The sequence below is a fragment of the Ursus maritimus genome (genome assembly GCF_017311325.1).
Source record: "Ursus maritimus isolate PB19 chromosome X unlocalized genomic scaffold, ASM1731132v1 scaffold_X1, whole genome shotgun sequence".
Lineage (NCBI taxonomy): Eukaryota > Metazoa > Chordata > Mammalia > Carnivora > Ursidae > Ursus > Ursus maritimus.
This window is the reverse complement of record NW_024423319.1, coordinates 105,160,675-105,232,763: the sequence shown is the minus strand read 5'-3', so window position 1 is coordinate 105,232,763 and position 72,089 is coordinate 105,160,675. Positions and strand designations below refer to the sequence as shown.

General features: G+C 39.0%; 1 protein-coding gene across 1 annotated transcript; it reads right to left on the bottom strand.

The window, feature by feature from the left end:
- Nucleotides 1-29,902: 29,902 nt before the first annotated feature.
- Nucleotides 29,903-64,194, bottom strand: KLHL15 (kelch like family member 15). The gene is made up of 3 exons (XM_040633429.1): nucleotides 63,775-64,194; nucleotides 50,914-51,625; nucleotides 29,903-35,226 (listed from the first exon to the last, which is right to left on the bottom strand). Exons 2-3 carry the CDS (start codon nucleotides 51,616-51,618, stop codon nucleotides 34,117-34,119), a joined length of 1,815 nt encoding a protein of 604 aa, XP_040489363.1. The 5' UTR covers nucleotides 51,619-51,625; nucleotides 63,775-64,194; the 3' UTR covers nucleotides 29,903-34,116.
- Nucleotides 64,195-72,089: the final 7,895 nt, after the last annotated feature.

Below are 72,089 nucleotides of genomic sequence, written 5' to 3'. Positions count from 1 at the left end.
AAGGGCCTTAGGATGGCTAATCACCATCCTCCTGTCTTGAAAGTTATTGTTATCCAGTATTTTAGCGCCATCTTATTTTTAACCTCCAAATTAGACATTATTGTTGTTTTATAAATCTCCGACTTTCTTTCTGGGATCGTTTCTCTTTATCCTAATATATACTCTTAAAAGCTCCTTTAATGAGCATCTTTTGGTGATAACTCTTTCAGGTTTTGGTTTTCTGAAAATGCCCTTATTTCACCCTATTCTTAAATACATAATTTAAGTCAGTATCAAATTCTACATAGACGGTGGTTTTCTCTCAGCAATCCAAAGTTATTGTTCGACTGTTGCTGCCAGGCTAGTTGTTCCTTTTAGATGATCTCTGTTTTCTCTCTGACAACTTTAAAGATTTTCTCTTTGCATTTTGTGCTCTTCAGTTATGCAGAAGATTGATTCTCCCACATTCTCTCTCATCTATCTCCATTTTGCCTCACTTTACTGTCCTGTGAGAGTCTGGCTTTATGCAGACATCTCAGTTCCAATTCCCTACCTTCCCTGAGTCCAAGATCTTGTCTCCCACATACATGAGGTCATTAAAACCCAAGACTTTAGGTTCCTGAGAGTGATGAATGTGCCTGGAGTTATCAGTCACAGACCATAGTTAGTTTGGAGCTCCCTCTTTATTTTTCACTCCTGAGGATTTTCCTTCTTTCAAGCTTAATGATACCTTTTTTAAAAGATTTATTTATTTGAGGGGCGCCTGGGTGGCGCAGTCGTTAAGCGTCCGCCTTCGGCTCAGGGCGTGATCCCGGCCGGGATCGAGCCCCACATCAGACTCCTCCACTAGGAGCCTGCTTCTTCCTCTCCCACTCCCCCTGCTTGTGTTCCCTCTCTCACTGGCTGTCTCTCTCGTCTAATAAATAAATAAATAAATCTTAAAAAAAAAGATTTATTTATTTGAGAGAGAGAGAGAGAGAGAGAGAGGGTGGGGGGAGGGGCAGTGGGAGAAGGACAAGCAGACTCCGTGCTGAGCGCGGAGCCCAACACAGGGCTTGATCTCGGGACCCTGAAATCAGGACCCAAGCCTAAACCAAGAGTTGGATGCTTAGTCAACTGCACCACCTAGGCGCCCCTCAACAATACCTCTTAAAAGATGTTTTTCTGTATGTTATTTAGGATTTTTATGGTTTTTGCAGTGGAATGGTTTTTCAGAATATTTAGTCCACAATTTTCTCATCATAAATGAGAGTCCACATTGTCGCTTCATTCTGTTGAATTATATCCTCAGGATAAAATCTTGAGAGTGGTACTACTTACTGCATCAGAGATTTTAAGCATTTTTATAGCTGTTCACATGCATTGTTGGATTGCTTTCCAGCCATTCTCTTCTTGAGTGGTGAGTACTATATTTGTTTGTTCATTCACTTCGTGAGGCAGAGTGGCATCAGTAGAATATGGGCTTTGAATCAATCAAACTTGGCTCTCCCTCTGCCTACCCCATCTCTCTCCCTATCCTTCCACCCTTCACATATATAGAGATTAGAGAAATATTTTCCTTAAAAGTTTTGTTGTGGTTTGAGATGTGAGAGAATTAAGAAAGAAGGCACCATTTGAAAAGGAGAGAATGAAGATACACGTAGAAGAATTTCTGGCTAAAAATGCTGGCTTCAATATCTATCTTACTTTCACCTCCACCTTCAAACCCCAATAAAATTATAATAAAGAGATTTTTTTAAGGCATAAACCTTCAATGATAAAAAGAGAACAGAGAGAACAGAGACAAATTTTTTCAGTTGGAAAACTTAACAAATGGTAGATGTCATAGCAGGTCTGAGAAACTAACTTTAACTGCCCTTGAGGAAAGCTAAGAAACCACTTTACACCATGGGACCCCCAGGACCCCACAAAACTCAAGAATTGGCAACAGCAAACAAGTTACCTTTGGAAGTGAAGGGTGAAGGAAAAGGATTTGGCTGAAAATCTGTGTAAGAAGTAATTAGAACACCAAATCCCTTCCCCACTGTTAAGGGTTGAATTGTGTCCTGTCCTCTCCCTGAAAAAAAGATGTTTTGAAGTCCTAACCCTCAGTACCTCGGAATGTGACCTTATTTGGAAATAGAGTTGTGGCAGATGTAATTAGTTACGATGAGGTCATACTAGAGTAGGGTGGGCCCCTAATCCGTTTGGACTGGTGTCTTCAACAGAATCAGTTAAAATAGGAATTGAAGTGGTTGCCTCTAAGGATCAGAAAATGGGGGAAAGAGAGGCAGAGCCTAGTGGATTTTATAATAATCACTGTAGAACTATTTGACCTTTAAAACTCAGTACGAGTATGCATTTGATTTTAAAAACTAAAAAAAAAATTTTTTTAAACAAAAGAAAGCAGGAGAATTGTTGGGACACAGACACAAGTGTGCCAGAATAGACCATTCTTAGCTTGCTCAAGTTGGTTGTGAAATTTCTGGAAATTTCATGAGCCACTTGTTAAATAGAGCCATTATTAAAACTGAAATTGTATAAACTTATGATTAAGTAAACTATTGTATTAAAAGCACAGTTAGTTACTCAAAACTCATCACTTCTGGGGCGCCTGGATGGGTGAGTCGAAGCCTCTGCCTTCGGCTCAGGTCATGATCTCTGGGTCTTGGGATCGAGCCCCACATCGGGCTCCCTGCTCATGCTCGCTCTCTCTGTCTCTAATAAATAAAATCTTTTTTAAAAAACCTCATCACAGGGCGCCTAGGTGGCTCAGTTGTTAAGCCTCTGCCTTCGGCTCAGGGCGTGATCCCAGAGTCCTGGGATGGAGCCCCGCATCAGGCTCCCTGCTCCGCTGGGAGCCTGCTTCTTCCTCTCCCACTCCCCCTGCTTGTGTTCCCTCTCTTGCTGGCTGTCTCTCTCTCTGTCAAATAAATAAATAAAATCTTAAAAAATAAAAGTAAAAATAAAAAATAATAAACCTCATCACTTCCTAATTGCTTTACATTTTACTATGATCCTCTGGTCTCAATGTTATTTATATGTATTGCATCTGTCTGGTAGAAATGCTAAATGACAGTGTGCTACTGCACATCTCTGCACACCTCTGTGTTGTGGTTGTTTATTTCTTAAACTTTTTAATTAACATTAAATTAATTAACATTAAATTAATTTAAATTAGCATTAAATTAAAATAACACATTTTAGAAAACCATATAAAACAACTATACAGCTTAATGAATTATGGTAAGGCAACAGACCTTTGTAACTACCATCTGTGTCAGGAAAAGAACCATGGCCAGCCACCGCAGAAGCTCTCCACTTGCTCCCTCTTTCCTACAAGTAACCGTACCTCTGACTTTTATGGTAACCATGTCATTAATTTATAGTTTCATCACCTAAGTATGCATCCACACACACAAACACTATGGTTTCCTTTCCCCTATCATCTTTACATGGCTTTTACGTCTTTTTAATCTGGAGGTTCCCCAACCAACTCTTTTTGTCCCCCTTACAATTTGTTGACAAACCAGATTGTTTCTCTGTAGCATCTCCCATGATTTGAATTTTGCTGATTGAATTCCTGTGGGATAGCTTAACATGTTCTTCTGCCCTGTGTATTTCCTGGAAATTGGTAGGTGGATCTAGAGACTCATTCTTTATTATTAACAACAATGACAACAGCCAAAATACTAATTCAGCAACTATGTATGGAACATTTATTACATGCCTGAATGGGACACTATAAAAATACAAAGCAATTTTTTTTTAAAGAACTTTCATTAATTCAGGCAACTGACAGAATCTTCTCGAGGGACAAATTGTTCTGGTTCACTCTGTTACATTAGATTGGTTGCCAACTCAGAAGGCATCTCCAAAAGCGTAGGCCTTATGTGCAAAACATATATTAACTGACAAAGGGACTACTGATAATAGTATAGAAGTAGTGCAACAATGCCTTCCTGAAGAAATAATTAACTGTAGAACTACTTACAGAAACCTCTGTCTGTTTTTCAAGGCTGGTTTTAACACTGGTACATTTACCAAGCACTACTGACAATGGTTGCAAATTTCATAGGAACGGGTTGTAGGAACTCAGCAATTAAGGTTTTTTAAAAAGAAGAGGAGGAAATGTCATTACATATTTCTAAGTAATCAGAACCTTAAGTTAAAAAAAGGACACAGAATAATAAGATTTTATAACTTGATGCTTTCTACAGCTTTTTCCTATGATAAAGCAATAATAGTCTCCCTAACTAATGCTAATTACTTTTAGAATAATGCTGACAACTTGAAGAAATGTTAATTTGCTGAAAATCAAACATGAAAGCTTCCTGTTCATGAACAGTTCTTGGCTAAATTGTTTCAACTGTGGTTGAATTTAAAATAGTTTTGTGGCTTAATTTCATACTGTACTAGTGAACATTTTATGTTGTATGTATATTATGTTTATAAAATTGGTTTAGTTTTAGGAACATGAACTTAATTCACCTCTACTATTAAATCTTTGCTTGGAAGTAAGGTAAGATGTTCAGATTTGTGGACCAAGAAGATAGGAAAGAGAAAAGATTGCCCCAAACCTCAAAATTTTCAACCCTACTCTATAATTTTACAATATTATATTCAGCTATGATTCATAGAAATGACATTAAGTTTAAAATATTCATGTGTATCATTTTTTAAAGTTCTCCAAGAGGAAGTCATTTCCTTCTGTATTTTTGGAAAAGTGAATATTCATTTCTCCCTCATAATATTAAATTATGACAATCCTTGGCATTCAAATCAACTTGTCAAATTACATTCTCCAAAATTCTCCAACATTTGCAGAGATATGAGAACTTCTAAAAGTGAAAATATTAAGATATAATGGTTATCGGCCAGACTGAAAAAATAAATACCAAAAATTACACCATTTCATCATGGAATATTAAGAAAGAATCAAACACAACCTGAGCTTATTTTGGATCAATAATTATTAGGTGTTTCTATAAATAAAAAGCCTCCAGTGTTAAAAGATGTTGGATCAGCATTTCCGGAAATCTATGACTAATGCCATTATACTATGTGTCCCAGGGAGTTTTATTATGACATCATCTCTTCAGACACTTTAAATATTAATCCATAGGTTATTCTCAGCATGCAATTCATTACTTTTTTTCTCATTCAGAGTACTTTCTCATTTAGCACAAGCAAGTTAATGTAATTCTTCCAACATACTAAAGAGAATAGGATCAGATCATGATATTCAGGTTTACGTCAATTAGAAGTAAGTAAAAATGCTCTATGCAAAGACTGTGCATTGCCAGTCCCATTTTCCTTCCCAGATTATTTCTGAAAGCAAAGCATCAAAGGAATATTATTTTTGACAAAAATTTTACAGTGTCACTCCCAGGAATATATTTCTACAGTTTGAGCAATTTTGGAATAAATTAAATCATGATATTCATATTTTCCTTCTAAAAAAATGCAAATCTTTCTCTGGAAGGTAATTTTTCTGTCTCCAAAATGTGATTTCCTACCCAGCTGTGGCAGATGCAATACACCTGCTGGCCCTAGCCCTTTGCCTTTACTGCTTTGGTGCACACAACCTAACTGCCAACTTAGCAGCCCCTGACAACCTTTCTTTTCTTATTCATAAAATTCTGTATTCATGTTTAATGGCATCATTAGGAAGACCACTGCAATGTGCTGATGGTAAACAACTTTTTAAATTTAAACCTGGGAGGGGGGGTGCCTGGGTGGCTCAGTTGGTTGAGCATTTGCCCTTGGCTTGGGTCATGATCCCCTGGGGGTCCCGGGATCAAGCCCTGAGTCCCCTGCTCAGCAGGGAGTCTGCTTCTCCCTCTCCCTCTGCTCCTCTGCCCCCCACCGTTCGTGCTTGCTCGCTCTCTCTCTCTCTCTCTCAAATAAATAAATAAAATCTTTAAAAATAAATAAACCTGGGAAATTGTGATTTTGTAAATGGTCAGCATAGAGAAACAGCTGCAAAAAGAAGAGCAGAGTGGATTAAAAGACAAATGCAAAACCTGGAAAAGGAATAAATATTGGGAACAACAGGTAAAACTGATGCTTCTGTTTTTGTTTTTGATAAGCAGGCTGACCTTTGTTCAGGGCATTTTGCTGCTGGAGCCCACTGCTGCTGGTTTTTACACTGCAGGCCAGAAGTGCCAGCTAATACCCCTCCGGAATGGCTCTCACTCAGTGCCTGAAGGAAGTTTGTGTGTAAATATCCCAGCTCCTTCTGTCTCTGGTGGAATAACTGAGGGGGTGTGTGTGTGGGGGGGTGTGATCCTGGTTCTCAGAACCTCCCCAGCACAATTAAATTCTAGTCACCCTCAGTGGTACCGAATAGTAACACACACTATTTGCTGTATTGTCTTCCTTGTCTTACTTCCCTAGTAACTTCCTCTTTCTCCTACTGAGATTTATTTATTTGTTTATTTTTGTACCTTCCAAATAAACTATTTGCACTGGAATCCTTAGAGTCAGCTTCTGGGAAAACCAACCTAAGACTCACCAGCCCTTACTGCTTTGGCTCATTCTTTCCTCGAAATTTGAATTCAGTTGTCATTTCCTGATTTTATAGTGCAATGAAGAGAGCAAATGTCAACTTAGTTAGGAAATGACGCTTCCTCTCCTTCTGACCATCCAGTCTTCTTTTTACACTGTGTCAAGGATAGTAACTTTAATTCCTTTGCTAATGCTCCAAGGTATAGATCTCTACAATTGAATTTGGCTACCTGCAGAGGGAAAAAATGGGGTCTCTTGTTCTCTATAGTCAAATCAAGGTCCCAACCAGTACTTGCTGATTTCATGAGTGTCTTCCAGACTTAAAATTCTATGAGTTTCAGCAGCAATTCTATGGAAACTATTCCAGAAAATTGAAAAGGAGGGAATACTTCCCAACTCATTTTGAGGACAATATAGTAACCAAACCAGAAAAAAGGAGTACAAAAAAGAAAACTACACAACAGTATCACTCGTGAGCTTACACACAAAAATCCTCAAAAAAAATTAGCTAATCAAATACAGGAATATATAAAAAGAAGTATACACCATGACCAAGTGGAGTTTATTCCAGGATGTAAAGTTTCAATATTCAAAAATCAATTAGTGTAATCCATCATAAAAACATGCTGAAATAGAATAATCACATGATGATATAAGTGATGCAGAAAAAGCATTAAACAACATTAAACACTCATAATAAACACTCTCAGAAAAGTGGGAATTAGAAGAACTTCCTCAATTTGATACAGAGCATCTAAAAAAAATTCTATAGCTAACCTCAGACATAATGGTAAAAGACTGAATGGAAGAAGGCAAGAATATCCACTTTCACTACTCCTTTTTTTTTAGTTTTCATTTAAATTCCAGTTAGTTAACATATAGTGTTATATTAGTTTCAGGTGTACAATATAGTGATTCGACACTTCCATACATCACCCGGTACTCATCACAAGTGCCCTCCTTAATCCCCTTCACCTGTTTCACCCATCCCCCCACCCACCTCTCCTCTGGTGACCCATCAGTGTGTTCTATATAGTTAAGAGTCCGTTTCTTGGTTTCTCTCTCTCTCTCTCTCTCTCTTATTTTTCCCTTTGTTTTGTTTCTTAAATTCCGCATATGAGTGAAATCGTATTTATCTTTCTCTGACTTATTTCACTTAGCGTAATACTAACTCCATCCACAGCATTGCAAATGGCAAGATTTCATTGTTTTTCTATGGATGAGTAATATTCCATTGTATATATATTACATCTTCTTTATCCATTTATCAGTTGTATATATATATATAAATGCCATCTTCTTTATTCATTCATCAGTTGATGGACACTTGAGTTGCTTCCATATCTTGGCTATTGTAAATAATGCTATAAACATAGAAGTACATGTATCCCTTTGAATTAGTGTTTTTGTATTCTTTGGGTAAATACCTAGGAGTACGATTGCTGGATCACAGGGTAGTTCTATTTTGAACTTTTGAGGAACTCCATACTGTTTTCCACAGTGGCTGCATCCATTTGCATTCCCACCAACAGTGCCCAAGTGTTCCTTTGTCTCCACATTCTCTCCAGCACCTGTTGTTTCTTGTGTTGTTGATTTTAGCCATTATGACAGGTGTGAGGTGATATCTGATTGTGGGTTTGATTCGCAATTCCCTGATGGTAAGCGATGTTGAGCATCTTTCCATGTGTCTATTGGCCATCTGAATGTCTTTTTTGGAGAAATGTCTGTTCATGTTTTCTGCTCATTTTTTGATTGGATTATTTGATTTTGGGGGGTGTTGAGTTGTATAAATTCTTTATATATTTTGGATACTAACCTATTATCAAATTTGTTATTGACAAATATCTTCTCCCATTCTGTAGGTTGCCTTTAGTTTTGTTGACTGTTTCCTTTGCTGTGCAGAAGCTTTTTATTTTGATGTAGTCCCAGTAGTTTATTTTTGTTTTTGTTTCTCTTGCCTCAGGAGACATATCTAGAAAAATGTTGCTATGGCCAATGTCAGAGAAGTTGTTGCCTATGTTCTCTTCTAGAGTTTTTATCATTTCAGTTCTCACCTTTAGGTCTTTCATCCATTTTGAATTTAGTTTTGTGAAGGGTGTAAAAAAGTGGTCCAGTTTCATTCTTTCGCATGTATCTGTCCAGTTTTCCCAACACCGTTTATTGAAGAGACTGTTGTTTTTCCATTGGTTATTCTTTCTTCCTTTGTCAAAGATTAATTGATCATATAGCTGTAGGCTTATTTCTGGGTTTTCTATTCTGTACTGTTGATCTATGTGTCGTCTTTTGTGCCAGTATCATACTGTTTTGATAACTGCTGCTTTGTTATATAACTTGAAGTTCAAAATTGTGATACCTCCAGCTTTGCTTTGCTTTTTCAAGATTGCTTTGGCTATTTGGGGTCTTTTGTGGTTCCATACAAATTTTAGGATTGTTTGTCCTAGCTCTGTGAAAAATGCTCTTGGTATTTTGGTAAGGATTTCATTAAATATATAGATTGCTCTGGGTAGTACAGACATTTTAACAATGTTTGTTCTTCCAATCCATGAGCATGGAATGTCTTTCCATTTCTTTGTGTCCTCTTCAATTTCTTTCAACAGTGTTTTATAATTTTCAGAGTCAGGTCTCTCACTTCTTTGGTTAGGTTTATTCCTAGGTATCCTATTGTTTTTGATGCATTTGTAAATGGGATTGTTTTCTTAATTTCTCTTTCTGCTGCTTTATTATTGGTATATAGAAATGCAACAGATTTCTGTACATTGGGTTTGTATCCTGCAACTTTACTAAATTTATCAGTTATAGCATTTTTTTTTTGTGGAGTCTTTAGGGTTTTCTATACATATCATATAATGTCATCTGCAAATAGTGAAAGTTTTACTTCTTCCTTACCAATTTGGATGCCTTTTATTTCTTTTTCTTGTCTGACTGCTGTGGCTAGGACTTTCAGTACTATGTTGAACAGAAGTGGTGGGAGTAGACACCCTTGTCTTATTCCTGTCCTTAGGGGAAAATCTCTCAGTTTTTCCCCAATAAGGATGATGTTAGCTGTGGGTTTTTCATATATGGCCTTTATTATGTTGAGGTATGGTCCCTCTATAAACCTATTTTGTTGAAGATTTTTATCATGAATGAATCACTTTCACCACTCTTATTCAGCATAGTACTGTGAGTCCTAGCCAGTGCTTTATTACAAAAATGAAAAAGGAAAAGGGAAATAAGATCGGAAAGAAAGATTGAAAACTATCCCTATTTGCAGATGGCATTATTTTCTATATAGAAAATCCTAAGGAATCTACAGGAAAAAAAACATAAAACCTGCAGTACTAACGAGTTCAGCAAGGCTATAGAGTATAAGATAAATACACAAAAATCCATCTATTCCTGTAAACTAGCAATAAACATGTGGAAACTGAAATTTAAAACAATACCATTTAAAATCACTACCCCCCCAAAAAAAACCCCAAACTAGGTAAGAATCTAAAAAAACACGTAAAGGATCTGTATGCTGAAAAATTTTAACTGTTGCTGAAGGAAACCAAAGATTTAAATAAATGGAGAAACATACCATGTTCATGAATTGGCAGACAATATAGTAAAGATGTCAGTTCTCTCCAAATTGATGTACAGGTTTAACACAATTCCTATCAAAATGCCAGCAAGACTTTTTTTTATAGATATAGACAAACTTATTCTAAAAGTGATATGGAAAGGCAAAGGAACTCGAATAGCTAAAACAATTCTGAAAAAGAGGAATAAAGTGGGAACAATCACTCTATCAGATGTTGATACACTCTATAGCTACAGTACAAACGACAGTGTGATATTGGTGGAGAAAGAGACACATAGATCAACAGAAAATAATAGAACCCAGAAATAGACCAAACCAAATTGACTTTTGACAAACATGCATAAGCGATTCAATGGAGGAAGAATAGTCTTTTCAACAAATGGTGCTTAATTATTGGACATCCATAAGCAAAAGAAGAAGAAGAAAGAAGAAGGAGGAGAAGGGGGAGAAGGAGAGGGAGAAGAAGGGGGAGAGGGAGAAGGAGAAGAAGGAGAAAAAGAAGATTACCTTGAACCTCACACCAATGTTTCTCATCTTTGGACCTTGTCTCATTCTGGTTAATTTTTCATATGCCATTAATAGTGCTTCCAGTTATCTTTCCTGAAAGGGACATGACTCCTTAAATGTCTGAAAATATTTGCCCTTGCACAGGAAGAAGAGCTGGAACAGGGCTGAATTATAGAGTCACATTCCTTTTCTGACAGAACTGCATTTTTTCTCTCCTTTGGTTCCAGACTTGAAGCTCCATTCTGGTGAAATTAATAATACTTAATAGTATTTTGGTTGGATTGAGATGAGAGATCAACAATGACAACGGGCAAAGCAGTATGAACAAATTTTTTAATTTAAGTTTTATGTTTTCTTACCTTTTATTTACTTTCTCCCAGACTTTACTAAAATGATTCACATTTCAACCAAATGTTGAAGTGCGTTGATTGAAGAAGTTTAACTCTGCAAGTAAAAAGATGAATAATTTTCAAAGAGGGGAAACATAACAGCCTTTTAATCCCTGTTTTTCTGCTTCTGATAACTAGTAAATGGTAGGTGCCTAGTCAAGCATGACCGTTATTACAATCTTCACATAGAAAATTGGGCCAGGGAAAGATATTCTCAATACACAATACACAAATTTTAATTTTAAAAAAAATTTCAACTACTTTGTTGAGGTATAATTGACATACAGTGAATTGCACATATTGAAAGGATAATTTGATAAGTTTTGACATATATATGTACCCATAAAACCATCACCACAATCAAAATAGTGAACTTATCTCATCATCCACAAAAGTGTCCTCGTGCTACTTTAGTCTCTACCTTCTGCCTTTCCCAGCCCCCATCTCCAAGCAACCACTGATCTGCTTTCTGTCAGCGTAAATGAGTTCGCATTTTCTAGAGTTCTGTGATAAATGGAATCAAATAGCATGTGCTCTCTTTTGGTCTGGCTTCTTTCACTCAACATAATTATTTTGAGATACATCATGTTGTTGCATGTATCAGTAGTTCATGTGAGTAGCATTCCATTGTTGGAATAGACCACATTTTAATTTATCCATTCATCAGTTGATGGACATTTGGATAGTTTTTACTTTCTGACTCTTAAGAATAATGCTGCTATGAATATTTGTGTACAACATTTACTCCCTACCCCTGGAAACCACTGATCTCTATTTTGTCTTTATAGTTCTGCTTTTTTCCAAAATGCCATATAAATGGAATCACACAGTGTGTAGCTTTTTGAGCTTTGCTTCTTTCACTTATCATAATGCATTTGACATTCTTCCATGTTGTTGCATGCATCAGTAACTCATTCCTTTTAATTTTTTTTAAAGAGAGAAAGAGAGAGAGAGTGCACCTGAGCCAGGTGGTGGAGGGAGGGACAGAGGGAGAGGGAGATAGAGAATTAAGCAGGCTCCACGCCATTGCAGGGCTCAATCTCACGACCCTGAGATCATGACCTGAGCCAAAATCAAGAGTTGGACACTTAACCAACCGAACCACCCAAGCATCCAGAATTCATTCCTTTTTAATGATGAATATTATTCCATCTTATTGTTGTACCACTGTTTGTTTACCCACTCACTAGTCGAAGGATATCTGGGTTGTATCCAGTTTTTTACAATTCTGAATAAAGCTCCCATACACATTAGCATGCAGAGTTTTGTCTAACCGTATGTTTTCATTTCTCTTGGGTAAATAGGAGTGGGATCGCTGAGTGGTATGGCAAGTTGTATTAGTTTCCTATTGCTGCTAAAACAAATTACCACAAACTTAGTGGCTTAAAACAACACAAATATATTCTCTTATTGATCTGGATGTCAGAAGTCCAGCATGAGTCAAGTGGCTAAAATCTAGGTGCCACTAGGGCTGACTCCTGGAGGCTCTGAGTAGAGAATCTTTTTCCTTGCCCTTTTCAGCTTCTAGTAGCCACTTGTGTTCCTTCTTCAGGTGGAATACAGGAGAATGGATGGAGGCCCCTTCTTCCCTCTTCAAAGTGTAACACTTCAATCTCTACTTTCATCATCACATCACCTTCTCCTCTTAACTCTGAATCCCTATGTCGCTCTTAGATGGACCATTGTGATTACATCAGTCCCACCCAGATAATCCAAGATAATCCCCTCATTTCAGTATCCTTAATCGAATCATATCTGCAGGTTGTTCCTTTTGCCGTATAAAGGAACTTTAACAAATGCCAGCAATTGTGATGTGGGCATATTTGGGGGCTATAATTTAGCCTATGTATATTTAACTTTATAAGAAACTGCCCAGCTGGTTTCCAAAGTGGCTGTAATGTTTCGCATTCCCGCCAGCAACGTATGGAAAGTTCTAGTTGCCCCACATCCTTGCTTTGCTGATAGGTAGTATCAGTCTTTCTCATTTTAGCCATTTTAGAGGGAATAGAGTAGTATCTCATTATGATTTTAATTTCATTTCCCTAATGACAAATGATGTCAAGCAACTTTCCTTGTGCTTTTTTTTTGTCATCCATACATCTTATTCAGTGAAGTGTCTATTAAAATTTTTTGACTATTTTTTTGAGTTGGGTTGTTTATGTTCTTATTATTGAGTTCTGAGAGTTCATCATGTATTCTGCTTACAATTTTTTTTAATCAGATATGTGTTTTGCAAAGATTTTTCTCAGGCTGTGATTTGTCTTTTACCTTTTCTTATTTTTTCTTTTTCCTTTTCTTAACAGTGTATTTCCAAGAGCAGAATTTTTATGAAGTCCAATTAATCGATTTTTTATGGATTGTCCTTATAGTGTCAGAGATAAGAAATCCTTGTGTAACCCAGGTCACAAAGATTTTCTTCTGTGTTTTCTTCTAAAAGTTCTATTGTCTTAGGTTTTATATCTAGGTCTATGATCTATATTTAGTTCATTTGTGTACATGATGTGAGCTATCCAATGAGGTTCTTTTGGTTTTTTATTTTTTGTTTTACATATGAATGTTCAGTGGTTCCAGCAACATCTGTTGAAATTATCTTTCTAAAAATTGCCTTTTCACCTTTGTCAAAAATCAGTTCACCATATATATGTGGGTTTATCTCTGGACTCTCTGTTCTATTCCACATACCTATGAGTCTGTCTTTTTGCCAATACCACAATGTCTTGATTACTCTAGCTTTATATCACATCTTAAAATCAGGCACTGTGAGTCTTCCAGCTTTGTTCTTTATCAAACATGTTTTGACTATTCTAGTTCCTTTGCTTTACCATATAAATTTTAGAGTCCACCTGACAATTTCTACAAAAAGCCTTTCTGGGATTTTGGCTGGGATTGCATAGAATCTACCTGTCAATCTGGGGAGAATAGACATTGTGTTATCTATTACTGCGTAACAAATTAGCCCCAAATTAAGCAGTCTACAACTTCAAATATTTATCATCTCACAGATTCTGTGGGTCAGGAATCGGGATGCAGCTTAGCTGGGTACCTCTGCCTGAAGGCTTTTCACAAGGTTGCAATCAAGTTGTCAGCCATGTTCTATGACCTTGGTAAAGTCACTTATTAGTTCTAGTCATTTTTTGGTAGACTCCTCCATTTTTTCTACATAGGCAAGTTGTTTGTCAATAGGAAGCTTTATTTCTTCTTTTCTGATATGTGTGCCTTTCTTTTTCTGTCCTTTTTCACTGGCTAGGACTTCCAGTACAATGTTGAATATTGCTCACCATTCCTTCTTACATCCCAGATGTTCTTCCTAGAATCATTTTAATCCTTCTAGGATATGTTCTTTTAAAGTTAATTTAATGATGTCTGTTTATGTCTGAAAACACCTTTATCTCACCCTCATTCATAAAAGTTTATTTGCTGGTTATAAAATTCTAGGTTGACAGTTATTTCTCTTGCTGCTTCAAAGATACTATTCCACTGCCTTCTGGCTACTATTATTGGAAAGTCTTCTGCTTGTCTTTGTTATCCTGAAATTTTATTATTATGTGCGTAAGTATGGATTTATTTTAATTACCCTGCTTGGAATTCTTGGGTTTCTGCAACTGAACATTGGTGTCTTTCATAATTTCTGAAACCTTACCTCTTTGTATATTGCCTTTTCCTCTATTATTGTTCTTAACTCCTTCTGGAACATATATTGGACCTTGTCTATGCTCTATTTCTCTTAACCCCTAATTAATATTAATTTTCTATCATTCTGTCTTTTTGTCCTATATTGGTAATTTATTAGATCTACCTTCTAATTCTTTACTCTCCCCTTTAGTTCTATCTGCTATTTATAGCATCCTTTGAGTTTCTAACTTAAATTATTACTCTTTATTGTATAAACTTTTATTTGATTTTCTTCTGAATCTGTCCAGTCCATTCTCACCCTGTCTGCACCCTTATTCTAGCAACCCTATCTTTAATTCTTTATATACAATTAACATCATTGTTTTATACTCTGTGTTTGAACATCCCACTATCTATAGTTTGGTGTGTGTGTGTGTGTGTGTGTGTGTGTGTGTGTGTACCTGATCCTGAAGTTTGATGTGTACGCCAATCTTTGGGGATTTAGTGATTTTTTTTTTAAATTCTGAATTTGAAAATTTATGGTAATTCTTTAAAGTCTGTAACTGTATTCCTCCAAAGAAAAATTTTTGTTTTCTTCGGGCAGTTTTCTATGGGCACTACCAAGGTCCACTTTGAACTCTATTTTTGGCACAGGGTTTATTTTGGGTCACAGAGATTCGGGTTTAGATCTGGCCCACACTTATGTGAGTTTGCTTATACTTGGCTGTTCCCATGGAGTTCACTTCTTCCGGCTCTGTCTGCAGGGTGGGCTTTTTCCAGTTGAATTTCTTGAGGCTGTCACTCTTGGGTTCTCCTACCTTTATGAAAGGGTCTCCAAGCTGACCTCTCACACTGCTTGGGCTCTAGGCTTTGTCTCCTGTCCCCCACAGCAATGGCTCATCAGAACCTGGCTCTAGGCTGTCAGGAGCCAGCAGATACCTCCACAGTAAATATGATCTCTAGCTCTTGTGGTTCGTGCCTTCCTATCATTTCTGCCCCTCATGCCATTACTTACCCACCACTACTCTACATATTGAAATATTAAAACCTTTTTTTTTTGGCATTTACTCTTTTCTAAACTAGAAAGAGTTTCTCCAAACATCTAGCCAGCATATTCTTGGAAACACAAGTTTTGCTATTAGAATACTAGTGTTTTCCTTTGCAGAAATTTTTCCTATACAGATGTATCATCTGTATAATAAGAAAACACCATGTGTAGTGCTTTCTCACCTGTTGTTGTCATTTAGCAACATATTTTGAACAACTTTTTATGTGAATAAATGTATCAGTGGGTGCTGTGGGTATAGGAAACAGACACCACGACCAAGATTTGAGTGCAGGAAGTTCATTAGGGAGTGCTTTTAAGATCAACACCATTGGGGAAGGGAGTTAAGAAGGTTTAGGCAGAAGGGGGACTTAGGCAATAGTGCAGTTGTCAGTCACAGGCCTTCAGCTCCGGAGCTGGGAGGGCTGTGCTGAGTTGTCCCAAACTGAAGAAAGAAGGCTAGGCCTGTATACTCCTGTGGAGTTTGATGTGGGCTGCCTCTGGGAAGGGGATGTGACATTGGGCAAGGCAGCCAACTTCAAGTGAATGCAATTCCTGGAGCTAGCTGGCAGATGAAGACTGTCAGCCTGTATATGGCACTCCCAATATCTGAAGTCCTAAAGGGGGATCTTGGGAAGCACATTATAGTATCCACCACAGTGAGGGACACTTTGGGCTCCAAATAACAGAAAATTCAACCAACTCTTGCTTAATGAATGGTTAATTATTTTCACTTAAGATAAGGTCTACAGTAGATGATTTTTTTGCATCAACAGCATCTTCCCCTTTTATTAGGACAGCAGAACAACAAAAAAAAACACCCAAAAACTAAAACAAACAAACAAACAAACAAAACCACTTTCCCAAAGCCTCCAGTAGACTTCTCCTTACATTTCATTGACCGGAACTGGATCATATGTCCACTTCTAGGTACGGGGGAAGCTGGGAATGTGGGAACTGGATTTTCATGATTTTGTGCCTGGAACAGTGAACATTGCTGCTCTGAACAGTATCTGGATTCTGTTAGCATAGAAGAAGAGGGAAAGGATTTTAGACATGCATCTCACACAGCCTGCCACAAATAGACCTCTACAAAATTATTTTGAATAATATACGGATATAACTGACTGAAATAGACCCTTGTATTGCTAGAAATTTTGATTGTTGCCAACATTTTGCTATTATCCACTGTGCTGCAATAAACATCCATGTTTGCCCAAATCCTCAATTCTTTGCTCAGGATGAAATGCCAAATATGTAATTTCTGGGCCAAGAGAAGGTACTTTTTTAAGGATTTTGATACAGATTACCATGATGTACCAGGAATAGTTCTATAACTGTTTGTTTACAGGAGCAGTGAATGAAGAGGCCTACTTCCCCTAGATCCTTGCTAACACTGGATATTAACATTCTTATTAATTTTCATCAGACTTATATTCTTTTAAAAGTATCTTCTTTCAATTTGCATTTTGATTACTTTGTATTCATCACATTTATTCATTTTTTGAATTGTGCTCCAAATATAGGGTTTGTGTGGTTTCAGCATTTTGGAAATTATTAAAATATACTTAGTGTTTTGCTACTGTGCTATAAAGGTTAATCACAGCAGGTCTGTAATTAACCTGAGCTGTTTGCTTAAATTAAAGCTCCTGCTTGACACTGACTCCTGGTCAAAGCATGTAACATTGATGGATAATATCTCTGTAACCACGAGTCCAAAGAGTTTCAGAGCAGTTTGACACAGCTTGTCTGCACTGTTTATTAATAACAATAAGATTGAAGACTTGCACCTGTAGCACTTGGGGTGATACTCCCCAGCCCCCACCCACAGGGTTGTGTTGGTTCTGCAGCCAGGATATGCCTAGGTGACCAGCAAAATATAAACAACCTCAGGAAATATTGCATTTTAGTTCCCTGGTATCAAAGGGTTCTGCGCACACATCAGTGGTTCTGGATCTAGGAGACATCTGGCCTGGCCCTTAAGAAACGGGACAGCAGGAGCCTGCACCTGGCTTCTGCAGATGCCTACTGTGAGTCATAGGCTGTGATGTATACTCTGACATTCATGCTCTTGCTTGAGCATGTCACTTCCCTGTAATAAACTGTACATCAGTAGGCTTTGTCATTCTGGGTCCTAGGAGTCTTCTTCAACTTTTGAACCCTGCTTACATGCCACTGTTAGTGCAGCACTATAGTCAATATTTGTAAGTGTTCCATGGGCACTAGAGAAAAAGGCGTAGTACCTAGAATACATATACATGTTTCTTTTCAGGAAGCTATTAAATTAGACATAAATTATATAGTCAAGTGAATCTCTGCCCTTCATATTTTGATTGTATACACTTCAATGCCGTTTTGTTTAGTTTTTTATCTCAAATTCTGTATTTTGATCTTTGGTTTTTCTTCATTTGTGTCAGATTCTTGTATTTCTTCCCATTTTCTTACACTGATCTTTTGGAGCAATTGTGGGATTGTTTTTAATTAACATAGAATTGATTTTTAAAAATCCAATCTGGGAAATGTTATTTTTAAATAAGGGAGTAGGTTCCATTTATATTTCTCATTATAATGAATACATTTAATGTATTACGTTTCATCTTCTTCCTATGCTATTTTTAAATGCTTCTTTGCCATTTCCTTTGTTTTATGATTTGTTTCTCATGAGTATTCACTTTTATCCTCTTCATTACTTTGGAAGGCATATATACTCCTTTTCGGACTGGTATGTATGGCCTTTAAGCATTCTGTGGGTCTTGTTTTGATAGCAATAAATCTATGAGACACATCAGGACATGACAAAAGGACTCAGGGGGCAACTCAAAGCTCCCCCTACCCACAGTTGGGATAATTTGATGTAAACATAAACTTCATTGCAGGGAATTGAAACATGTCGAGTAAGTGTGAATCTGTGAGTTCATATTACAAAAAAAACTCTTATTATTTACCCTTTTAAAAAAGACAAAAACCTTATTGTTTTCCTTCAGAGGAGTTTACAGCACCAGCTGTATTTGGAAAACTGTTAAATAAAATATTGAAACAGGACAACAATTTAAAAAAGCATTCTGTGGCCTATATTTCTTAAATGATGAGAATTTTTTAAATGAAATGGTAATCTTTTAGTACCTCCTGATTTGACCAAGTTGAACTTACTTTTAGTATCCTCCCTCTTCTCTTTGTTATTAAAATCTTAGATTTAGATACAGAGTAATCATTTAGACTTTTTAAAACTGTCATTTTCACACAGTTTTCTCATTTTTGAACTCTGCTTTTTTAATCTCTTGTTATTACGGTGTATATTATATTTTTTTTGGAAGTTCGTGCTGACCATGTGAGTTTGAACCCTGTAAGTCTGGAAGCAGAGTTCACGGCAGACTCAGAAGATCCGATTGCCTGGGCCCCACCCTGCCTCTTAGAGAAGTTACCTAAACTCTCAGTTCTCTCATCTGTAAAATGAGCGGTGATGGTAGAGTGAATGAGTCAGTGTATATAAAGCACTTAGAACTGTTCCTGTCACACAGTGTGTGCTTAATATTTGTTAGCTATTATTGTAAAAGACAATTTGGCAGAGCATATGAATCTTCAGTTAGCAATCCTTTTCTCTAAAAACTCTAGCTGTTGCTCCATTTTCTGATGAAAGCTGATGTTGCAGAGAAGCCTGAAATCAAACTGACTTTGTTGCCTTATAGCATAGTGGTTGAGAGCTCTAGATGTGTGACCTTGGGCGACTTACATGACCTCTCCAGTCCTTGCTGTCATCATCTGTAAAGTGGGGCAACTCATAGACCTCCCTCTCTTGGACCCTTTGCATTTGCTGGCCAAACCCTCCTTCCCCTCTCTCATTTGTTTATTTTTCCTCACTACAACCTTTTAATTCTGCCAGGACTTATGATCATGGTGCCCTCAGCCCCTGGCCAGTTATCTAACTCCATCCTCTTAGCCGCTGCGATGGACCCAAGGGTGAGCACATGGCATAGACAACTGAGTCCTTCTGTGGTGAAACCGGAAGCGAGACTCTCTCTTTCTTCCAGGGGCACTGGGCCGCGATGACGTGAGCCCGGAGCTGCGTGTGCCCGCGTAGAAGGAGCCTGTCTGCCACAGCATGGGATGGAAGAGAGCTGAGGCGGCTGGAGAGCAAAGGGGTCCTGGCCAAATCGATGCGGTTCCTGAATCCAGGCAACCTGAAGGCGGGCACCACGGCTTTATCGCAACGCCGTGAGGTTCAGGTGAGAGAATTCGTGTAAAGCACCAAGCAGCGTGCGGAACACGAGGGGAGCCCTCAATAAAGGAAGGGTTTGCTCCTGTTTTAATGACTGCAGGGTTTTTGTCGTTAAAAACTGTTGCCGTCGGTGTCGGTGTGTAGGCAGGTGGTTTCCCCCGAGGTGACGGGAGTTCTTTCAGTCCGCAGATAGAGATGTTCCTGAGCTTAGGAAAAACCTTTTTCCAGAAGACCTCTCACGACCGCATGTCTTGGCCAGGAACAGCCAGTACCTGTCTGTCTCGGTGTCGGTGTCGGCGTCGGTCGTCCGCTCCGCGTGTCTGCCGTCTCGCTGCTCCACCTGTGAACGTTGAGGCCCCGGGGGCAGGGACGCAGGTGCCGGTATTCGTCGCCACAGCGGTGGCCCTCCTGCTCTTCCCCCAACCCTCCCGGGCCACGTGAGGCCCAGGGAAGGACTCTGGGCCGCTGGCCGCTGGCTGCACCGGAGAGCGGGCTCCTGCCCCTTCCCGGTCCCGCCGTCCTTCTAGCAGCTGCGCGGGCAGCCGCGTGCGTGCGGTGCGTGGCTTCTCCGCCACGGGCTGGGAGCAGGGTCAGCGGGAGGAGCCGCCGTGCTGCCCACGGATCCCGGCAACTCCCGGGGCGCAGCGCGGAAGCCGGGCCCTCGAGCTTGCTGGAAACGCAGAGTCTCGGGCCGCGGGGCCCCCGTTGCGGCAGAAGAGCGTGTTCACAGCACCCCCGGGGGGGTTGTGTGCACCCTGAGATCCAGAAGCTCTGCTGCAGAGCACAGCTTACGGCTCTGTAACCCTTTTATCCCGAATCCGCCTGTTCTGGCTACTCACGGGGTCATTCTTCACAGCGAAGACCGGCCCAGACTCCCCACTCGACCGCATCATGTCCTGCTCTCACTCGACTTCTGACTTCATTTTCATGTGAAATTTCCCTCAACGTAGTGTCGTTATCGCAAAGTGGGGACTCGGTGCAGGCCACCTGAGTCTCACACGCACAATTCACACTTTACTGAAACCTTAATTTCACTCGGTCAGATTCCTGCTGTGTCCTTGGCTTCCTTCACCTTTGAGAATCCCAAACTTGCCATAGTTGTGTCAGCGGCTTCTGTTTTGTTCTAAGAGCTCAATGATTTCAATACTTTCTCCTGAGTTTAGAAACTTGTTTCCACTCAGGAACCTTGCTGTGTTTTGGATCAATATTGCCCACTGAACAATAAAAATATGAATGGCTTACATTGGTTACCACACATTGTTGACATGATTAATCTCTTTTATTGTCACCAGAACTCCCTGAGGTAGGTTGGAATATTCTCATTTTTCAGATGAGGAAGCAGACTGGAGTAAGCAGTGGGAATTGGGATCTTTCTCATTCTCTTCAAGAGATTTACCAGTCTCATGGCAAAGTAGTATAGGTACTGTGATGGGTAAAGATTCAGTATACTATTTTGTCTACTTTTGTGTATCTGTGAATATTTCCATAAGGAAAAGTTACATAAAGTCAAAATAATTAAGTACTATCTGTAATGGCAGGCAACTGGCCAATGTATCTCTCTAATTCTGATCTTTCTTCTCAATTTCATCCAGATTGACGTATCTGGCAACATTTTTGACCTCTTCACTCTTGAACACCTCACGAGCTTCTGAGAGCTAATGGGCCTGGACCTGCACTCCTGCTAGTCCCTCCCCAAATTGCTCTTCTACCTGTATTTCCATTTGGAGCTAATGGCATCATCATATGCCCTTGTGTTCAAGATGGACCCAGGAGTTGTTCGGTGGCCATCTCTTCTTCCATACCTTGTATAACCACTTCATCGCCAAGTTGTGCCAATTGTAACCTCTAGAGCATGTCCAAATGCCACTACTTCTCTGCCTGCAGTGTCAGCCACCACCGTTGTCCTAGTAGTCATCACCCTTCACACTGCCCTGGCCCTCTCGGGGAGCTTTCCAATTCCATACTTCACCCTTTCAGGGACCTGACGACCTTTTAAAACATAAATCGCATCAGCCACCTACTTAGAACCCTTCGATGACTTCCCATTTCTCTTAGAATAAAATACGGACTTCTCACCCAGCCTCAGGTGGCCTCGTGCGATCTGGCCCTAGTATTCGTCTGCCCCATTTCCCGCCTCCCTCTCCTCAACCAGATGCCCCAGTCCTCTTTTGGTCTCTCTGATGCCCCATGTGCTGTCCTGCTGCAGGGCTACACACCCCTGCCCACTTTCTATGTTTTGGTTTTCTCTTACTGATCCTTCATATCTCCAGCTGTATCGTCCTTCTTTAGAGAGATGCTCCCTAACCACTCAATCAGAACTAGCTTCTCCCAGACAATCTTTCTAGGACCAGTTTTTAGTTGTGGCGACCATCATCATTTGCAGCTGTATGTTAATTTGTGTTTAAGTGTTTAATAGCTGCCTCTCACACTCTGACAATAGGGAGAGGGCCTTTAGATCCAGTACCTGGAAGTGATGGGCAAATAGTAGGTGTTCATGAAGATGTGGTAAAGAACTGAATGTCATTTTCACCTACATTCTGGGAAAGTATCTCAAGGTTGTTTTCTTGCCAGCAGGTGAATTTCCTATAATAGGCTTTCTATTCTTTACTGACTGCATACGGATTTTAATTCTATTGTTGCCTTAGGACTTTTCTTACAGTCTTCTTTGAGTCAACTACCTTTTCAACTTTTGCTCTTCATCTCCCTATGACCTTTTGCTCCTTGTGCACAGAGGTTATGGTTATTTGCAATCTTTTGAAGATGCCAAATAGTTTAGACTTCTTCTTCTGGCTCTGAAAGCCAATAATTTTCCAGAAGTATTTCCTTTCTTTGAGTCATCCAACTATTTCTTTTATGCCATAGTCTTTTTTCGTAGACCCCAATTTGTTTTTTCTTTTAATCCATACACTAATAGGGGAAGACCCTCCCAGACTTAGTGTATCAACAGAATGTGTGGGTTGCCTTTAGTCCCAACTTGTATGCATTTGGGTAGTGTTTCCACCCCCTTGATAAATCTGCAGCTGGAAAGTGGGTTAGTTGATGGGCATGGCTTCCTGTCTGCGTTCCAGCTTCTAACAGGCTTTCCCCTATTGTACCTCCTTGTGCTCTTGTGGTTATCATCTTCCTCTTATCATCTTCGTTTGTGGTACTGGAAGCCAGTGACAGTAAGTGAAACAGTTCTTCCTAGGTCTGTGGTCGTCTACAGTGAGTGAGTAATGGGGGAGGATATATTTTATACCACGGCCAGTCTGCCCTTACTTCCTGCCTAGTTGATTAACAGGGTTGTTCTGTTTCAATGTAAAAATGTAAAAAGGCAGTGGATAGACTAGAGGGTCTGGGAGGCTAGAGTGGGCAGAGGGGATGGGGGACTAGAGAGGGGCAGAGGACACAGACGGGTTTCAAGCAAGGGGCAAAACTCAGGAACAAAACTTCCTGCCTCACGGTATAGTTCCTTGGGATCAAGAGCTGTGAATGCCCAGTCTTCTGGCCAGTAAAGGCCCAAATTTCTGCACCAGGACACAGTTGGTGTAGCAAGAACAATGTACCTTAAAAAAAAAATCTTTCTCCACTTGCTGTCTTTCACGAAGGGAACCCTCAGTATTCCAAAGGAGGTGAAATATGCATCTTTCTCAGTCTAACTCAATTTGCCTTAAAATTATTTTCAAGGCTATTCACAATTTTATATTATGTTGTCCATCAACCTCTCATTGTTTTAATTAATTTTTATTATTTTTCTATAAGGCCATTGGACATTTCAATGAAAAGTTGTGAGGAGTTTTACTAGTGGACTGTAAGATCCAATTTTACTCTTATCCTCCTTCAACAAAGAAATCTGCAGATCCACAGAATATTCATGAATATATATATATATATATATATTTTTTTTTTTTTTTGCTTAACATCTGCTCCCATAGCTCTGTCAGTAAGGAATTCATCATTCCCAAAGCATTCCATATGCTTTTCCACTCTGCATTTACCCATGCAATTTCCCCTGGCACAAAACCTCTTCATTTTTTGGCCTCTAGCAACTCAAGAACAGGATGTTTCGATCCTCTTCTTGTTTTGAGCCCGAGGACACTGTGACTCCATGTTTGTTAGTACAAACATTCTAATCAGAATCATGCCAACATCGAAGAAATTTTATGAAGAACATATTTTCCCAAGCAAACTCAAATCACTTTAATTCCTTGATATCAATTTTCTATAAAAGGCAGATAAAATGTTTCTAGTACTTTTATTAGTATTTTAATGCAATTATTATCATCTGGAAAATTCTTATTCATAAAAATGTCACTATGATTTGTTTTAAAATTCGTCCAAATAAAAATTTTTACATTTTAACCTCTTACAAATGAGTTTACTTTAATGGCAATTAGGTCTACCAGTCTCCCGTGTTGCAAATTTTGTGGGCCTAAATTTTGTCGGCCTAAATTTTGTCAAGAACATGTGAATCTTCCAATTGTTTTGAATCACTAACAAACGTAATAGATAGCAGTGGGGACCCACCGATACCCTCCCTGGCACTCACCCTTCAGCACGCAAGAATGGTAGCTGGCTCCTGAGCACAAACACCTGCAACTCCCCACAATTCTAAGCCAATGACAAATGGAAGTTGGAGGGTAAATACCCCAGCTCCCATGCCCTCTGGAGGGATGGCTCTCAGGTGTGTTCTACACGGTTTTTCCTAGTTCCCTGGGGAGTGGGGGTGAGGCTCGAACCCAATTACCTCCAGTGGAAAACTGCTCGAAGATGTACCCTTAACTGGCCCATCCCTATCCCTGTCTTACTTCCCCCTCCCTAACTGATGATGCTTTCTGGAATGACCTCTTAAGTAAATTACTTGTACTCTCATTCTCCTCTAGGGGTCAGCTTCCAGGGACCCCATCTTAAGGCAACAAATGTATAAAGTTTGGCCATTGTCAGTTTTATTGTGTCATTTTTTATGAAGTCTAAATTTTCCATGGTCAGTGAGTTAAAATAAGTCTTCAGCCATTTTTTTCATTCATAGCAAATACCCTGTTTTATGTTGATTATTTCTATCAGTACCAGAATCCACTTAAATAGAAGACTGATAGATTGGATCTGGGTGCATGCTTCCTGTGACCTCCTGTGCTTTTTCTGCACATCCTTTCTTGAAACCCTTTTGTGTATTCTCCATCTAGAGAGATCTTAATCGCCATGATCAAGTAGAAATGCCAATCCCTCCATAACATTTCCTTGATTCTCATTAATAGTAATTTTAACTTTGAGCTCCCACAGTATCCTTTTCCCTCTATTTAGCACCTTTTCTTGCCTTCTGTGATTTCCAATTGTTTCCCCAGTAGATTAGGAGCAGAGTGGATCTTGTTTTCACTCCCACCTAACTTCATTCCTACTAGCACACATTGCAGGTATTCAATAAAAGTTTGAAGGTAGGGGCACCTGGGTGGCTCCCTCGGTTAAGCATCTGCCTTCGGCCCAGGCCCTGATCGCAGGGTCCTTGGATTGAGTCCCGCATCAGGCTCCTTGCTCAGCAGGGAGCCTGCTTTTCCCTCTCTGCAGCTCCCCCTGCTTGTGCTCTCTCGCTCTCTCTCTGTCAAATAAATAAATGAAATCTTAAAAAAAAAAAAAGTTTGTATGTTTCCCTTACAGAAGATGGAACCCTTACAAAGAAACCTCTCATACTCCACATCTAAGAATGCTGTTGGTTAACTTCTGAATAGGTCTTTTTTAATCTGTAATGTATACATTGCCTTTCTCATTATCTTTATCAGCCTCTATCTCTTAGATATTTTCAATTGTTAACCATTTTGCTCTATCAGTACAATTTCCATCTCTTTTGTTTTCTCTAAATTGTTTTATTTGCTTTTCACATTTAATGAAATTTGATTATATGATTTTTTTTAACTGCTCCAGTATTTAAAGATACCTAGTCATCTTTTGGAATAGTATGCTCAAGTGTGGCAAAGCACAGTTGATGAGGAATCCTTCCAAATCCATAACGAAACACAAAAATACCATTGAAAGATGCATAAACGCCATGTACAGGAATTCACAGGACATACATAGCAAACAGATGTGGAAAAATTACTCAACATTCACTATAATAGGTGAAAATACAATTTTCACTTATTACATTGCTTGTGACTGATTTCTTTTAGTACAGGGTGTGATAAAGAAACTCCTATCCACTGCCGACGTGGGGTATGTTGTACAACTTTCCTGGAGCTTAATCTAGCAATATTTCTCAGGGACTTTAAACAGTTCATTTTTAAGTTTCATCTTTAGGAAATTACATCAAGGAAATAATCAGAAGTTTGGACACTGTGTGCGTGCGTGTGTGTGTATAATCAAATCAAAGAACTTCAAAAATGTAGTTATGTCTCACGATAGAGGCATGGTTAGATAAATTATGGTATAGCCACATTATGGAACACTAAACAATCACTAAAAATGTTTTCAAAGAAATTTTAATGAGCTGTGAAATTGTTTCTAATAAAATTTTATGTGAAATACAGGATACGAAACTGTAATTACACTGATTTCCATGAACACTCTGATCCCTTAGAGCTAGTTTTCTATTGACTCCTTATCTTCCTGGGTATGGGTCACACTTTCCTGTTTCTTTGCATGTCTCATAATTTTTTGTTGGAAACTTGACATTTTAGATAATATATGGTAGCAACTCTGGAACCGTGTGGTGTTTTTGCTGTTTTCTGGTTTGTAGTGTGTTTTGTGATTTGCCTGGAGGAATTCTGCTGAGTCCGTGCCCCCACCCATTCCCCCCTCCCCAACTCCTGTATGGCCATTGATGTCTCTGCTCAGTTGTTTTTTTTTTTTAAGTTTGGATTCCCAGGGATCACCCAAGTCAGCATAGCTTAGTGGTCAGCCAGCGATAATCAGAAGTTACACTTTAACACCTTGAAGCCAATAAGGCTTCCACCCTTTGCTAATGAGTTTGGGTGGCCTGCGGAATGCATTCAAAGTCTGAGCAGTTTCCAAATCTACTCCAGCTTTTATTTTGTGTTTCCAAGACCTCACATCCATTAAGGGACAAGAAGCTTGCTAGGGCCCTCTTAGATATCCCCTTAGATGCACACAGCCTTGTCCATGAACACAGCCGTCTGGATCACCAGGGATCAAGTAGGCTGTCTCATTTTCAAGGTCCGTTCAATTTCTGGCTGGTCTGTCTGCCAGTCTATTGCTAAAACCAAGCACTACTGAGACCTCAGGCTGGCTGCCAGTGTTGGCAACAATGACATGGGCTTGTCCACGCTCGAAATAAAGGCAGGCCCCTCTGAGGGCCCTGGTAGAACCTCTGTGCCACATAGCTAGGGGAAGGGGAGCTGAGATGGGAGTAGCCCAGGCTGAAATATCACAGACTCCCACTGCTCTTAAAGCGGTTCCGCACATCTTCTTGAATAAATGCTTCTCCCATTTGTTGTATGCCTTTGATCAATTTTCAGAGTCTACATTTTTTGGGACAAGTTTGCTTAGTTTTATCACTGTTTTTTAGGGATAGGATCTGCTGAGCTCCTTAACTGGCCACTCTGGAAGTCCTGCTCTGTAAACCATACACGTTGTACAGATTAATTATACAAATTCATCCTACTCCTTGGGGGAAAAAGTGGGACCTTCCTTGGGTTGTCAAATCCCCAGGGTAATGTCACCTTGGCAAAAAGTTGACTTCAGCCTGGAAACTAACTGGATCTGCAGGAGGAAATCCAATTGTACAGACCAGAGCACCTGAAGTAGCGGTCCTCTGTACTTGTTTTCTTCCAGTTATTCCTTAGCCAGGCTTTTTCAAGAGCATTCAAGGATCATATACATTTCATGGGCGGGGGGGGGGGACCCAAAAGAGCTCTGTGGTCAACATTTGGTTTACACTAAGCTAAACAAAATCAAAAGGAGTTAACATCAGGACTTCTCAGAGCTTTTAATATGCTGTTTGTTGAGATTCTCTAGGAAGAAAAAAATATAGTGTTTTCTCAACATTGTGACCAATGAACACAATTTCTCCCCCCCCCCCAGAGAATTTCAAGGGATGAATGATCTTCTAAACACCCTTTGGTGTGTTTTACTTGAAAATTTCTGCCTGGATCAGACATACTGAGATGTTAAGGGAGGAAGTATGTTCACAACTATGATAACTGTATGCATTAACCTTCTACACAAGGGAAGGGTGGTAGTGGAAATGAACGGAGGAAATCCCTCAGGGAGGTCAATTTCAGCAGACAATCAAGCTAATACAGCTGCCCCTCCTCAGCAGGAGCATTTCATTGGTAACCTTCCAAGTTTCTGTTTTTCTTTAAGGAGGCCTTCCCATGTGTCTGGCTTAAGTCAGACTCTTGGAAAATAAAGACACGGTATCCACCCTTAAGGAGTAGTTAAGGGTGAGATAGAGAAGAGTTACAACCCGGGTGGTCAGAAAAGGCGGGATGTGGGTGTCCACAAGGTGCTGTGGTAAGATCAATGGCACAGTTAACCTGGACCAAGGCATTCAAGAAGACCTGACAAAGGCCATGATGTCCAGGCTGGTTCTTGCAGACCAAAGAAGGCTTAGCCAGAAAAGGCAAAGGGGAAGAGCATGTGCAAAGGCAGAGAGGCCGGAGGAATCATAGTGTATTCAGGGGGCTCCAAGTTGCTTACATAGCTAGGATGTGGGGTGTAGAAGACTGGACAGGTACAAAAGTAGCAAAACACAAAGGGCTTTGTGTGGCAAGCTGCCGAGTTTGGATCTTACTCTCAGAGTGAAGGGAGATTATGAAAGGCTGTTGAATCTCAGGATGATTTACCCTTCAAAAGCTCTCTCTGGCAGCAGTGTAGAAAAGGGATTGTGGAGGTAGATTAGAAAGCCAGCTCCAGGAGGCCAACAAGAATAACAAGGGCCTGAATGAACCAAGATGCTGGGGCGAAATGGAGAGGCAGTGGTAGACCATTCCTAGGCTTCTGACTTGAACAAACCCAGGCAGTGGTGTGGCCACATAATAGAGAGAACACAGGACAAGGGGCAGGTGTTTGGGAAGGAGATAATGTATACAGGTTTGCACTTGTTCAGTTTGAAATTTTGATAAAATGTGTGCAAGATATTCAGGAGATGGGTGGACCTCTGGGTTGAGACACAGATTTGACAGGTGTCAGGACAGAAGCTGTTGAAGCCATAGGTGTGGAAAGAAAGGGCAGGGACTGTGTAGACTGAGCAGCAGACAAAACTGGCGGGGAATTCTATCTCCCTCTCCCAAATGCCTACAGCAATTGCCTGTAGCTCAGATGGAATTTGTCACGTGCTGCAACATTTAGCCCCGTGCCTGTGGGGCACAAAAAGTATCATGCTAGATGTGAAGGTACAAAGAGGAATAAAAGAAAGTCCTTCCGTCCACGGAGACTATGACGTCGCTGTGGAGAAATTCTACCCAACTACTACGCAAAATGAAGAGCTATGGCTATGTGGACTGTTGAGGAGGCAATTAATTCGATGGAAGAGATAACACAGGATTCCGGAAGAGAGGAGAGCATTTGAGTTGGGGCAGGAAAATAAGCGGATTTTGCAAGCAGGGAAGGGGAAAGAAGGCAGGTGATTTGAGGCTGGAAACTAACAGAGATCACAACAGAATGGAGTGCGGGAAGTAACAGAGAGAAAGAGGCTGGAAAGGTGGCTTGAGGCCAGGATCCAGGGAATCCTGCCGAGATTTCTCAAGAATCCATTTTAAAGAAGGCACACACGTGCCTATGTATATCCTGTGAAGGGCCTGTGATGTTGTAGCAGCTTCATTTCTGCCTATTCACTCACTTCAGAAATGCCTTTAAGAACAATCAATCATAAATGCTAAAGGAAACCTACAAAATCACCACACTGCATTTCCATTCTGCAAAACTCTGCATTAGTGGAACTTTAATTACTTGGCTTCATTATACAATTTCCATTGCATGTAAGTGTAAATAATTTCACTCTAATGCACTCATTTGAATCTGTGGCTGAAAGCATTGGTAAAAATCCCATTTTTGTGGCACTTCCTTGGCACACTGAAGGAAAACAGAATGTATACTGTTAATCAAGTCATGAGTGACTCTGAAAGTGATGGGTTGCATAAAGATGGCAAATAAGAAGAGAAAAAATATAGTTTAAAGATTAAAAATATTTTATTTAAACTTTTCTTCATAAACACTTTTAACATTTTTTTCAATTTAAAAACAGAATGGATAGCATAAACATGTTTGAATAGATTATATTCACGGCTTGGGAAAAATTACCTGACAAAAATGTAAAGGCTTTCAAAACAGGTATAAAAGGCAAACCTTAAATTATTCTAAGATTTTTAAATCGGCCCTAGGATTATTTGACTACTGGCCCAAAATGTACCTAAAGGTCAAAATATTTTTCTATAGACAAAGTATGCCCAACAGGTAGAGGGCATATACGAGTTAGGTAGAAAATAACCTCTCCGACCACCTCACTGGAACTCTCCTTCAGAAAGCAAACACCTAATCCGTGCTGATATACTGATTAATAAGGTTTTTAATGCAGTTTGTTCCCAAAGATGTAAAAAGAAAACCCAAGAATATTGAGGGGGAACAAACCAAGCTGATGGCATTCTCAGTGTTGCTCGTGTAATACCGAGGTTACATGGGTATATGTACTGAAAGGCTAGGACTTCCATGAGCTTACCTATTCCAGTCTATGTCTATTGAATATTTGACTTTATAAATTCTCAATAAACTAATTTTTCAGGACTTTCATTTTTAAGATAAATCTCTTTTTAGAAGATATTTATTCCCAAACCAACTCTAATCTGATTGAACAAACGTATGATCCCTAAAAATGTTCAGAGTACAAAAAAAAAAATCAAAAATGTGTAATAGGCAAAAAAGAAAAATGGCACTAGCAGTTTTACTGCCATATAGCCCTCAGTTATATCTAATTTACACTATTATCTATGTTGTGTTTTACTTCAGTCTAAAACTTTAAATTATGTATTCTCAAAAGAGCTAGTCTTTTCTGAGAGATAGCTTATAAACTGAAATATCAATTTATATTATAAACTGAAATGTTATGACCTACAACCACATATACATATATAAAAATAGTCCCACTGAACGTTTGACATGTTTAGATTATGCAGCTCAAATAATTTGTTATAAAATATTTTAAAGCTTAGTTTCATGTAATTAAGACAAAACTCTCCATTTTTACCACTTCTCCCCACACAAATGTGTGTGTCCTTTACTATGACTCGAGCAGGCTTCCCAGAATGAGGTGTCCAAAGGTGCTGCTTTAGAAAAGATAAGTGAAGGGCTCAGTCAATATTTCACAAATTAGAGTAACACGCACACAGAGCAGAGTAATGAGGACACAGAGAATGCTGTCTCAAGAAAAGCTAATAGTTCTATTAAGCTTTGCTTTTTTAAAAACCAGTAGTATTTCTTCCAATTAAAAACCTTCAATGTGAGAATCTTGAATTTTACGAAACGACTGTAGTGCAAGGATTTTCTTTAAGCAGACTAAAATCAAAACTGAGAAGGTCAAAGACATGGAAGAAAACAAACATTTCTAATTAAGATGCAATTAATGAAGATCGGCTATTTTGTAATGTCTGCTGTTTAAAATGTAAAGTGGAAATTAACACACAAGGATCACAACAGTTACACTGTAGAGTTTCCAATCGGACTGAATTTTTTTAAAACCCCTATTTTGAACACATACAATGTATATAAACAAAAATGGTTCCAAATGAAGCACACAAAAAATAAACTTGAAAAAATTCTATGGAAAAATTTTCCATAGTTTAGTATAACAAAAATAAATCTCTTTCAGCGATTAAACCATATTTTAAAAGGGAATGTAAGTTAATCATGGATTTAAAATAACCTATATTAGCACTACATATAAACAGATGAGTTTTCTCAATACATTCAGAACCCAAGCAATAGCAACTATTCTTAAAGCTCAAAACTGATTACAGCTAACATCAGGTCAGACATGACTTACGTGTGAAGCTGAACCCAGAGTTAGTTCAAGTTAAGATTTCACAAATTTTCTAAAACATGAACTTTGATCTTGGTCTTACGCCGAGAATGGAAGACCAAGAATATGCAACTGTTTGCCCAGATCTTACCCTAACTAGGGCTATGAAGTCATATCTAAGCAATTAAAGAGAACCACCACTGGTGTGTGAAGTGTAAAAGCCTGATAGGGGTACCCTGTCTCGGTCTTTTCCAGCAAAAGACAATGATGAGGAAAATAATGAAGACGTTATTGTTATTTTCTTTAAAGCAAGACAGCACACACACAAAACACTAAACCAACTAATATATTAGAAAAAGAATTAAATGGCTAACCTAATTCCTAACTTTCAAAAATAAAATGATTAAAAATGATTTTTAAAAGGTAGAAAAAGACTTTTACCCATATTACCATGGGAAACAAGATATCGAATTCCATTTTTAGAAAGTGAAAGTAAATGACAGAACCACTTAATAAAAATTTAAGTCTCATATACAAAAGAATATCATTAACTTGATTTCTAAAACCAATGCCAATGTTTCTCTCTCTCAAAAACTACTTGTGTACCTAACTGTTTCTTAAACTCAAACACCTCCAGTTTGGGAGGTTTAAAATCAGGTGTTTTTTTCATAGTTATCTAATCTAATTCCGAAAAAACAAAGCAAAAGTCTTCACATTTCCATGACTTCACTCTTCCATTTTGTGTTCAGTGGTGGCAGCAGCAAAAAAAAAAAAAAAAGTGAAACTAGGAAATTTATACAACAGCCATAGAAGAAGGCATTGCAATATTGCACCAATATCCTAAGACCTGGCAAGTTTTGCCAGTGTAGAACTAGTCTGTATCAGATATAGACTCTACTCAGGAGAAAATGGCAACCACTTGAATGATCCACTCCCTGGTTATACTTGCTTAATCTTGTCAACTACGTGTTCTTCCTTCGAGTTTCAAGAGTTGAAAGGTGCGCAGCTAATCCTAAAACACTTACTAGAAATGCTTTTAAACAGTTATTCTTGATCCGTTCTGAACTTTGAGGTTACTATCCTTCATGCTAGTAGCTTTCAGTAAATAAAACAAAGGCTGAGGGCTTACATCCCCAGTGCCACTAAGTATTCTGTACTAAATAAACAACTAGATATGACCAGTAAGATTATAATTCTGTTTCTTACCTCTACGTCAAAAATGAGCTCAAATTTTCCACGAGTTGCTACTTTCCATTCAATAACGGATGCAGCAGCCTTACTGAGTGTAAAGAATGGGAGTTGCACTTACTTTCAAGGGGCCTCTATTTAGGAGTCTGGTATTACCTAAATGCTCTTTAAAAGTGCTTGCGCGCCGCAGGGCCCGGGCTGCGTCTACCACTCCGATTCTCACTAAAAACAGGGTAACGTTAAACAGACTGCAAAGAAAAACATTTTCAAAAAGAAGACATACATTGATAAGGAACACTAACGTTTACTTTTGAAAAGAAAATATAAAATGTTAGTTTCAGAAATCCATACACGTTTCAGGAATACACGGAGCTCAAATATTACTGAATCAGTATGGACTGAAGACAGGCTACTTTGATACCAAATGAGGACTCCAGTTATTTTAACTTTCTAAAAATGTTAATACATGAAAAGACGTTACATCTAAAATTCAACAAGTATGGCAAACCGTGTGTGCAAGTGCACTAGCTTAAAAATATAGAATCCTAACCACGCATAAAAGGAGATGTGCCTTATATGTTCATAAGATGTATGCAAGTATGGATATGCTTTCACTAACACAATGCAGGTAAGAGAAGGCAGCTTAGAAATAGTGTTTTGAATATAAAAAGTTAATTTTGTAGAAAATTTATATTTTTGCATTTTCAGCAAAAAGCCATGCAAAAAGGTCAAGAGTTTTAAACTTAAATCATAAAACCAAAAGGTCTAACAGACTAATACACTGAAATAATCGTTTCAAAAGATTTCAGATCGAGATAGGAACCGAAATTACATCCAGTGACATTTATCAGGTCTTCTCTTAGAAGATGCGGGACTCCTACGCTGACATCTGAAAGAAATGTTTAAAGCATAAAATCAACTTCCCAGATAAGTGAATCACTCTATTAAACTGCTTCTGGAAGTAGTTTCAAGAGCTAGCGCTTAGAATGAACTTATTGCATGAGTTTGAGGCCACTAAAAAGAAAAAAAAAAGGATGCTAGCACAGAATGAAAAATTTTTTACGATATTAGACCAATGGCTTTGATAGTAAAACTGGTGAGGTTTTTCCTTACGTTTTTTTAATTAACTACTTTGTCACAAACAAATTTTTTTGTTTGGCTTTTTTTAAAGGGAGAAAGATGTCATTAGTTGCAACGTCTGACCTCGTCCAGTATATATTCCGGGAAATGCAGGTTGCACACTTGTAAACCATCCAGCTTGCAGGGCATCCGCGGGTACTCGTCTTCCTTCCACTTGTTTTCTTCCGGATCAAAAGTGAGGATGGAATCACTGTAATGACCATTGTAGCAAAGGCCTCCAAGAACCATTATTTGTTTGTCCAGCACAGTCACACCATGGCCACTTCTGCCAATTGGCATGGATGCCAAGATGGTCCATTGATCAGTCTCTGGGTTGTACACTTCTGTGGAAGGGCATCCCTGAGACTCAAAAGAGGCCCTTAAGATCACACAGACACCACCGAAGACATAAAGCTTGCCATTGTAAGAAATCATCTTGTGAAAGCATCTTGCGTAATTCATTTTGCTCTTATTCTCCCAACAGTTGGTAACCACTTGCGTTCTCCTGGTCCGCTGTTCTATGGTCCCTTCTTTACTGGGGTCGAACACGCACACTTGTTTGGAGGTGGAAGATGAGGTGATTCCACCGGTGATAAACAACTTGTTATTGAGCACTGTCCCTTCATGTCCATATTTGTTAACTGGATAAGGATCCACGAATTCCCATTTATCATTGGTGATGTCATATCTCTCAGTTGAATAGAAAGTCTCATCTCTGGTTCTGCCTGCTACGGCGTAAATAAACTTCCCAATAACACCAACTGCAAACTCTGAACGTGGCACTGACATGTCTGCCATCCGAAGCCAAGAGTTCTGCCTCGGGTCATACCTGAACACTTTGGAAGAAGCATGGAATTCGCCATCTGGGCCCAGTTCTTCCCCGCCCAACAAGAACACGAAGTTATTGACGATAGCAAGGCAGTCCGGGCGCAGAGGAACTTGTGGGCCCTCCAGTTCCCACCAGACTCTTGGTTTCTTTAAGAGAAGGATTTTACTGTTAACCATGCTATGTCCAATCATTCCTCGGAATACTGTAGTTTGGGGTTTGGCAGAGCGGATGCGGCTTGATTTCATGTCCAACAAAGGCTGCTGGTGAACGTTCTGAAAGTAATTCAATGCTTGGTCAACTTCATAGCGCAGCTGTCGGGAGTATCTATAAAATTCGGATGTTTTAACCTAAGAATACAAGTAAAAGAATTTAACCAAAAGAAAGAACATCAACGGCAAACAAAATATCAAAGCCAACTTAAGGTGATTAGTGTATGATTTGAGGCTTACTGTACTAAAACTGCTTCTCCTATTAAGATCACATACTTTTTTTTAAACAAAGCTATTATCATATTGGTTTTTGTAATAATCTATGCACATCCCCAAGCCTTTTAAAAGTAAAAAAGCTATTTTCTAGGCCCAAGCTAAACTCCTCTAGCAAATGTACTAATCATCTATTTATTCTATGTCAGGCCCTGGGATACAAGTGGTGGTTGTAAGGACAAACAGAGGTTTCACAGGAGAGAGAATCACGGCCATGGCTTCCTTAACCACAAGGACACTGTCAGAGCAACCATGACTGAATAACTTGGGCAATCAAGTTAGTGAGTTAGTAAAAATTTAAATAGACACAAAATTCTCAGTGGGTTTTTGATAGAAAGACTTAGTTGGGTATTATCAACTCCTACAACCATAATCCAGGAGACAAGGTCCAATTTTTTCCTTTTTGTTTTTGGAGATGGAACTATCTCACTGTGATTTTTTTATACCAAGATCTTATGAAGCACTTTTAAGTACCATGCTAAGTTCTACAGGGAAATAAAAATGTTAAGTATCAGATGGGGTCTGTTTCCTTGAACAACTTCGAATATGTTTGGGGAAATGAAAATAAATACAGATTTGCCAACAAGTAAATGAGGTTGGGAATGAGAGTGTACAGCACATCTCTGAGTGATATGGGAGTGACCTGAAGATATGGAACATACCAAACTGGCCCGAAACACTCACAGGCTCCCTTGTGGAAGAGGTAGGAAGCTGGATAACCACGAAGAAAAAGCCTGTATCATAATGACAAGGATGAGGTGAGAGCCTTTCATTTCAACAGGAAAATCAGGTACTGAGAGAGAGAAAATAGGCAGAAGCACGTGACCGATATGAAGTAGCGAGAGAGTACAAAAGTGAGGACCCGAATTGATCGAGGGTTTAGATTTGCGGCGCTCTGGAGAGTGGTATCACTAAGGGACACTGGAGAGGCATTCTGCTTCACTAGTGATCAATCTGAACTGCTGGTAGGATGCTGAGGTAGAAAGGTCTAGGAGCCTGTGGCAAATCCGGGCTGACTGCTTGGGAGGGAGCTGGCACCAGGACATTTCTTTAGAAGCTTCCTTTCCTACCTCTCTTTTCCTCCCTCTTTCCTATCTTTCTCATTGACTCCCCACCTTGGTCCAAAAAAAGTCTGAAAGGATCACAAATGTATTTTAAGTATTTTGATAACTGTATTTCAATATAATTGGCTTCCTTTGTATTCCCAAGCATTTAACTTTATGGATTTAAAATCATTATTCTGAGAAAGGGTCCCTCCGTGGGTTTCACCAGGCTAGCGAAAGGGTAAACAGCACAAAAAAGGTTGAGAATTCCTTGTCGTGCTACATAAAAGAGAAAAAATGGACATCAACACTTCACTGGGGCTTTACGTGTAATATCTCAAGTTAAATTACTCCTCCCGTGAGAGAGTAATGATCATCCCTATTTTCCTGATGAAAACACTGAGGTGTAGAACCTTAAGTGACTTGCCCAGATTGTTTACGTGACTAAAACTGGTAGAGCTGGGATCTGAACCTTGAACCAGGACAGTCTTGCTCCAAAGCTCAATTTCCAACAGGTTACTGCACAGTTTCCACTACTCATTAGAAAACTCTTTAAATGACAAACTCATTTATTAAAACACTTAGCATACATGTTCAATGAATTAGCCTAATGAGCCTTCTCAAAGAAAAGGTAGTATAATGGTTCTTGAAACAAAGAATCAATCGTATGGATCACAATGACTGGGCATCCAACCTCATTCTTCCTGGCAAAACAGTAAGTGTGGAAGAGATCAAATAATGAATAATAGTAAAGAAGTAATTTCAATAAACAGACATACAATAAAAAATATAAGATCTGAAATCTCATCCTCTACTTTTACTTCACATATAAAAAGGCACAGAACGAAGGAAATGAAGTGAGCTCCAATCTCTTATGAGAAACAATGGAAACCTGTACAGCCATCATCACTGAGTGTTTATTAACATGGAATGATGTTCACAATATATTCAGTTTTTAAAAATCAATAGTACACTGGTAGCCCAATTAAGTAAGATTTTGTGTATGCATGCCTTTGTTAATAGTGATTATCTCTGAAACTTCACAAACATCTTTGCATTTTTTTTCATGTATCATATTTATAAACAAAAAGAGTCTTGCCATTTAAAAACTGGATCTCTCGAAACCATCAAAAATATATTTGCTTAGGAAAAATGAGCATCTTTTCATCTTTCCATTTCTTCTATGAATTGCCTAATAGTGTGCCTCACCCATTTTTCTCATCTTTTTCTAATTTGCAAGAGCTAAAAGGCAATACCCTGGAAATCAACAAGAAACATAAACCTCAAATTAAATATTTAAGCACCTACTATGCACAGCCAGTGGCCTGAGAGCTACACAGGTTTTTGAAGTAACAGAATCCCATCCAGCACTGTAATTAAGCACCACGTCAAGCTGCCCAGTATGGCGATTAAGAATCCGGTTTAGAAAATATCCAACTTTGGCACTCACTTGAGTTGTGGGATCTTGGACAAGTAACTCAACATCCTTATAGCCATTTCCTTATCTGTACTACTGGGAAACCAATAATAGCACCTATGCCTCATAACCCTAAGGTAGGAGACAAGCAAGATCATTTCTGTGAAAAGGACAATATAGTGCCTGTCATGTGGCAGTGTACAACAAATAATAGCCGTTATTAGCTACTATCACTGACCAGTGGACATCTGTAGAAGCGTCAGCCTAAGTCAATGCATCTGATGATGTGTTTTCAGTCTGCATAAAAATTCAGTCTTTCAGAAATAAGAGGAGAAAGAAGAGAAACTATTACTTTGGACCTAATCCTCCGCAATAAAATATGACTGGTAAGATGCAAGGAGGAAGCAGCTTTACAGAAAGCAGCCATGTCATTTGGAGATCGAGAAGGGAAGGGGAATGCTGCACATATTGGATAGGCAGATTTCAGGTTTTTTAAAGGAAAATTAGGATCAATTCCAAGATCGGAAACTGTGTAAAGAAGCTCAAGAAGGCTTGGAGGCTCTCAAAAGCATAATGCTGACTGCATAATTGCAAAACACACTGATGAGGGGAAGAAAAGGGGAAAGTATCTAAAAAATCTGATGTGCTGCGCAGAGAGCTTTCTGGAATTCAGATGTTAAAAAAACACTTACAACAGATGGTAAAAAAAAAAACAAGCATATATAACAAGTATTACAAAGGGTGAAATGGAGCTATAAGAATATTGTGAACAAGGCTAAAGCCTCGGGACGAACTGTGACTTAAAGTGCCAGATAATGAATACATGGCATCTTAGAGGTTAAAGTACAAAGAAGTAGAGGCAAAAGTGAAGCCCCTCCAGGATGGGGTGGTTAATGTAATATTAACAAAGACAAATACCTTCTCCTATTTTATTTCCATTCTTGGCTAAGGATGTTTTATTCTTTCTAATCTGAATATCAAACACAATGACTAAGAAGAAACTTAAATCCAAGACGGCTGAGAATAAAAAAGAAAAACTAGATAGATACTCTATGTTCAAGTCATTTGACTCAAAATCACATCCTGGGATCCTGAGAGGCTTCACAGACAAGGCTGCTTAACTGCTTTCCGTAATCTGTGTGGAATCATGAAGAATGGGAAAGGACTAGTAGCCAGACTTCCAAACTAGAGACTGGTTAGCCTAAGGCTGATCTGGATTGTTAAAAAACACCACTTGCGATAAGAAAGCGCTATGCGCTGGGAGGCAGCAGGGACTCACCCAGCAATGCCAAGACTGGACCACTTCCAGCAGAATGTCTGAGGATGTAGCAGAACTGGTAGAGAATGAGAGAACCTATGACTTTGGCAAAGTAATCAACAAGTCTAATGATAAAGAGGAACACCAGGGACCCACGAACCACCTAGAACTGTAGAAATAATTGGGTTAATGCATTCAGCGGGGGGAGAGGGGGAGGTAAGGTGAGATGGTGGGAAGTCCACAGCTTTTGTCAAATACTCCAGGGATCTGTGAGCTCCAAATGTAAAGCTCTGACTATCCTCAATATGAACTAACAATGTGATATGGCAGAATAAAATCATGGACTAAATTCAAACAGACAATCCCACGCTCTCCATTTGGTGAAACCACAGCTAAGAGGGCTGAGTCCCATCGCTATAATTTAGACATCACAAAGTGGACCACATCCCGAAGACAGCAAAAGGATCCAAACCATGGGAAAAAAATGGTAAAACTGACGAGGAATGTTGAAACTCAAGAGAAGACTCAGGAGAAAGATGGCAACCGTTTTCACGATCAGTCAGTGGAAGTTAGAAGGAAAATTTTAGGCCAGCATAGGGAAAAGCTTTGTAATTAGAACTGTCAAGATAATGGATGTTCATCACATTATTATAAGAGCATAGAAACTGGGAACAACTCAAATATCTATCAATAAGACACTGGTTGGATAAACTCTTGTATGCAGTCCTCACCATATGCAGTCATTAAAAAGAATGAGGTTAATCCACATGCACTAACACAGATGTTCAAAATGTCAAATGATAAAAACTGCAGAAGAGTATATAGAATATTCTCAAAAAATGGACTATTTTACACAGCTGGCAGTGTATTCAGAGGAAAACATATATATACACATACAACATACAGTTGCCCCTTATCAGGTTCTATACAGGTCTGTACTTGGATTTTTTACAAGGACTACAGTAAGAAGGGTATGGGTACATATTTTCCCCAAGTCAGGACTGTCTACCTCTATGGAGCCAGTGAGCGTTCCTGCTAGTGGAGGTAGTCCAGGTGTGACCCTGTATCAGGAGCACCGGAGAGGGGTGCTGGCATCATGTGACGACGAGGCACCAGGGCCTGTGTGACAACCTTCCACCTTCCAAACTCAGGCTCTTACAGATTCCATCGAACTGAGTCACCTTAACTTCTTCTTACAGTCATTTTCCTGTCTCTCATTTTCTACCCAACCTTCAGGTCCCTTTGTCCTCTTCTCCATTCATTCTATTGTGTTCCTTTGAAACCCAAGTTCCAAAGAGTTTAAAAAGTTACTTCAACTGTATGTTAAAATCCACATCACAGGGGCGCCTGGGTGGCTCAGTCGTTAAGCGTCTGCCTTCGGCTCAGGGCGTGATCCCGGCGTTCTGGGATTGAGCCCCACATCAGGCTCCTCCGCTAGAAGCCTGCTTCTTCCTCTCCCACTCCCCCTGCTTGTGTTCCCTCTCTCGCTGGCTGTCTGTCAAATAAATAAATAAAATCTTTTTAAAAAAATCCACATCACAGTTACATATTTTTATCCAGCCTGTTCTACCTGTAGGCCCCCAATAATGGAAGCTGTGCCTTTGAGACAGTTGATTACACCGTAAAACGTCTTCTAACCAACGAAATTTAGCTCCTCTTCTCTGCCACAGCCAGAAGTTCTAGATCTACCTTGCCCTTTTCCTAGAGCTACGATTTTCCTCTAAAACCAGACAGTATCAATAAGCATAATTAGTTTCTTCTTTCATTAGAGAAATGGGGAATCAATGCCTCTTTGATAATCCTGGACAAAGTAATTACAGATATACTCTGCTTTAAAACAAAAAGCAGAGAGATAAGTGAAAGGAGTCATTTGAATGCACTGACAAAGGGAGCTATCAAAAAAGAAACACGTGGCTCATCTTTAAGCATTTCTCCCATCATTCACTCCTCACATAACAGTTCATCTGTAGATCAGGTGCTTCCAAAAGCAGATATGGCGGAAAATGACATTTCTTTCATGTAAAGAACTACTTTCCTTATCCTTTCATAGGATTAAAAAAAACTGTCTTGTTTTAACACTTAGAATATATTCATTATCACTTTTCTTACTTCGATACTTAAAAATTATATTACAAGAAAGCATTTTCTCTTACACTGAATACAAAATGAAAGTGTGTTACCTCTTAAAAACAGTGATCTGAAAATCTTAAATTGGCCATTTCTTCCTCTGATCTTCTTTTAGTTTAATGTAATTGTGTGTGTGCATATAAAGGAGAAAATGTGAGAAATTACTAATTTTGAATGTGGTTCCTATAAATATATATAAAGTCGAAAAAATAACAGCTAGCCATTACCACTCGGCAAAAATGTCATGTTTCTCCCTCTGCTGTCAAAATGTTATATCATCCATTCACTAAATTTTTAACTTTTAAAGGTAATTCGTATATACCACTCTGAATTTTGAGAATTAAAATGGAACTGACAATGTAACTAAAACAGCTATTTCCACAGAGCTTATTATTTGATTAAAAATCTGCAATTTAAAAAATCTACTAAAACTGGCTACAGTCTGGGGCACCTGGCTAGCTCAGCCAGTAGAGAATGTGACTCTCGATCTCGGAATTGTAGGTTCGAGCCCCATGCTGAGTGGAGAAATTACTGAAAAAAAAAATATTTAAGAAAAAATAGCTGGCTACAGTCTAAAATTATTTTAGGTCTTCAGCCAGCCAATTTAAGATATTATCAGCTATTTCACCTTTTTTTAAATGCCCAATATGCTTATACTAAAAAACAAAACAAAAAACCCATGTCTCATTAGTTCATCTGTCAGTGTGGGAGGCAGGTGCCACTGGGGACTGGGATAATCCCTGAACTCAAAAGATCTCAGGTCTTAGGCTTGACATTGTCCCTAAGTCACTGTGTGACTATGGCCAAGCCTCTGGTTTACATATTTTCCCCTTACAAAAGGAATCAGTTGCATGAAGACACCCCTGGCCCTTTCTACATCCAAAAATGCTAACCTAATTATCAGAAAGATGAGTGAGTCTGTGTCATGTGGAAGGAAGATAGTCCTGGCTATCAGTTTTATCGTCCCGCGCCATTATCCAATCTGCTCAAAAGAAATATCCAGAAACAAAGCACTTACTAAAACAATTTATACCTTTGGGAACCACAGCTACATTTAGTATTATTTTGATATTCAGCAAATTGTGGAGCAGTCTTCATGTGCTGTGTTACAAAAGCATCCACCCCGGTATGAGAAGTCTATTTATAAAATCATGCTCAGAACTGAAGCTTATACTGATTTATGTTAAAACCATCACAAAAAAGCTAGGTGCAAAATACCTTTAATTAATCCCTTTGTCCTGAAAAATGGAGTTAATGACCAAGGATAAGGCTATAAAAAAATCAGTTCCTGCTAAGCACAAATCCTCTCAGTAATACTGTAATTGCAGTCAAATGCCAAACAGTAAAGACAAATTTTAATAAGGATTTACCTATCCTCTTTTCTTCAAGCAGCCAACAGTCTAAATTACCGAACAGAACTTCAGAAGTCAGGTAACCAGCATAAATGGGGGTGAGGGGAGAGGACCTCCTCAAGATAATACTCTATCTAATATGAGTTCCAGCACAATTTGGTTAGTCCTCTCTCCCTTCAACTTTTCTAGAGTGAAAAATATGTTGTTCAAAAATAAGTATGCTTAGAAAGTCTAATTTCCTTCCAATTTCAGCACAATAGTCACAGAACACCACTAGAAATTAAGTGTGCACAAGCCTAAAAGGTAGAAAATGATGTAATTTCTAGAAAGCCCCTTAAGACCATCGTATTATGTGATTATAGTAATATTTAGATGGCACAACTAAATTCTAGAATTTTTCCTATTTATGGAAATACTCTCAACTATGTAAATATTGTAATTTTATTTAAAAATATGGTAAAACAGAAGGAAAGCCAAAAAGGTTTAATCCTAAAACTAACTTCTGAATGAGCAAGGCTTACCCATGACATGTAACATTTCTTGAGTAAATATTAAATTTGAGAATTAAAACTTTAAAGCCTAAAATCTTAGTATTTGCCCTTGTTCCTCTCCGGCTCCTACTCTCCATTTTCTGACTTCTTTGATCTTCTTTGATTTCTGCTTATCGTTTGGTTTCTCTCCTTTTTCCTCCGTTCATTAAAAAATTTTTCTTCTTTTACAAGTCAATATAGCTGTCTGTACTCCATCTCTTCCTTCACTTTTACTTCATAGCTAATTTCCAATTTTAGGCTTCTATTTTCATCTCCCATTTACTTTATTTAAAAGGAACATCAGCAAGATTGAATTTGTAAACTTCCGTTTTCAGTGGGTTCCTTCCTGCTTCATACACCCCCCACCAAAGTCTCTCTCCCAGGGGATCTAACAGCAGTCAACACCCTAATCATCGCACCCTCCAGAAACCAGCGAACCTGGGATGAACGCACCCAAGTCAAAGGCAGAAAACAAGAGCACTCTACTTCTATACATAAAAGGTCCAAGACTTGAGAAAAACCCTTGGGTGATTTTTAAAGAACTGGGCGCACGTGTTAATTACAATCATTCAAGTCCACAGGGCAGGGGAGGAGGGGGGAGGCAAAAAGGAGACCGATACAGAAAAAGACACTAAGCGAACTGTGAAAAGTCTGCTTAACCTATTCACGTAAGTTTCAACCAGAAAACCTGCTTATCTCTGTGCTTTCACTCCAAGGGGCAAGTGAGCTGATTGTTAAATTTAAGCCATTTCAAGTTTATAGCTGTATAAGTACTATTTAATATATGAAGGGGATTTTAAACTTTTTCAAAAACAACTCAAACTTATTAGGAACTCTAAACAAACTTCACATTTGAAATCTAGGTTATCGCCTTTGTAAAAAAAAACAAAACAAAATATTTGTATTGTCAAATACGGCACTGCTTATGTTTCTCATGTACTTCAGTGAGGGTTAGAAGCAAATTTGTTTTTTCCTGTAGATTTGTCTGGCTGTAGCTGAAGTTATTAGAAATAACTGAACTTTTTTTGAGTTTTCCACTAAACTGTGGTAACACTACAGGTAATGGTCTGGACAGAAATTTTGGATCGCTCAAGTGCTCGATTAGTCAAAACATGTCACAGTACCTAAGTAAAGGAATTCTGGAGGGCATATAGCACCTACACTTGACACAGATGCATCCTTACCCATACAATGTCATTACAAGTGCTCTGTACCTCAATTAACCAGAATATCGCACCATCCAAGCATGACATTAAGGACAATCAATTTACTTATGCATTAATGCTATCTACATCAACTATGCTAATGGAGAAAATATTTGGAAGATTATCAGTGTTTTGTGAAGACCAGTTCCAAGGGCTACCAACGTTCTTAAGTATCCAAGGTATACTTGGACACTTAATTTGTAATCCTTGAATTCTTTCTGTTTCAAGGTCAGTATAATACGCCTTATCCCCATTTTAACACGTAGCTTTTAAAGCCACAAATTCTGCACCTTAAGACTTTTTTTAAAAAGAGTATTAGGAAGCTCTTCTAAAGCATTTTTTATTCTGATCCTAGGATTAATTTTTATTAATAATGAAGCTGTGTTTTTTCAGAAGACTATCAAAATCATCCCAAAGTTGTAAAAGTTTCTGTAACAAGCTTTCATAAAATGCAGATATGGTTTGTTAAATCCAAATATATTCTCAGTAAAAGAGAACTTTTTTCTCACTAAAACATCAGCTTTGCTCTTTAAAAGTTAAGCGTCTGCCTTCGGCTCAGGGTGTGATCCCGGCGTTATGGGATCAAGCCCCACATCACGCTCTTCCACTATGAGCCTGCTTCTTCCTCTCCCACTCCCCCTGCTTGTGTTCCCTCTCTCGCTGGCTGTCTCTATCTCTGTCAAATAAATAAATAAAATCTTTAAAAAAAAAAGTTACATAAATTCAAATTTGGGGGAATATGATAAACTACATTTAGTATATGAGGGACAAAAACACACTAGGGAGTCTGAATATCATGAGCTGATTTATAAAACATTAGGAATAAAGCAGAATACATCTTTATAATCTGCGCCCTTACTAAACAGCCAATGAAAAATCAACTGTAAAAGCCTAATTATAAGCTGAACAAATGTGTTTTTTTAATCTTTACAGGACTGAAAGACTTTCTTTCCTTTTGAAAAACTGGAAGATTTTATGATTATGATTAATACAATTTCTAAGGGGATCATTGGTATGCCCTTACCTTATGCATATTTATGATACTGAAGATGCCCTGGGTTCGAAAATATTAAAACGTCACTGTACTAAAGAATCAACATATGGGTATTTTAATGAATAATTTAACAATTTTGCTAAAAAGATCTTTTCTATACAAAAAAAGTATAATAGCATTTTGCCAAATATACATTTACTTCATAAAATGTTTTCAATAAAGCAGTAATTGTGTTTTAAAAATCAAAAGCCCAAAGAAAGCAAGGTTTAAACTACTTAAATCTTCACATCACTGACATTCAAAATGACAAATGTCAGGCCTTATCTCTGTTAACAGATGCAAAGACCCACAGAGGTAGTAAAAAAAAAAAAAATCCATGCCACAGACATTTGTGTCAGTAAAAACTGAAAATGAAGTCTAGTTTTAAAACTGGGAATCCACTACAGATAAAAGGAATCCTAAGAACTCTTCAACAACTATATTAAAAGGACAAGATCTTTAAATTTATTTTCAGCTTTCTTTGATTATACATTGAAATCCCCAGAATTGGATTTGCACATCTGGAAGTTTTCCCACACCTTGTAACTTTTTTCAGTGCTATTAAGTTTCTCAGGCTATATTTTGTTCACGCACACACACTGGAATTTTCATGACTATATAACAACTTCTAAAGGACGCAAGTTGGGCCAGAGGGTTAAATGCATGCTTCTGCACCTCAGGGTCCTCTTCCCCCCTGCTCCAGCAGCTATCACAGGAAGCCCTTGGACTGGGAAGTAAGTAGACCTGGGTTCCACTCTGAGCAGTGCCGCTTGTTCTGGGATAAGATTCCTAACCTTTCTGAGCCTCTTTTCTTATCTATAAAATGGAAATAACCTGTAGACTCTACCTTCGTGTAGAGCACTTGAGGCACAATCTGACATATATAAGGTGTTAAGTAGAATCACTGCTTCTAAGGAACTCCAAGAGGACATTTAGAAGTCATGATCTCTTTGGTGATGGTCCCATAGAGTACTCCATACAAAAGTTAAGACTGTCTGTTTTCAGCTGGGGAGAAAAGTAGAGGACGATGGGGAAAGATATTGCAGAAGAATAAACCCAAAGATTTCAGCAAAGCTAGAGGGCATGATTCAGGTTCCGGCAATGAAGGAGGGCTATTCCCTGCGGAGAGGCGGAATGCCCTGTTCCCTCACTATGAAGCCTCTGCTCAGATCTGTTCCTTACTACCAAAGGAAGAATTAAAGTCTATATACGTTTCTTCCACGAAGCTTTGTTCACTTGCTTTTTATTTTCCTGAGGCCAGGGTAAAGACCCTGACAAAGAGATGCTACACGCAAGTTAACTTCATCAGCTACTCTACAGAATAGTTAGGGAGGTGAGTTCATTTAACACTAAACTGTGCAGAACATCTCAAATGGCTGAGAAACCAGGAGAAGGGTTTAATATGTGAGAAAGGCTGTTTACCACATGCATATTCAGAGTGTTTCTAATGAACAACTCACTCCTTGAACTTCTAGAGCAGCGCTGTGCAACAGAAATATAAAGAGCCACAAATGTGAGCCAATGATTAATTTTACACTTTCTGGTAGCCACATTTAAAAAAGTAAAAAGGTGAAGTTGATTTTATAATGTATTTTATTTAACCCAGTATACCCAAAATATCATTTCAAACTATCAAAATGAGTACTGAGGTCATTTATACCCTTTCTGTCCTCCTAATTTTTGAACTCTCAATTCAGACTTGCCACATTTCAAGTATTCAGTAGCCACAAGCAGTAACTGTATTGAACAGCGCAGTTCTAGAGTCATAGATACACACTAATTTTTTTATTAGTGAGTAATCTTTTAATCTTGACTTCAGCTAGTTTTAATCCCATTAAACTGAGTGGAAAGGCTCTCAGTTTTTTTTTAAAAAGGAGGGAAATTTTTAAGAATCTAAAAGAAATCTAACAGAACACTATGAATAAAATTCTTGATTATCTTAGTCATAGGACTGGGCCTCCTAACACAAAAAAGAATGGTAAATTCTAAGTTTGATTAGAGTTGCTAAGTGCCAAGACTTCTTTAGCATTACAACAATATTTTCCTCTAACTGTTCCTGAAAAAAAACACAATGCTGAAAAGTAGATGTGTTAACAGGACACGTAAGGAAAAAGAGGAACTAAGTTAACACCAACACAAAGAAATAATCTGATAAATCCAGACTGTGGGACACACTAAGACAATCAGTGATCTGATCTTTCTCAAAAAGAAAAAAAGTGGGCGACTGTTCAAGAATAAGAAAGATTAGACAGCTGTGATAACCAAAAGCAATGCATAAATAACGACTAGATTCTAGGGCATTTTGAGAAATGGGAAAATTAGAATATGGACTAGTTATTAGATGATATGACTGTTAATTTACCTAGATGGAATGGCATTAAACTTGGGTAGGAAAGAGTCCTTATTCGTAGGAGAGGCATGTTAAGTTTTTAGGGATGAAGTATTATGATGTTTGCAAATTATTTTTGAAGGTTCAGCAAAGAAAAAAGATCTAGATAAAGCAAATATGGTAAAATATTAACAGTTCTTGAATCTAGGTGACAGCTACACAGGTATCCATTATACTATTCATCCAACTTTTTTGTTTGAATATCCTCATCATACGCAAGAAAAAGGAGAGAGTTCTAGATTCAAAGGGAGACATCAGGGGCGCCTGGGTGGCACAGTTGTTAAGCGTCTGCCTTCGGCTCAGGGCGTGATCCCGGCGTTGTGGGATCAAGCCCCACATCAGGCTCCTCCGCTATGAGCCTGCTTCTTCCTCTCCCACTCCCCCTGCTTGTGTTCCCTCTCTCGCTGGCTGTCTCTACCTCTGTCATATAAATAAATAAAATCTTTAAAAAAAAAAAAAGGGGAGACATCATAACCCAATATGCTGTATGAACCTTGATTAAATCCTAAAAAAAAAAAAAAAAAGCAAAAAAAGACATTTAGGGGACAAGCGAGAAAAATCAGAAAATGAAGTGCCTATTACAGGACATTAAGGAATGATCGTTAATTTCAACAACAATATTATGGTTATGTCGAATTTCCTCACTCTTGGGAGACGAGCTGCTCGCTCAGTTAGGGATGAAGTGTCATAATGTCTACAACATTCTTTGAAATGGTTTTAGGTAGCTAAAGCCAAAGTGGCAAGAAGATAACAATATTAACCTACAGGATATGTTTATTGGTCAACATTCCACTATTCTTCCAGAGTTTATGTTTAGAAAGTCATAAGAAGTTTTTAATAATTTAAAGCTAAAAATAAAAAGTGCCTATCAATATTCCATGTTTCAGACGTTCAGCAAATAGGATAAAACCACAAATCAAAACTGCCTACACTTTTCCCCATGTAGATTCTCATACTAAAAAAGGACCAGCACAGATGTAACATGTCTTTATTTCTGTGCCCTTTCTGGCACCATGCATATATAATGGATATTAAAATGGCTTTGTTTGAGACCTGCAGCATACTAAATAAAGGAAAAAGAGATGGGCCCTATTTTCAAGGGAGCTCAAAATAGCATGGTGCAAAATAGTTCAAATTCTTATTTCCCAACCCAATTTTCCATTTTAGTTTGGTTTATGAAGTTTTATTTCTAGAGATAAGCTCTCAAAAATCTGCCTAACGTAGTGTTTCTCAAAATTTAGAAAGCCATACATTCCTCCTGAAACTAACAATGTATGTTAAACTCTACTGGAATTAAAATAAAAGAATTCCTTTGATAAGCATTAACTCTCATACATCGCTAAGACAAGAATCACTGACTACCTTCCATTTATCTTACCAGTATTTCTAAAATAAAACTAAAAGATTTTTGTTATATTACAAAAAACAAAGATGCCTCTGTGGCCAGGGCCTTATTAAGTTTTCCCAAGAAATCAACTCAAGAAGGAAGCCTTAACAGTTTTCTTCTGAGGAGATCTACCCAATACCTGGCCAGTGGTGAATAACTACCTCCTATGCTATATAAGCAAACAAAATCCATCAGAAGGTACAGTGATGTTTCATATAATTTACAAAACTACCCGACGGTATTAATGTTCATTTCAGCCACTGTCACTATTGACCACTTGAACTAGTAATTAGAATATAAAAGGGCTCTGCACTCAGCACTTAAAAATCATTTACTGCTAACAATTATCCATCATATTGTCCCACAAAAGGAGAAATTTTTTCTTATTTCACCAGTACTTCCAACTAAACTAAAGTTGGAGGGTTTTTGTTTTAGTAGTGGGAGAGCTTTTGCTTTTAATGTATAAAGACAAAACAGGATTCCCCAGGGAAAGAGAGCAATAAAAACTATAGTAAGAAAAAAAATCAAATCAGAGACAAATGATTTACATAGGTGATGTAGGGCTGATTACCAACCAACAAAAAGTAATTAAGAAATGTATTCTTTAGTTTCAATTATTTCTGCCAGATCAAGTACATTCTGAGAATAAAGATAAAGTCCCATAAAATTGGGTTCTCTATTAAAAGTATAAGTTAATGACATTTCATAGCATTCCGGAGGGTGGGGGGGCGGGGGGACATGCCAGGCTGCTGAGTGTTATATGAAGGCTCAAGTTTGTTTATTTTTCAAATGGTGTAAACAACCCTCCTTTGCAAATATAGTTGTATCACCAGGTGTGGTAACCAAAGCTGAAGAACTATTTAACAAGAAGGGTGTCGAACCAAAGCTTTAAGTGTGCTTTCTAGAAAGAAGAAAAGATGCAAGAGGTAAACAGAGCCCCAGAGGTAACCAGGTGATTAGAAACCAATTAAGTTAAGCAATTACTGAAACTGCTTTCTCTCCTTTCGGCAAGAAAGGATCACAAGTGAGACTCTGATATAAAAATGAAATATGCTTGCATGCAAAAAGGCCAAGGCTGTTTTAGAGAAAGACTACTTTTCAGACAGCAGAACTATTACATGGTAAAATGTGCACAGGGATGTTTGATCAATGTAGACAGAGGATTAATAGTCTATTTAGTTAGAAATGCCAAAACAATGGTTTTAGACATAAACATGTTTTTATGGTTAAATTTAGTTAGTATTCATAGTGAAAGAGGGGAAAAACAGAACTACTTAAGAGTAGGGAAGAAAATCAACTAGGTGAGGGTAGGGAAGCATCACCACTAGGGCCTACTGCTTTTCAAGAGCTATTTTGTTTACTCACTACATTTTAGAGGAATACAAAACTGCATTAATGTACATCATTCAAAACTACAAAAACTCCTCTCAACTCTAATTTCAGCATGTATTACTTAAATTAATTTTTAAAAATAGAGCTAGCCTGACCCAGTTCAGACTTAATTACTTTGTGAAAAGAAAGAAAAGCTAAAGCAAACTTGGAATATTTTGGGTTAAATAATTATGCCTCAACTTTAAAAGTTCTTTCAAAACAAAACTACTCTACTACCTACCTGGTTCAAGTTTTACCCACAAAATGTGTTTTTAAAAACCTAAATGCACAAGTTACAGCAAATTAGACTGCTTATCCATTAACTATTCTTATAAACTATTCTCTTTTTAGCTCCTGACCAAGCCTGGGAACCTTACCTATAAAGACATACTGCCTTAACTAAACGATGAGTCCTGTCTATTGCTTTCAAATGCACTAACCTTCTCGAAAACACTGGATGGGGTCATCAAACAAAACCTGATGTTCTGAATGATGGTATCGGTATGTCTCCAGCGTCTTCTATCATGCCGCAGCCAAGACTGCACAGCCTCGTACAGCTCTATCTCTGGGAACCTGCTCAGATGATCATTATCCAAATAAGACATGAGCTTCTCAAAGCTCAGATAAGACAGGAAGTCAGGCCTGGACATGAGTGGCACAAAGTTGTCTAGCAGAAAGGCGTCCAACTTCTCCCTGACTCCCTCGATGTTTACACCAAAATCATCTAAGAGTCTCATAATTTCTGCACAATTTTCTAAGCAGATTTTCGCTAATAGAAAAGAGCAGCAGAACTTCACCACTTCTATAAGTTGAACATACATGGCAGCCTGAAGAATCTCATGAACAGTATTCATACTCAGTTCTATAGTTCCATAATACATAAATTGAAGGACGTGGCTGAAACCAGTAGCAGTTAGACCTTTTAAATGAATTTTGTCCTGATCTCGCTCCCTCATGTCTGCAGTAAACATAATTCTGAAGTAATCACTCTGGGTGGCCAAGAGTGCTTTATGGGCCTGGAACTGATGATCTTCAATAACCAGAGTGACATCAAGAAGCAATCCCTCCTCATACAGTGCTCTGAACCCAGCAGAGACACTGGTGTCATGGATGGAGGAACAGAATCCTTCCACGTCCCCTGCCATGAATCACCTGGAAAAAAAGGTAATCAAAGAAAACTGTGTTAATCATTTCCATGCATTCTGAAGACATTATTAACTTAAGAGCTTAAACAGTTTTTCATAATTATCTCAATTCCACTGCCTAAGTCTTAAATGTACAAGCCCTTCGGGAGAATAACAACCTAAAGGTTTGCAGGCTAATGTTTTTGGCTTCCCTACTTGGGGAAAAAAATCTATTACATATCTATCAAACAATGGCAAATTGTTAACCTACAAACAATATATGCCTAGCTCACTGATTTTACACTGTTCACCAAATGTATTTCAATATGTCCCCAAATTATCAACACAAAAAGGATTTTTCAGCCAAATGTTAAATTATGAGAAAAAGCAACGTAAAAGAAATCAAACCAAAAAGTACCACTGTTGACCTTGAAAAAAACCTAGGAACTTACCCAAAGGAAATAATCAGATAAATATGCCAAACTGTACACACAAGATTTTTCTTTCTAGACTTACTTATAATAAAAAACTGGAAAATATTCAAAAGCCCAACAACAGATTATTAAATAAATATGGTGTAGTTCTCTAATGGAGTACTATTACAACTAAAAACGATGGAAGCAATCTACCTATTCTGACAAAGGATGTTTATTAGGTATTGTTATGTGAAAAAAAAATGAAGCAGACAACTGCAGTTCACGCGGAGTATTTTCCAAAATTAAATACACATGTGTATGTTGAGATGAGAAAAAGTCTGGAGGAATATATACCAAAATGATATCCCTGGGTAGTAAGATTTCAAGAAACGGAGGTTTACCCCTTTTTCTTTTTACTTACCTCGTTAACCTTGTTCTAAAAAACAAAGATCACCCATTGCTTCTATATTTAAAATATAAATATATAATTTTTGAAGAGAATGAAACCATATTTTTGCATATCAGAGAAACGAAGCCAAGACAGTGGAATGATAATTAGATCTCCTAAACAGAATAAATAATTCAGTTTATTGGACTGTTTATGAAGCAAAGTAATTTTCTCCTTTTCACACAACTGCCCTCCATCCCACCTAGCCAGCCAGGCCAAGGGCCCCCTCTCCTCTGCTCTCCTCCTCACACAGCTCTGGGGCCTCCTCCCATCCCGAATTCCCTCCCTACCGTTTCCTCTGTGCCCTGTGGAGCCTCGCTTCAGTGCAGACAAACTCCCCTGCCAGCTCCTGCTGGCCACAATCTCTACAGCCTGATTTAAATACAAACAAATATTCTTCTATAGCTTATTAAACCTACTTTCGAAGACTTCTTTTAGGTTTCTATTGTCCTTTTTCTAAAACATGGCCTTTCACTCAGATAAAAATCCACCTTCTACTGCTCCTTGTCACTGATCACATACCCACATCCCGATCAAGGACTCTTGCCCGCACATTCACGGACAACTTCGGCACCTGGCTAAGGCTCGTGTTCTCCACCTCTTCAAAGTTCACATAAGATCACTCGTACAAAACTTATGAAGTCCAATTTTCCTGGCCACCTCAACTCCTACAACCTCCCCCCATTTTAAAACTATATTCCCATACCTGCTAGATCTCACCAGTCTAAAATCGGTCCCCATCCAAAATCTAAACTGTCAACTTTTCACTCTGGCTTAACCTTCGCCCCTCTTTTCACTTGGCCTATCATTTCCAAACTTTACTTTCCGTCCTTCTCCAGCTTAGACCTTCTGGTATTACAACCAATCTCCCAGGTTCTTTCCTTTGCAATCTCCCCACTCTATTTCCAATGCCTCCTCCTTTACTTGCTGCAAGAGCGTCTCCGTGTGCGCCAGGTATGATGTTACGCATGGAGGTATGTGACTTTCGGGAATCCCCACTGCACCCTGGATTTGGCAGAGCCCTCTGATGTGGCAGTGAAAAGGCAGCTTCCACGGCCATGCTAAAAGCACTACTTCTCCACTCTTGTGAGTAGGCTATCACTGTATATTTCTACTTTGTTTCATCAATATTTTATCTGTGACACCCTATATTTAATTTCTTGACCTATTAACCCATTGATTCAGCAGTTATCCCAGTCTAAAGTCATCTTTAAAAAAAACCCTTTGTTAATGAGAAAGAAAAAAGTCTGAAAGGATAATATACCATAATGTTAAAAATGGTTATCTCAGGATGGTAGAATATCAAGCAGTTCTATTTTTTTCCCTTTTGCTAAACTGTGTTTTCTAATCTACCTGCCACAAAAGTGTACTATTGTTTTGAAAGTTCATTTTAAAAAATCTATTAAAAAAACTTTAATTGCCAAATCAAATGATTATATCTTAGTCCCTATTTCTCAGAATCCTTCTGCAGCATGACTTCTTCCCTGGGCTATCACTTGCTCAGCTTCATGACACTATTTCCCCAATTGTCTTCCTATTCCTGGGCTGCTTATTTCTCAATCTCCTCCCTGGGCTCATTTTTCTTGAATGAACACTGGTGTTTCCCAGAATTTTGTTCTCAGACCTTTTCTCTTCTCATCTAAACACTATGTCTCCTTAAATGACTTCATCTAAACCCATGGTTTCTCCTATCACGTACCTTTACCAATACCTTGACCATCTCTGTCCAAATGGTGAATGGTCCGCTAGATACTTCTGGGTGCCCCACTGGGATCTCAAAATCATCATGTCTAAAAATAGTCATAATTCTACCCTCTCCCAATCAGTTCTATCTTCCGTATTCTCCATCTTACCAAGAGGCATTCTAGGTGCTTCTTGTCCCAGTTTGTCCCTAACTTACCTTCAAGTCTTACTGATTAAACGACATGTTTACTTACCTAAGACAGCAAAGTATGCACAAGGTAAAATTATTATAAAGTTTTTAATCAGTACTCCATTAATCCAAAAGCTATACTTTCATTTTGGAAAAGCAGAACACAAGAGGGCTGTTTATCATTTGGAAAAGAGATATAAAATATTTTAGACTCTGTAAGCAATGCTTGGCAGAACAACTTTACTAATACATTCAAAATTAAATAAACTATTAAGGTTTTTACCCTGAATTATTTTTAAAGGTAAAATTAGAATTAGAGCTTAGAATTTTCCAAGTGATATGAGGCATATGTACACCACTGCATAATGGGAACAAAAGGAACTCACACAGTGTGGTATCTGAATAATCAAACATTATGGTTAATAGAGGACTACCCACATCACGCTAATGATCAATTTTCAAAATAACTGGAATTTAAAAACACAATAAATTAAACCAGATGAAATACTTGATATTTCATTATCTTTCTCAGGATCACCAATTATCACTCTGACTTGTCAAGATATTGGTCACATTTAATGGAGAGTCGGTAGTACAAGACTAGACATTAGCGTTCATATACTTGAGAGTAGACTGCTTTGTGTTTTATTAATCTGTTATTTTGATAGTGCCTAAAATACCATATATTTCGCTTACTGTCAAAATAACCCTCTCTATTCAACAGCTATCACTATCTGATAAAGTCTCAAACAGCTATTATTTACCTTCCTGAAAAAAGGTTCCATCTAAAGGAAATTTTTAAAAGGAATTACTATGCTTCAATAAGCTTAGAGGTACATTTATCTTTTTGAATTCATGTTTTCATTTTCTTTGGGTAAATACCCGGAAGTGGAATTACTGGGTCATATGGTAATTCTATTTTTAATTTTTTGCGGAACCTCCATACTGTTTTCCATAGTGGCTATACCAATCTGCAATGGCCAAGATACGGAAGCAACCCAAGTGTCTACTGACTAATGAATGGATAAATAATGTGGAGCTATATCACACACACACACACACACACACACACACACACACACACACACACACGTCAGAATATTACTCAGCCATAAAAAAGAAAAAAAGAATGAAATCTTGCCATTTGCAACAAGAAGGACGGACCTAGAGGGTATAATGCTAAGTAAAGTTAAGTCAAAGAAAGACAAATACCATATGATTTCACTCATATGCAGAATTTTAAAAACAAATGAACAAGGAAAAAAGGAGACAACAGACTCTTAAATACAGAGAACAAACTGGTGGCTGCCAGAGGGGAAGTTGGGGGGGGGGGATGGGTGAAATAAAGAGGATTAAAAGTATACTTCTCTTGATGAACACTGAGAAATGTATAAAATTGCTGAATCATTATACTGTATACCTGAAACTAATATAAGGCTGTATGTTAATTGTACTTGAATAAAAAAATTAACAGTTAAAAAAAATAAAAGGAGAAACGATTCTTTCTCAAAAGAAGCAATCTAGGTTCCTGATACTTCCTATGGTTGAAACATCATAGGGCAAAGAAGGAAAAAAGAAAAAGAAAAGGAGAATGGTAAACTGGGAGTCAAAAGACCCTAAAAATATAAGGACTGCACCTGTACTTCTCTGGGCACCCAGCCCACTAAGGGGGACTCCAAGCAGGCAGGCTTCCACTCTGTGATCCTGTCCAGTCACTAAGGTCAGACTCGGGTGAGAAATAGGAATCAACATGAACTCTCTCGTCAAGAATTGAGAAAACGGAAAAAGAGATGTGCACTGACTGCATATGACTGGAGCTGGAACATGTCAAAGAGCAGCTGTGGGCACCAACTTCTGCCTGCCATGCGGGCTGAGTATCACAGAAAGCCAGTGAACTGGGAAAGAATAAAGCTAAGACAAGAAGACAGGGAGTGCCCCCAACACCTTCATTTTCTCAGTTGCTAGGCCCAGCTCTATTCCTGCCCCTGAGTTCTAAGAGAAATCCTTCCATGCTTAGAATGAATTCCATTTTTACTACCTTAGGTGGGTTTTTTCCTTGTATTATAATCAAGGTTCCTAACTAATATAGTTTTAGGACAGAAATTGCTACACTTTAAGTTACCAAACCTTCTTGGTCTTATCTCTGCATCTGTAAAATTGAGAACATTTAACACGATGAACTCAAAATTTTTAGTCATGAAATTCTCACTTATTCTACAGAGGTATAACGCACTTACGCAGGCACGCAGACGAAATAAACTATAGTTATTTTTCAAGTCTTAGCAATGCATTTGTCAAGCTTACTTGATCTAAATTGACTTCTAAAACTAATTTGTGATAGCTGGGACATATCATTCTTTTCTACATGAAAAAGCTTGGTGCACCTATCAGTAAGACTAACAGCTTTAGAGCAGCAGCAGTATTTTACATTTTAATGGGAAGCATGTGTATAAGCAGAAAATGATCAAATACTCAGTGATTAACTGACCAACATTTAATCTCTAAATGGAAATAGTGAGTTAAAGAGTACAGGTGTGGAGTCAGGTGCCATGTATGAATTCCAGTTCTTTCTCTTACCAGCTCTGTGACTTTGGGGCAAGCTATTTACCCTCTCTGTGCTCTAAGGTCCTCATCTGTAAAAAGCAACATCAATATCAGTAGAACCTTCCTCACAGGTTGCTGTGAGGATTACATGGATTAATACACATAAAGATTTGAGAACAGTATGTGGCCCTTAAGGACACCATAATGTTAGGGCTTATTATGCCCCTTCAGTTGGTGCCACTGGAACCAATATAATAGACCTGACCCTTTAAAAGTCTGGTTGTCTCTGGAAAAACCCTACTCCTTAGCCACAGCACTTCCTTCAAACCCCAACCTGCCTTATCAGTGAAGTCTCTTAGGACCCAGGCCAACTCTAACTTGATAAAGACACTAAGGTTGATGGGTGAAATTTTTCAAGGTCATACAACTAGTTAGAAATAGAGATAAAACTAGAATCTGATTTGCAAAAAATACAAAGAAATTTGTATTCTGTTGGAAAGAACAAAACTTTTGAAATTAAGAGTGCTCACTAGTACTTACCACTGTGTGACCTGGAGAATTTCAGTTGACTTCCTGACTTCAGTTTCCATCCACACATTAGGAATTATCATCACCACCTTATTATTGAGTTGCAGTGGTAATTAAATGAATTCACTTAAATGCCTAGCCCAGAGCAAGGCACTCCACCAGAGGTCACTCAATCTTGGCTTTCATTGTCCAACTCTTGCCTCTTGCTCCTTTAAACCAAAGGAACTTGATATCCCTCAAAATCACCCTACAGATCCCACATCTCCCTAGGGTTTATCACAATGTAAGTTTATAAGAGATTAGGAGATGTACTGGTAGTCAAAACACTGGACTTCATTTTACAATGGCATTATTTTTCATTTTTTTCTCATCACACAAGTATAATTTTCTAGCTTTTATGGGCTCTTCAAGTTTTTCTGCCCTAACCAGAGTAGCTACTCTCTACATCTGTGCTGTTCAATACATAAGCCACTAGTCACAGGGCTAGGGAGCACTTGAAATGTGGCTAGTCCAAACTGACATGTGCTGTAAGTATAAAATGGATGCCAGATTTTGAAGAGTTAGTACAAAAAAGAAAGTGTAAATTATCTCATAAATTTTTGTACTGATCACACGTTGAAACAATATTTTGGATACAATGGGTTAAATAAAATATATTAAAAGTAATTTCACCTGTTTTTTACTTTAAAAAAAACCGTGACTATGAGAAAATTTAAAATTACACGTGTCTTGTATTACATTCTATTGGACAGCAAAGATCTACAACATCAATGCTTAAGGCATCAAACGACCAAACTCACAAATGAACACGTGAAACAAAACCAACTTGGTTCACAATCCATACCCTGGAAGCTACAAAGAAAAGAAAAAAAAAGTGAGGCTTAAAATAAAAACACAAAACACACATACAAGCAAATAAAAAATAATAATTAGAAAAAGGAAAATGTGATACAAAAAGAAAAATATACAAAAACTTATGCATAAGAATTCTGTAAGATTTATAGCAATTTATGGAATAAGTAAATAATCATAAAAATGAATCACTGTAAAACTAAGCTCAAATAAGAACTATAAATCAATGAGGGCTGGTGAAAAAAATCCGTTAAGGGGCTTTGAGAGAGAGATTTACTGACATACAAAATGTTCAATGTACAGAAATTCTGTATCGTCACTTTTCAATACGGATCATCAGATTAAAGGAAATCATGTTTTATAAACCCACATATGTATATGTTCTAAACTTGGCCTTCAGAATTTCAAATAGGTTTTTTTTCAAAAGTGGAACCAATTTAAATGACAAGACATACTCATACTACTAGGAAAGAAATATTGAAGAATTTATCTTGTTTCATCAACTTGGCGCTGATTAAAAAAAAGAAAGCCTCATTTTTTCTACGCATAAGAATGATTAGTATAGCGATTTCCAAAGTGTAGTCCAGGGACAAATGGGGTCCTCGTCCCCTAAAAGGACTCCACAAAGTCAAAACTATTTTCATAGTAATAATTTTAAAAGTTGTTTTTCTCACTTTCATTCTTTAGTATTGTCCAGAAGCTACACGTGTGATATGGTAACAAATTAAATACAGAAGCTGATAAGAAGCCCATTGTCTTCCATTAAGTCAGACATTAATTAGATCTGCAAAAAGGTAAAAATCAGGTCTTCTTACCAAGTTTTGTATGCTTTTGAAAAACATTTAATTTTCATCAAAAATGCTCTTTAGATTAACATGTAATGGGTTTTTTAATATTCCAGTTTTAATTTCTATTATGGTAAATATAAACGGAAAAAACCCACATAAACGGAAGCTCTTTAGGATCTCCAGAATATGTAAGACAATAATGAGGTCTAGAGACCAAAAGGTTTCAGTACCAGTGATGGTATGATCAAGAGATCAATGACAACACACACGTATACATAAAACATACTCTTCCTACCTCTGCCCTGGAAGACTATTAGCTATTTATATCACAGAAATTTTTAATGGTTCAAACTCTCTAGTGACCAGTAAAGAAAGAAGTCTGGTGGGGGTAAAATTGGACAGCAAATTAAAGGCAAAGAAATTAAATGCTTCCTTTTCAGTTAGAAGGCTGCCATTCCGATTTGAAGGTAAAATTCTAGGCAATTAAATAGAAGATGTTTCAAAATTAACCTCCATGTTTATGCCATAAGCATTAATTTAATGTTTTCACATTCCTCCCAAAGGTCCTTAAAAATTCATACAAAATCCTAAATCATTCGGAACAAAAGCTAGATTCTCAGAGCTTGGTATACTTATTTTCAATGAAAAATTTAAATTATTTCATACTACCTTCATCCTCAAACTGTAGCTTACCAATGTTGGTGCCTAAAGAAGAAAATCCCATACTCACACACTGAAAAGAAAATGCAAGGCTTACTATGGATAAAAATAGAATTAATTTGAGTCATAAAGTTTCTCACCATTTCTGTAACTTATAAAGAAAAAAATTTAAGTTTGGCAATCTCAAAGTGGCTAACTTCTCAATCTAAAAGGCGTGATCCCAGGGTCCTGGGATCGAGCCCCACATCAGGCTCCTCTGCTGGGAGCCTGCTTCTTCCTCTCCCACTCCCCCTGCCTGTGTTCCCTCTCTCCCTGGCTGTCTCTCTGTCAAAAAAACAAAATATTTTTTAAAAAATAAATAAAAGGCAAGAAAATTTTAAAAAAGGACTCACTGTATTAGCTCTATTAGCAGTCATTTTACTCTTGGATACACTATTCAAATTGAGAAACAACTCATTTTAACATGGGAGGAAAAGCTGCATAACTTTGTTTAATACTGGAAATTCTTGTCTATCTAAATGTTTTTATAACTCAGTACCAAATTGCAAATAACCGTTTAAGCTTTTAGGAAGGCTCTGGGTTCTCCAGCCCCAGGTTGGCACTATTATCCAAATTACTTCACTTTTCAGGTATGTTTAGCATTTAATCATTCTATAATACAAGAAACCTTGCAAGAAAAAAAACTACTCCTGCTTCAATGCTATTTTTTTTCCATTAGATTTTCATTTAATGTTCCTCTGACTATCCCTCAGTACGAGCAGTAGTAGTCCAAGAGTGATGTCATGGAAAACAGCTTCCCTAGCCTTTAGAGATTGGATCCAGTGAGAATTCTAGGAAAAGCCTCTATTGGGGAATAAAACCCCAAATCTTCTAAGCTATATCCTAACAAGAAATCATCAACATTATAATGTCAACATCCTAGTTCTCTCTAAGAATTATACAAACTAAATCTTTCAGAAGGTCTTGATGTTCTGATACAGATTTACTGCAAATCTTTAAATGATGTAAAACCATTAACTAAATTCAGTGATTTTACCAGAGACAATGGAATAAATTTTCTATCTGTTGTTATTTGCTTCAATGATTCAGCCAGATGAGCTTCGAAGGCCTTATATTAAAAACAGAGTATCTGAGGAAATACCTTGCCTTTTCTAGTTTCTTCCAAAGTAAAAATTTCTAATTCCGAAAAGGCCTTCCACTTTTGGACCTGTAGCAGTACAACATATACCCACAGCAAAGAAGAACCATGAGAGCCCCTCCAACGATTCTTAAGATGGTAATAATAATTATCTCCTATTACTCTTCCCCCCTTGTTCACCCTGCCCCAGATACACTGGCCTCTTTCTCTGTTTCTTGAAAACCAACCACACACCCACCTTAAGGCTTCTACACTCGCTGTTCCCTCTGCCTGGATCACTACATCTCCAGATATATAGGGCTTCCTTCAAGTCTTTACTCCTGTGTCATCTCAGCGAGGCCTTCCCAAACCCCTATCTCTAAAAAAAAAAAAAACCAACAAAAACCAAAAAACCAAAACCAAAAAAACCTCACCCACTCCCACAACCAGAAATCCTCACTTTCCCTTTCTGCTTTATTTTTCTCTAAAGTATATTAAAATAGAGGTAACAGTCTCTTTTCCTTAATTAGTTTGCTTTTTATGGGTTTTCTTTTTTTCAGTTTTGCTTTGACTGTTGTATCCCTCACAACCTAGAAATAACAGCACTTGGCACATAGTAAGTGCTTAATAAATATTTGTTGGATGAAGAGATAAATTTAATTTTCGTAAGCTCCATGTTCTGTAACCATCCCTGATTTAAGGATGAGAAGAATCAAAAGCTCACAGAGGTTAAGGAACTTGCCCAAGGCTATGATTCTTAAGTGGTGGAGTTGGGGTCTGCCCCACTTTAGACCCTCTATGTTTAACCAGTATCCTACAATGCTTCACCAATGACTTTCATTTCTCTTCAATAAAAAACCCCACACCAACTACAGCATTCCAGTTCAGAGGAAATATATGCTACTAAATTAATTCAATCCCTCAAACTAAATATTCATTCTTCTCCCAGTTAATGTTATTTACTCTTAAAATATTTACAAAGTGAAGGGCAAGCTGAAAACAGCCCAGCTAATTTTTGGGGCCCAAGTGAAATGAAAACTTGGGCCCTCTTGTCCAAAAGCAGGAAAAAAATGTCGTTAAAGGTACTAAAATAAAAAGCTTTCTCCTTTCTTCTGTGGTCTCTCCCGACTTCTCATGGTGTTTTTTTTATTTGTTGGTTAATGCGTTCTAAGTGAAGAAAAATTAAAAATTTAAATTAGCATGAATTTTACTGTTCACCTTTATATTGTACAATGCCAGTTTTACATGCAGATTATTACACCAACTTCAGGGCCCTTCTGATCACCCATGAAGCCAAGCCAGCCCTGGTTCCAACATTTTAGCCCCAGATAACCCAAACCAAGGCAGAGAGAAGGTCAAACCTTGAAATTCCCAATAAAGCAGTGATTTGCCAAAATTTTATCTTCAGGACAAATGATAAGTCCAATGTATAAAAGCTAACACATTAAAACAGGCTCTTCCATTTGCTAATTTAATCGTGCCCGCTTATATTATTCTGCCTTTTTACAAAACACAGAAACATACTCAAAAAAACAACTGGTATTGGGTTATAAAATAAAACATTTCAGAAAAAAGCTCAAAAAACCATTTGCTGGCTAAAAATAACAATATACTAAAAAAAATGCTTCTCTTTCACTTTTTGTGGACCATTTTTAAGCCAAACCATACTACATTTTTGATGTACCCAGTAGAAATGATTCCATACTGATCTGCTGTTACACACGTTAGTTCTGACAAATAATAAATCCAATTTCTCAAACCACAAATATTTACTCTTCTATTATTCCTCCTAAGTTAAATCAGCAATAGAATGCAAATTAACACCAATTCCCACTGAAAAACTGGTTCTAAGCACCCACTAAGTGTTGTGATGATTTAAAAAGAGAATTATATAAACACTATTACATTGTCAAAAAGTAGAAAATTTCTATACATTTCTAGATCTGTTAAGAATTACAGAAATCTGAATGCATTTGTAAGCTCTTCAAAAACAATTTTCAGATTAGTAGAGATATTCAGGCATCCTGTTCCCTAGACATGAAAAATAGCATTAAAATTAGAGTATGTATCTTAAAACCATTTTCTAAGTTACCATTAAATCAGATCAACAAAAATAAATATAAATTCGTAAAGTATATAAGACTAAACATCAAGTGTTAAATAAATATTCCAAGAAAAGGGGCATAAGCGGCCTAGAAAAATGAAAAGCAAAGCACTACAGTAACGTTAAATTTGAATTAAAGAATACCGTTATTTAAATAAGCAGTTAGCATTTCGTAGGAAGAAAGCCAAGCAACGTGACTATTATATATCTAGTCGATCCACAGCACTGCTTCGCTATTCCATACTTATTGCTTATACTTATAATACCGGAAAAAAAAAAGAGGCAGCAACAGTTAGCCACTACAACATTAACCACTCTGGCAAGGGTTACTTAAAAAATTGCTTTGCATTTTTACAACACTTTACAGCTATAGGTTATTTTCACATATATGACCTCATATAGTCCTCACTACCCTGTGATGTGGCTATTACTGACTAGATTTCATAGATAAGAAACCGAGGTTCGGTAAGCGATTTTCTCAGCGTCACCCAGTCGAACCCAGACCTTCTGATTCCACGTTTTATGCCTCGCATTTCGCATAGTTCTATTTCAGGCATAAACAGAATTTTTAAAGGGAAGGAACGGGTTAGGGAGAAAATAATCATGGTACCTGCAGCTGTGTGCTGCAAAAAATGGCTGAATTATGCTTCTTCCGTTTTTTTCCCCCTCCTTGAAAAAAATCATATTTCAAACAATTTAAGTAAACTCAAAGACAAATTAGGTCCCGGCGTCTACCAAATGTTTGACTCGGGTCTGTGCAGAAAACGCTACCGAATCCGCGCCCAGCGCGGGGCCGCGGACGAAGCCCGGTCTCCTGCAGGCCGGAGGGCCAGGGGCGGCTACGCACCTCGGGGGTCTGTCCAACCTCTAGTGGACGGCAGTCTGCATCAGGAAGAAGCGGGCCGGCGGGCCGGGCGGTGGGCGGTCGGGCGCCGGGATGGCACTCGGCAGGCTCCTCGAACCTCTACAAGGGGCCGCTCCCGGACCGGGCCGGGACGCTCCTGCGGGGGGCGAGTCTGCGCGCCTGCGGCCCCCTCGGAACCAGTCCTGGGAAAGAAGACAGCGCTGAGTCGCGAGTCGAGACAGTCGGGCTCGGCGCAAGGCGGCGCGGCGTCGGGGCCGGGCCCGGCCTTGCCAACGCCAGGGGCCTCGCGGCGCCCGGCGGGGCTCGGCCGGAGAGCCGATTCGGGGCCACGGGCGGGGAAAAGGGCTGGGGGGCCGCGGGCAGCGGCAGAAGCGCCGGCGGTAGCGGCGTCGACGACGGCGTCTCCGGGCTTCTGCCCCGAAGCGCGCCGAGCCTCAGGATCACCCACGCCGGGGGTGGAGGAAGGCGGGAAAGGGGCGGGCAAGGGGCGGAGCGTGCGGGGCCACGAGCCAGGGGCCGCTCCGGGCCGCGCGCCCCCTGCGGGCCGCGGGAGCCGCCCGGGGCCGGCCCAGGGAGGCGGGGCCCGCCGGCAGGGGGCTCCATGCGCCGTCGTCGCAACGCGGAAGCCTGGCACGCGGGTAGGGAGGTCGAAGGGTGGGAAGATGGGAGTTGGAAAGCAGGCCTCGGAGGCGCCCTCGGCCCCCATCGGCGCCTCGAGGGGGCCCGCGCGCGGCCCGCGGCCCGGAGGGTGTTTACCTTCCCCCTGGTCGAGCGCCAATGCCGCCATGTTTCAGCCAGCGCGCGTCACTTCCGGCGCCGGGGGAGCGGGAGCGGGTGTGGGAGCGGGGTGGGGGCAGGGCTGTCCCACGCCCGCGGGGCCCCACGTTCAGGCCGGCCACGCCGGCGGGCCCCACCGAGGGAATAATGCGGCCCGGCGCTGCACTGCGGGCCCTGCCCAACGCGGTTTCCCTCGTGGCGTCGCCGTCGGGGCTGGGAACGCTCGGTGGTGCTTGTCTTCTTGCAGCGATCCCGCTTAGTCTGCAAGAGCGGTGGGCTCAAGCTACTGCGGTGCGCCCACCCTCGACAAGTTGAGGATTGGGACGCCCGGAAAATGTCTTTGCATCTTGAACACCACGGTGGGGGTGGGGGAATCTGCGACGACGGGGAGGAAGCTTTGCCATAGCTACCTGTTATAAAATTGACTACATCTGCGCCAAATGACATCATTTTTGTAAGGCAATTTGCAGGGGATTATTGCGTCATAGTTCCACTTGGCTTACTACACAACAATTACACGTTTCGGAAATGCATTTCCCAGAGGTGGGAAAATTCATAGAAAACGGCGTGTCTGCACCACACAGAAATGTCGGATCTAAAAACGCTGTTCTATTTGCGTCAAAATAAGATGGCAAGAAGGAATATTCAGAGAGCAGTGATTTTGGGGGTGGTTATTCTTTTTAAATAAATCGGCCGTAGAATTCCAGCTAATTATTTTAAAATAACGCCTTTTTTGATTTAAGAATATTAAAACTACACCACAGGACTGTTCTGTAAATTTGTTATTGTGAAATCTTTGTGAGAAGCATGTAAATGACAGAAATACACAGCTGGAGGCCAGTGGTTCTACAACTAAAATTAAGCCATCCATTGCCCATTTCTAATTCTAAACTGAGAAATTTCTCCTACCCCAACCCCCACCCCACCCCCCGCCGCCATTTTCTCTCTAGACCAATATCCTGATGAATTTACAGTGAGGTGTGTGGCTAAAAGCGATCATTATCTCTTTCTAGCAAACTTGAACATGTCATGTTTCCCAAGAGGCCAAGATAGCACACTGTGTACTGTTTTGCTGAAGTAGACTAGTTCGTGGGAAAAAAATAGAGAATCACCTGAATCCTTTGGAAACAGGGAAATAAGCTTATCTTTTCTGATTTAAACGATAAAACGAGCTTTAAAAAACCGTTAAGCCCTAAAATATGGCATACGTTCAACTTTGAACATTTGAGTTTTCATACATTATTCTGGAACATTTAAAAAGTGGCGAATTTTGATTTTTGTATATCAGCCAACAAACATACAGTTTGAGGTATACATTGCATAGTGTAGCACTGACCTGTCAAGACACTTAGGTTCTTGATTCAAGTGGGAACCGAAATGTGTCTGTGTTTTGTGTAGCTGGTACGTATACCTACAGTCAGTAATGTCCTAAACCATTGTGATTAGTACACCCTTATGACATTACCTGGCCTCATATGTGGCATTGCGTTGTGTCCAAAAGGTCCTTTTTAAAAATACTGTTTCTGAAACCGGGCTGTGTCTTTTCACCAATCTGTATATTTACTATATAGAGTCCATTCCTGAGGGCGAAAAAAGTTCTATTTAATCAATGATACCTCTTTCACTCTCATTTTTTAAAAAGTGTTTTATAGAAAGGTCTAGTACAATAAGGAGCATTCTGCTTCTCTGAGACCAAGCAAAGTAAAACCATGTCATTTAAATAAACTAACTCCTCCAGGTAATTCCTGTATTCAATTACTTTTCCCACCAATTACTGGAAAGTAATGGGAGCTCCCAAATACCTTGAGGGCATCCTTTCACAGTGGTAGAATCCCATGGGGGAAGTGGAAGCTGTCTTTTCCTAGCCCTCTAACTTAAGTGTTTTGAGAATACTCCTCAAATCCACTACCTTGTGGGCTGAAATGTCCTGGGGCATGCTAGAAGCTTGGGTCTAAGAATGATGGTAGAGTTGGAAGTTCCTACCTGGAGGTTCTGAGGGTTTAGGATACTGTATAATCTTACCCTGCCCCACTTTTTTTTTTTTTTTAAAGAACTCAAGGCTTTTTAGAAACCCAGAGTCTGCAGTAAGATAATTGTCTTGGTAATCACTTTGCATGTAACTGGCTCCCACCTTAATCTCTGGGAATCAAAGAGACGTATCTTCAGTGAACTCTGATAAGGTTACATATGCATCCTCTTTCCTCTTGAACACTGTTTTGACAGGCGCTCTGTAGCTGTTCAGGGGTTTTAAGGCATCTTGTTGAGGTCCAGCCCATTTTAGTCCCTCAGGGCCCACCAGCATCCTCCCCCCAAATTTGTACCAACTTCTGCCAGTACACACCAAGACCTATAAACTGACACATTGCAACAAGATGGTGGCTGTTGTCCTAAACATTATTTTTTGGTCCGTGTATACCACATGGAACCTTCACAATGCAATCTGAGGGGCACCTGACTGCCTCAGTTGGAGAAGCGTGCAACTCTTGATCTCAGGATCATGACTTTGAACCCCACGTTGGGTGTAGGATTCCTAAAAAAATAAACTTTTTTAAAAAGTGCAATCTGAGAGTCCCCAGATTTTCCAGCCTTTAAAGTTTGTTCTTTTTACAGCCCAATAGAATAACTTGAGCTTTGGGGCACCTGGGTGTCTCCGTCGGTTAAGTGTCTGCTTTCGGCTCAGGTCATGATTCCAGGGTCCTGGAAACGAGCCCCGCATCAAGCCCCACATCAGGGGGCTCCTGTGGGGAGCCTGCTTTTCCCTCTCCCTCTGCTGCTCCCCCTGCTTTGCGCTTGCACTCTCTTTCTGTGTCAAATAAAAATTTTTTTTTAAAATAACTTGAGCCTTTTATGTTGCATGACTAACAGGAAATGCGTGTCTTCGTGAATTTTGGAGGATTCCTGGCTAATGCGTACACACCTTGGCTGTTGCTGGTCACCTGTCACTTGGAATGGCTCCTTGTAGTTTCTCTCCTATTATCTCTAGCCTTCTGGTCTGTCACCACCTCTCCACGTTTCTCCACCTCTCCCCGTGTACTTCCCAACTCACAAACTTGACTCTCCCTCCAGTTCTCTAGCAAAGCAAAAACCTAAGGTCATCACAAGGAAACTTCAATCTCTTTAAACAGGACATGGCTTCTAGAGATCCCTAGACAGGGATGTCTTCTCTAAGTCAGATCTGTAGCCATTAAGAAAGGGTTTGTCCCATCTCTCTTCCCCAATCTCGTGAGCCTTTAAACCCATCCCCTGGGCCCAGCTGGGAGAGTACCAGGTCCCTAAACATCTAAAAGGAATGTGGGCACACACACAGAAAACCTTCAAAGGGTACTCCCCCTCCATGAGACAGAGTATATTTGAAATATTTACATTTGTGTTAGTTCATCAATGTGGGGAGTTACCTTGATGAAAATTGAATAGCTTACCTCTATATGGCCAAGAGGACTCAGCAATGTGATTCGTTCTGGAACCAAATGCTTCTTCGTATTTCACTTCCATCCATAAAGCCCTAGCAAGCAATTCTCTGCTGGCAGTTGTGAGAAATAACTGCCTTGTGCTTGTGGCCAGCAGCTAACAAGGGTTTAGAAACATTCAGGTTTGGTCGCAGAGTCCCCAACACACTGTGACAGGTTTAGACAACATGGGGTGCTATGCGAGGGAGCACAAAGGCAGGGGGATGTAATCCGGGCTTGAGACGGTCAAGCAAGGCTTCTCAGAGGCAGTAATTTCTAAATTCAGTCCAAAGGGAAGAATTCCAGGGGAAAGGGAAGAGAGTAAAGGACCTCCCACAGCACAGTCTCTTCAGGCCTAGGAGAGGCAGCAAGGCAGCTTTATTTAGAGAACCGCTGATAATTTAGTAGGATTACAGTGTCAGACGCAAGAAGGGGAGAGGGAAAAGAAGAAAAACCACGAAGGCTGCTGAGTATAGACTGAGGCAGTGAAGGCTTCACTCCTCCTGTGTGGCCTCTCATGCCATGCTCTTTCAACTGTACCATGCTATTATACTGACGAACATATTAAATGATCTTGCATTTTTACTCCTATGTAATTCCATAAATTGTTCATTTACTATAGTAATGTACTAGTAATCTAATCTATACTAATCTATGCTAATTTACTTGTTCATGCCATCAGTATTTATGAGTGCCTACTGTGCGCCAAGCCCTGTACTAAGCACTGGGGAGCTGTCAGTGACCGAAACATAATGACAATCCTTGCCATGTCAAAGATTTAATAAATGAGGTGATAAAATAAGTAAGCAAATTACGTGGCTTATTAGCATGTGATGAGTGCTATAGGAAAAAACAGCGGGATAAAGTGATCAGGAGTGTTGAGGAGGAGAGCTGTTCCAGTTTTAACTGGGATGGTCAAGTTAGGAGGCTGCATTTGACTTAAAGGAGGTGAAGGTCCAGACTGTGTAAAGCTTTGTAGACGACTCTAAGGGCTTTGGCCATGGAGAAATTGGGAACCACTGGAAGCTCTTAAGAGAGGCAATATAATTCACACTAAGGCTGCTGTGTAAATAATAAGAGTTTAGGTATAATGTAATGTACAACATGATGACTATCGTTAACACCACCATATGTGATATTTGAAAGCTGCTAATAGAGCAAATCCTAAAAGTTCTCATCACAAGGAAAAAACATTTTTTCCTCTTCTATCTGTATGAGATGATAGATGTTAACTTATCATGGTCATCATTTCACAATATATTTATGCCAAGTCACGATGCTTACACCTTCAACTTATACAGTGCTGTATGTCAGTAAAACTGAAAGAAACACACACACATAAATAATAAAATAGGCTATTTAAAAATTTAAGTGGACAAACGTGGAAGCAGGGAGATGGGTAAGGAGACTTGTCTAACAACGGAATAGAATAGAGGCTAAAGGAGAGGCTGTAGGAAGTGGCCAGACTGCAAATATTCTAAAGGTAAAGCCAACAGGGTTTCCTGGATGTAGGGATAAAGGAAAGAGAGGGGGCGCCTGGGTAGCGCAGTCGTTAAGCGTCTGCCTTCGGCTCGGGGCGTGATCCCGGTGTTCTGGGATCGAGCCCCACATCAGGCTCCTCCGCTGGGAGCCTGCTTCTTCCTCTCCCACTCCCCTGCTGTGTTCCCTCTCTCGCTGGCTGTCTCGCTGTCAAATAAATAAATCAATAAATAAAAATCTTTAAAAAAAATAAAGGAAAGAGAGGAGTTAAGGATGTCACCTAGGTTTCCAGCCTGAGTGAATGGAAGGATGGAACTGGCATTTCCTGAGATGGGGAAGACCTCAAGGGGAACAGGCTTGAAGGTGGTGGGGGAGAAAGGTGAAGGGGGTACGCCAAGGGGAGGGAGCTGTCCAGGAAAACAGGGAGCTGGTGTAGGAAACCAGAGTGTGCTATGCTACCAGCTGGAGAGACAGGTACTAGAAGTTGCTAAACGTCCACCCTCAATAAAAGGTGCAGTGAATGTCGCCATTTTAACTGAATAGATTTACTTTGAAATGCAGCGTAGACAATGTCCCCTTGAAAATGAAAACGTCAAAAAGAACAAATGTTTAAAAAGTTAATCATTTTTGTGTTCCTTCTGAAACAATTGAAAATAACACTATTCTTCAGAAGCCTCAACACTGCAAGCCACATATTCCTGAGGTGTTTATGAGATTACCAGGGGGCTGAATGAAGTAGAGCAAGGACTGGGCCTTGGGGCACTCCCGTTAGGGAGTCATCCGGGAAAAGATAGAGAACTGTCAAGGAGATAGAGGAGTATCCTGTGAGATACCGGTAAACACAAAGAATGTGGTATGCCAAGGCAGATAAAAAAGTATTGTAAGTTGTTAAACAGCCACTATCTCTAAAAGATGAAATGAATGTCACCATTTTAATGGAATATATTTACTTTGAAACACAATGTTGACAATGCCCCCTTGTAAATGAAAATGTTAAAAAGAACAAATTCCCTCCAAAGTTAATAATTTTTATGTTCTTTATGAATCAATGAAAAGCAACACTATACTTTAGAAGCCTCAAGGTACAAGCCACACATTCATAAGCACTGCATTTCAGTAGATGTGCAAGCAAATACACACACACACACACACACACACACACACATCCTAAGTGTGAGCGCCAGAGTTGAGGTGAGTGGGAGCAATGAAGAGCTGCTATATGGTGTTTGCTCAATGAAAGAAGTGAAAAAAAGCCTTCAGTAATAACTGTTGCCAGAAGCACAGCTTTAGGGTTTGGGGAGTGTGGTTAAGGATAGAGACGGGATTGAATCCAGGCTCTGAGGTTATTTATTGCTTCTAAAACTAAGTTCTTAAAAAAAAAACAAAAACAGGGATCACATAGCTCTCTTGGGACAAAATGTCTTTGTCGATACAGGGCAGAGAGGGACTTTAGGTAAGTCAGTTCTGGCTGCCACAGCTTGGGGTGGTGGTAGCTGAAGTAGAAGCAGGGGAAGCATTACATGAACAACAGGGCCCAGGCCTGGCTAAAAGGACCGCTGAGCTTCATGCTTTCCAGTGACTTGAGAGAGGAGCAGCACTGTTTTGGTGAGGGGCATTGGAATGCTACATGCAGGTGAGGCAGGATAGCCCTGTGGGATTGAAGCCTCAATACTTTCAAGATGGTGATTCTCCCTAAACTGACCTACAGACTCAAAACAATCCATGTAAAAAACCCAGCAAGCTTTTTTTTTTTCTTTTTACGCAGAAATTGACAGGCTGATCCTGACATTTATATGGAAATGCAAAAGCTCTAGGAGGGCCAAAACAGTTTTGAAAAAGGACATAGTTAAAAGACTTACACTTTCCAGTTTCAAAATGTACTGAAAAACTACAGAAATCAAGACAGTGTTGTACTGGGATAAGTACAGACATCTAGATCAATGGAACAGCATTGAGAGTCCAGAAATAAACCCTTTTATGGTCAATTTATTTTCCACAAAGATGCCAAGGCAATTCAATACGGAAGGGATTGTCTTTTCAACAAATAGTGCTGGGACAATTGCATATCCGCATGTAAAAAGAGTTAAACACTTTTGGATGGATTTAAACCCTTTCCTCACACTTTACACAAAAAATTAACTCAAAATAGATCATAGGCTTAAATATAAGAGCTGAAACTATCAACCTTTAAGAAGAAAACCTAGGAGTCTTTGTGGACTTGAGCTAGGTAAAGTGTTCTTAAGTATGATACCAAAAGCATGAGTCATAAATGAAGAAATAAATTGGACTTTATCAAAGTTAAAAACTTTTGCTCTTCAGAGGTACCGTTAAGAAAATGAAAAGACAAGTGACCGCCTGGAAGAAAACATTTGCAAATCATGTGTCTGATAGAGACTTGTATCCAGAATATATAAAGAACTCTTGCAACTCAATAATAAGCAAATAAGCAACCCAATTTAAGAATGGGCTGGAATAGCTTTTTTTACCAATGAAAAAATATGAATGTCTAGTAAGTACATGATGCTCAAAAAATCAGTAGTCATTAGAGAAATGCAAATGAAAACCGTACCTACTAGAATGTCTATAATAAAAAGA

Excerpts from the sequence above, each read along its gene's own strand:
- KLHL15 (XM_040633429.1), bottom strand. The coding sequence starts at position 51,618 with ATGGCAGGGGACGTGGAAGGATTCTGTTCCTCCATCCATGACACCAGT. Across the intron at positions 35,227-50,913 it reads CATCCAGTGTTTTCGAGAAG|GTTAAAACATCCGAATTTTA; the intron begins GTTAGTGCATTT and ends TTGTATTCTTAG.